Source organism: Nansenia antarctica (genome assembly GCF_963989245.1).
Source record: "Nansenia antarctica genome assembly, chromosome: 4".
Lineage (NCBI taxonomy): Eukaryota > Metazoa > Chordata > Actinopteri > Argentiniformes > Microstomatidae > Nansenia > Nansenia antarctica.
The window spans coordinates 15,466,839-15,527,786 of record NC_137689.1 but is presented as its reverse complement, the minus strand read 5'-3'; the positions used below and the strand labels follow the sequence as shown (position 1 = coordinate 15,527,786).

Below are 60,948 nucleotides of genomic sequence, written 5' to 3'. Positions count from 1 at the left end.
AAGCTGGAGGAGGCCTGCAGCGTCTTTCACTCCTTCAACATTCGCTTCCAGAAGGCTGTAGAGGTCAGCATGCCTAAAAACACTTCAAGCGATGTCATAACATTGATATTGAATTGAAATTCTATTTTTTTTTAAATCATGTATTAAGAATGTTTTATTAATGATGTTTATCAAACAGCCACACACAGTAGGATATACATATATTTTCCCTTTGTTCTGTCTCTCAGGAGAATGCTAAGAGGGAGCTTCAAGAACAGAAACAGGCAGAGAGGGAGAGGACAGAATGGGAGAGAAAGAGAACTATGAAGCGTCGCTCCATAGCCACCTGCTCCGCTCAGGAAGTGAGGCTCGATGAGAGCCATGACGATCTAGAGACAACGCTGGAGAAGAGCCTCTGCCACAAATGGAGGCACCGCAACCTTTGGAGCCCCAATAGTAGGCGAGGCACAATCAGCCCCTTACAAAGCCTGCAGGAGACTAATGATGCTGCTTCACCACAGACAAAGCCTCAGCAGAGGTTGTCTGGTCTGTCCTCTGACCCCACAGATAGCATGCTGGCCCAGCATGCCCAGGTGAGTCTTCCTGTGGACAGTTCGCAGCCACCTCTGTGTGTAGCGCCGAAGTTGTTGATCCAGCAAGGCAGTCTACCAGAGGTCTCCTCTACAGAGGAAGAGCAGAACACAGCTTGTACACCAGCCACCGGGGAACTGTCGCAGCCTCTGGAACGGGAGCTTCTATATCCCCAAGTGGGAGAGACAGTAGTGTGTCACACTCTTGTGAGTGGCCTGCATTCCTTTAAGAACCTGACCCGAACCCTTAAACAGCCCAGCCGCTGCTCACGGCTGAGGGATGAACAGGAGCATGAGAGAGCAGCATCTTCCACAGTCCAGGCAGAGAGTATGCAGGACAAAAGAGCTTGTTCGCCTTCCCCAAAGCTGGAGAAAAGAACTCTGCCCATGATCGGGGCCTCTACTGCCAAACCCTCTGCCATCCCAACTGCCAACCCCACTTCTAACATTTCTGCTACTGCCTCTACAACACTCACTGCCAGCCCCAGACTCCAAGCCAGGTCAGGGGCAGCTTCCACATGGTCCTCACGCCTCCCAATCAGAAACTCAATGCCTTCCCCTCCACCTCCATCCACCAGAGATCACAAAGTCAAACAAGAAAGAATAGTTAGGGAGAAAACTCAAGACTCGACTGAGCAGCGAAAGAATCCATTTATTCGACTGCTAGAAAGGGCAAAACCAGAGACAGAGAAGGAGAGCGCAAAGGAGACAGAAAAGGAGAAAGAGAGGGGGAAGGAGAAGGAGAAGGTTAAGGAAAAGAAAAGGGAGAAAGAGAGGGAAAAAGAGAGGAAGAAGGAAAAAGAGGGAGAGAAGATAAAGGAGAGGGAGCAGGTCAAAGAAAATGAGAGGGACAAGGTAAAGGAGAAGGAGAGGGAGAAATTAAAGATAGAACTGAAGACGGAGGTAAATGTGATGGAGAAGAACAACGAAGTAAAAGTGGAAGTGGTAAAGGGACAAACACTGTGTGTTTCCAAGCGGCTGACCCTGTTCTCTGGGCCTCTTGGCCAGTTTCTACCTCGCCGTGCTCTGCAGAACTCTGTTTCTACTGACAAAGTCATACGCTGTGCTGTCATTGCTGCTGCGGCTGTAAAAAAGGACAAGAGCAGTCAATCCATGATTCCTATGACCCCAGGGTCAAACCTGCCTGGTTTGAAGTCTATGCGCCCCCCTACACTAAGCCTGTGGAAGGGAGGTAGGGGTCAGGTGTAGTCAGTGACCTGGACAAACCCACAGATTGGACATGGACTAATGCATACATGTACATAATAATTATCACTCCTCCTCTAACCAAGTATTTTCAAATATGATGAATCATGAGGTATGATTCAATAATGTTTTGCTCATCAGACATTGGCAATCATAGAGAGTGGGAAGGACACTAGCCGAAATTAAGGTTATGTTGAGAAATTAATGTTATGTGGAACTTGAGTCAGACTACGTTTACATGCACATGCGCATACTATTCCGATTTTGCGATGACTATTTCGATTAAACTGTTTACATAGCTGCCAAAAGAAATATTCAGCAAATTTCTTTTTACATACAAATGGTGCACAGCATACACTTATTAGTGGGGGAAGAAGTCAAATCGGTTACGTATCCTTTCCGCTACTTTTCATCAAAACTATTGTTTCTATTGTGATCTCATTTACCTCTCTGATAGCCCGTCGGAGAATACTTCTACTATGGAAGAGCACGCCACCCCCATCACCAACTTCATGGCTACGCGATACAATGTCTCTTTTGGAATTAGAAAAAATCAAGTTCTCTATACGGGGTTCGACAGACAGGTTTTATAGTCACTGGCGGCCCCTTCTCACTTATGTTAAGAATCTGACCTCCCTTTCCCCAGAATGATTATTACCATATTGCATTGCAGTGAAAAGAAACACACTTGCTGTTGAATAGCCAGGTTGCTATGTAGAGCAATGACCTATAAGACCCTAAAGTAATACTTCCCCTTGCTTCTATCTCTTTCCTTTCTGCATCTACCTTTCTCTCTCTCTCTTTCTTTTCTTTCTTTTCATTATTTTATTTTTATTTTTATTTTTATTTTATTTTCCTCATCAATGTATTAATCTGTTTGTAGTTGTTTTATTTCTGTCTGTCTTGTCTGTATTTTGCAACAATGCACCTATAGAGGAGCAATGATAATATTGTTGCTCACTGTCATATATTTTTGTTGTCATTGTCACGACATACATGACATGCACTATTGCTGGGTCGGTGACTGGGAGACCAAGGGGTTGGGTGGGTGGGTGGGTGGGGGGGGAGGGACCGTTGTTGGCTGTGTTTCTGTGGTTATTTGTATATTTGATATTCAATATTTGTGAATATTGATTTGTGAGGACTGCCAAAATGCCAATAAAATATGTTTACAAAAAAAAAAAATATTGTTTCAATGTTGCTCCCGTGGTACACACTGGTGTTACTTTTGTGCAAATTGTGAATAATTCAGTCCTTTTCATTCACTACGTTTTCTTATCCAAAATCATGTTTTATCTGTCATACAAGATCTGGTCAGAGTGCAGTTGGCGGATTATGAGCGTGCAGGTAAACGTACACTGACTGGCCTACCTGAGAAATGAAGAAGTGATCCAATGACATTATCTATACTACTATTAAAGATGTAAAAGATTTTGTGGAAAGGTGTTTCGCCAACAATAAAACTATTTATAGGCTGCATGAATGTATTGTATCCAAGGTCTGAGAAAGTGATCAAGAAAATACTCAGTGGGTCTTCCAAATTGATTTGGAACAAGTAGGGTCAAATGAGAGAAAAAAAAACAGTGTAGCCTATGGTTGATTAGGTGGTCAAAAGTTGAATTAAAGCAGAGTCAACATGATTTTTGAATCAGGTTTGAATAGGGAATGATGACAGGAGGAGGTGATGAGAAAAAAGAACAACAAGAAGAGAGAAAGACCTGATCAGGAATGATACAAGGAAGGTGACCCTGTCTGTCAGCTCCGAGTGTGAATGGAAATCTGGTAGCTTGGCACTGGCAGTACCGATTCAGTGTAGTGGTCATTGAAGATTCAGCAGGGTTTCTTCACATTTTTTTGCATTCTACTTATGCTGTGTCCCAACATTACACTTTTTGAACAAGGCAATAAAAAATAATGCATGTTGTTAGTGATATTTTACTTACGCTTGAATTGTGTATATTTGTTGAATCATTTGATTTCAACCACTAATGTACTCCGTGACCCGCACTACATCTACCAGAACACCCGTGTGTTGGGACAAGGATCGCCGGATGCGAATCTGCGGAACCTAGGATGGTAGGGGAAGGTAGGGCAATACCGCTACCTGATTGGTTGGCGAAGCAGGGAAGGTAGGGCAATACCGCTACCTGATTGGTTGGCGGGGCTCTTCACAAGTGCTTCGCCAACCAATCAGGTAGCGGTATTGCCCTGCCTTCCCCTACCATCCTAGGTTTCACAAATTCGCTCCCCGGATGGAGGAAAAAACTTCTGCTACAACAACGAAGGAGGGCGCGAGTGAATAAGGCGGTGGGGCGAATTTATCAACATAACCTGACCTCAGCTCATTTAATGGGACCATTCAACCCCCGTACCAACTTCACTGTGAGTCGGGTTTGTATTTATGCTTTGGTTTCAGATGTTATTCAATAAGTTATCTGTGTTCTTGGGTCAATACAACAACTTAGCACTTAGCTTAGCTTAGCGGCTACGGCCAAGCCAGCACGGAAACACCAGCGCGTGCTAATTTGGCTAGCTAGCCATCCAGCTAATATTAGCTTGTTTGCTCCAACTTAGAAAGAAAGTGTATTCTTCCTGGTTTCCTGGGCCTATAAAAGTCATGTTAATAAACTATGGGGTTTCCTGTCATTTTATACTTAGTCCGCCTACTTTTAGTGGAGTTGTGCAACTTTTCCTCCTAGTTGGGGAGAAATACAGCTTAGTTGACTTGTCAGTAGTGTGTTAACAGCTAGCCACTAGCAGCACTACGTTAACAAGAATGAGTTACTTGGATATGCATATGTCTTACTTAGATATAATGGTTGAATTGAAGTTGTAGTCTGTTAACCCCCAGGTGGCAATATTGTATGGGTTTATCTCTCCCCTGTCTTGACTGTCTATCTCCCACCCCTCATGCAGGCAGCCTAGGCGCCCGTGTGGATGAGGGCAGGATGCAGACCATAAAGTGTGTGGTGGTGGGCGATGGCGCTGTGGGTAAGACCTGTCTCCTCATCTCCTACACGACTAACGCCTTCCCAGAGGAATACATCCCCACTGTGTTCGACAACTACAGCGCCCAGATCAGTGTGGACGGTCGTGCCATCAGCCTCAACCTGTGGGACACGGCGGGTCAGGAGGAGTACGACCGGCTGCGCACACTCTCCTATCCGCAGACCAACGTCTTCATCATCTGCTTCTCCATCGGGAGTCCCTCGTCCCACGCCAATGTACGGCACAAGTGGCACCCCGAGGTGTCTCACCACTGCCCCGGTGTGCCCGTGCTGCTGGTGGGCACCAAGAAGGACCTGCGGGGAGATGCGGAGGCGGTAAAGAAGATGAAGGAGCACGGTTTGGCCCCCACCACTCCACAGCAGGGCAACTCTTTAGCCAAGCAGATAGGTGCTGTCAAATACCTGGAATGCTCGGCTCTGATGCAGGAAGGAGTGAGGGATGTGTTTGCAGAGGCTGTGCGTGCGGTGCTCTACCCTGTTACCAAGAAGAATGCCAAGAAGTGTGTTCTGTTATAACCATGTGCCTAGACTGGGGAGCCTTGGGGAAGAGACTAATTTGATTGGCTTGGCCAGTTTGGCGCCAATAGACCTTCCACATTTAAACCCTCGCCACTGTTAGCTTTGCCTGGCTTCTTTATTAATTATGGGGTTTTCTGTTGTTGTTGTTGTTGAGGTCCTCACCACTAGATGTGGTTTTAATTGATGCCACCAGCCTTCCCATGGATTTTTGTATCTCTGAAAATAAACACCAAAGTGAAGATGCCACAGGGATTTCAATGGTGCCTACTCAGCCAGTTACTGCCTTACGTGTCATCACTAGTGGCATGGTTAAGATTACATTAGATTTTTCACACTGCCTTTCTCCTGCATTGGGCCAGTCTTTTAATATGTTCAACCTTTGCTGTTAATCTTTCCTCCCTTGTTTTCTGAGTATATTTGAGGCATTTTGTGTGTGCCACCCAGTAGCGTCTGTGCCATTGATAGTGACACTTGGAACTGTTAAATGCTAATAATATACCTCTTGTTTTCAACATTTGTCGCAAGCAAGGTTACAAAACATCAGCTGAACTCTGCTGAAAAGAGGCTGCAAGGGTGTAAAACACCATCACCCCAAACACAGGCACACTTTGATAAGATCAGTCTGTCTCCTATTGCTCACTGGGTTGCTCCCACTCCTCTCTATCGTACTCTGTAAACCATGAGCTTGCCATACATACAATGCTTTATTGTCAAAACAGAGTCTTGATTGTCTCACAGTGAATACAGATTTGGACGTCCATGTCTACTAAGTAAACAGATGTCTCGAAGATTAACCTACTAGGCCTTTTTGTATTGCCGGTGAAAAAGAGGAGGCAGGAAGGAATAATTCAATGTTGAGTCACTTGAGTGACTTGTGAGAGCTCCCCCTAAATAAGTCAACGCTCTCTGCTTACTAATGAGTAATGTAATCTTTGTTCCAAGTCAAATAGAAACCACAAATAAAATACATTCCATGTTCTATTGGAAGTGGAACTGAACCTTACATGCTGAATTAATGCTACACATTACGATTTGTACTGTACTGTTTGGTGTTACTACCCTGAAAAGTAGGTACGTGTGTTGAAGGTACCTCTAGCAGTGATGCTACTTATTTGTGGCTAACTGTAAACTTATCTATGTGTAACAGCAAGTATGACTAATACTGCAACTGTAAATCTTTTGCCGCAGCAACATAAGAAGATTGCCAAACTCATCTACTCTCTGTAGGTTTTTATTCAAATAGCACTAGTGGGTTATTCTAGTGTAAATGGTTGTCTTGTGCCTTTTGGTGGTATCTGATCTGCACAGAAAAGAGATCTGCTGTGTCAGTCCTGAAATGCCACAATTCAGCAGGTGTTCATTAGATTGTAGCTCTGAATTAAATTGAAAACTTAACATTTTTATTCATTTTTAAAAGATATTTAATAGGTTATTAAATGCTGACTGGACAATACATTTGGAAACCTGCAGAATCTGTAATGCTTCAGACATTGAGTTGTACTTCTTCATTGTTGAAGTGTCTGACTTCTGAAACAGGTGTACTGTTCCCCACTGATGGAAAGCAATAGGTTTCTTAAATACAGTTTAATGTAAGAAATGTAAAATGTTTGTTTGGTTGTTTTGAATTATGGCCACAATCCCATATGTCTTTGGAACTGAATGACATTTTGTACTGTGGACTTAGACTAAATGCTTGGCTATAACTAATCATGATTGATATGCAAATATGTTGACGCTCATCAAACTATGGGTCCTACTGTTGTTAGTCAATCTAATTACAGTACTTTGAAATATCCATTTGCAAGTGTTGTGGCCATTACTTTGTATTTTTAGAGTAAAAACTATGCGCTTGACTTGATTATGTATTTGATTTAATCTTTTTTACAACAAGAAGTCATTGTACATTATATTTTAGATAAACAATTGTTACCTTGTGTAGTAACTCATGCATTACCTTCTGTGATAACAAGCTGTTTGTTTGCCCTATATTGTGTACATTAATTATATAAGCTTAGTAATCAAAGGCATTGTAAAAGATAGGGCAACCAATCATCATCCTAGCGCAGTTGCACCAAGGAAGCATTCCCTGGTTATAAAACTACTTTCAAATAAAGACCGCTTCCTTTTTCCTATAAATCACTGATAGACCCTATATGGTACAGTGAACTCAAACCATAAATTCGGCATATCCCAGACTTGCCGTGCTACAGCTTTTGATTTGGTCATACTATATTCATGTTCAGCAAATGCAATTTTATTGACTTCATGAAAAGGCGCATTCTAGCATTAGCTTAATGTTTAAGCCTTTGCCTTTTTAGCCCTTTTACGTAGAAGGGATGACTCGGCCTTGAAGGGCCTTGCAGAGGTGTGTATGCGGTGCACTGTGTGGAACCTGATTTGTGAGTTTAAAAAAAGAGTTATTTTAACTACAACAAAAACCCACATGTACTACATGATATTGTGGAAAATATCAGCCATGCCAAATAAATGTAAGACTTTACATTTGTCTTTGTACTGTTGTTTGTTTGAAACTTAAATGATGGAAACTCAGGAGTGAGGTGGGCTACAATATCAGACAAGGGAGCACATGTTTGTAGAAAATGTTTTCGTACATTTTATGAGACAATGAAGACGTTGTCATATTTATGAGTTGCTTCAATCTGTTACCAGTGCATTATTAGTGTGCACACACTAGGGACTGAGGGAGCAGCTGCAGTGCATTCACATTGAACACTGTTACATCATACCTTGCTGTAATGCTACTGTACACAAACATCTCATTGTCACTGTGTCTGTAGAGATGGCCCATGCAGATACATGGATGACTCACAGATTGGGAGTGGGAGCATGTACGGGTGACTAATGCTATCTCTTCAAAAACAGAAACTGCAATATTTTCTATTTTCATCAAAAGATCAAGATAGATAACCTGTGACAGATTCACACTTGAAAGGACATCCCAGGAAAGTGACCTTTAGCAATAGAGACATGTCTCAGACAGTGTGCATAATTATTCATGACACAATTACATTTACATTTACATTTTTGGCATTTAGCAGACGCCTTATTCCAAAGCGACTTACAATCAATACATTTGAATGCTAAGCATGTGAATCATCAGTCCACCATTCGTGGCAGGAAGAGTAATCTAGCTCAGGCCCGGGGCCATTGATAGAAGGAGAAACCTTCTTCTACCACCTCCTAAAACCTTTTTTTTAATATACTGGAGGAACAGAGAAACAGTACAAAGGGGGCAATATAAGTTCTTAGGGACACAGTAGAGGGGAAAGCGGACGTCTTTAGGAGACGTGGTGCTGAGGGGCAGAAGATGTCTCAGGAGCAGCAGTTAAGAAGGGTCCGCTCCACTGCAGATCTGCCTAAATGACACCCTATGGCAGGAATATGAGCATGAGGACCTGGAACAGTACACGTCGTCGGTTCTGAACCACATAGTGAACTGCACCAACTCAGTCACCGTGGACAAACGGGTCCGGGTCTACCCCAACACGAAGCCATGGATGACTGGGAAGGTCCAAAAACTGATCAACGAGAGGGACAACGCCTTTTTCGCAGGGAAGAGCACACCGCTGTACAGCTCCACCAGGGCCAACCTAAAGCGCGGCATCAAAGCGGCCAAGGCAGAGCACAGAGAGAAGATTGAGGAATGCCTCCTGAGCAACGACTCCAGGCGGATGTGGCAGGGGGTTCAGAAGATGACAAACTTCAGAGCCAACAGGCTCACAGCCGCAGAGGACGACCCCCTGCTGGCGGGAAAGCTGAACACCTTCTACGCCCGGTTCGACGAGGGGCGAACGGAGGTAACCGCAACACAAACACCACTCTCTCCAGCTCTCAGCAGCCTCACCCTCACAGAGCATGAAGTGAGACGCGTACTGAAGGCGGTGGACCCCAGGAAAGCCTCGGGGCCGGATGGCGTCCTGGGACGGGTGCTGAGAGACTGCGCCGACCAGCTGGCCGGGGTTTTCACCAACATCTTTTTTTTTTTTTTTTTTTTTTTTTTTCCAGATTTTATCCCTTTTTCACCCAATTTGGTAGCCAATTTAACCCAACTTAGCATCCAATTATCCCCTGCCTATTGCATGGGATCCGCCGCACGACCCCGTGGCCGGCAGTCCCAGAGGAGGGCGCCAGGCAGACTAGGCTGACTGGCTCCTCGAGCCCAGTACCGTTATTCCGGCGCCCAGGGGGCGGTGTTGCGCGACGGATCCTAGTCCAGAAATACTCCTATACCCCCCTCGGAAGCGGCCGGCCAATATGCCGCTTCCCGTGTGCCTCGGCCATATCTGGATCTGGCGAGCCGGGATACGAACCCCGGCCCCGGTGGGCAGCATGCACTAGCGGCCAGTGCGTAGACCGCTACACCACCGCGGGGCTCACCAACATCTTTAACCAGTCCCTGTCCCAGGCCACCGTCCCACCCTGCCTGAAAACCTCAACTATCATCCCAGTCCCGAAGAAAAGCACGGTGAGCTGCCTAAACGACTACCGCCCGGTGGCACTCACACCAATCATCATGAAGTGCTTCGAGAAACTAGTCCGGGCCCACATACTCACACGCCTCCCGCCCAACCTGGATCCATACCAGTTCGCCTACAGAGCCCACAGGTCCACAGAGGACGCCATCGCGACGACTCTCCACGCCACTCTATCCCACCTGGAGAGGGGAAACAGCTACGCGAGACTGCTCTTCGTGGACTTCAGCTCCGCCTTCAACACCATCCTTCCAGACAGGCTAGTGACCAAACTACTAGACCTGGGTCTATCACACTCTGTGCGTGGATCAAGGACTTCCTGACCGACCGCCCCCAGAGGGGGCGGGTGGGCCCCCACACCTCCACAGCCCTCAGCCTCAGCACTGGGTCCCCCCAGGGCTGCGTGCTAAGCCCCATCCTCTACAACCTCTACACCCACGACTTCACCCCCGTCCACCCCAGCAACTACATCGTAAAGTTTGCAGACGACACCACCGTGGTGGGATGTATCTCGGGGGGGGACGAGGCGGCGTACAGGGATGAGGTAGAGCAACTGAGCAAGCTGTGCAAGGTTAACAACCTGCTGCTGAACAAGTCAAAGACCCAGGAATTCATCGTAGACTTCAGGAGGAAAAAGTCAGAGATCCAGCCCCTGCTCATCGACGGAGAGAGCGTGGAGAGAGTCTCAACCCTCCGATTCCTGGGACATCACATGCGGGATGACCTGACCTGGAAGGACAACACAAAAGGCACCATCAAGAGGGCACAACAGCGGCTATACACCCTGAGATGCCTCAGGAAAGAACACAACAAGCAGGAGATACTGGTGGCCTTCTACCGCGGCGCAGTGGAGAGCATCCTCACCTACGGCATCTGCAACTGGTTCTACAGCTGCACAACAGCGGAGAGAAATGCGCTACAGAGAGTCGTGAGAACAGCACAGAAGATCACCGGCGCCCCCCTCCCCTCTCTGGAAGAGCTGTACAACACACGCTGTCTCAGGAAGGCCTCCAAGATCTCCAGGGACCCGACCCACCCTGGACACGTACACTTTATCAGGCTGCCCTCGAAAAGGAGGTACAGGACCCCGGCCGCTAAGACAAACAGACTGAAGAACTGCTTCTACCACAGGGCCGTCCAGGCCCTGAACACAGCAAAGACCTAAGTTCTGGGCCCTGGACAGTCTGGACGGATTGTATGGCAGCTGCTGGACTGAAAAAATCAGGTGTAGTGCTGAGGCACAAACATGTACATTTCAAGCCTGCAAACTGTGACACTTTAAATAACGTGAAAAAATACTATTGTGCAATATGACAACCCTAGTTGACTATCTGTGCAGTATAGTACAGTGGATTGTGTACATAGCCTTTATTTATGTAAACCAGCTCCTTACCTTCTTGTGATTTTATTCTTTTTCTAAAAGTGTATTTTTTTCTCCCTTTCCTAACACCAGGGGAGCCACCCCTCCTAAATTTCGTTGTTTGGTACCTGTACTGTAGCAATGACAATAAAGTCCATTCATTCATTCATTCATTCATTCATTCATTCATAAGGTGTAACCTGAAGAGGTGGGTCTTCAGTCTACGACGGAAGATGGGTAGTGACTCTGCCGTTCTGACAGCCGTGGGGAGCTCATTCCACCAGCGGGGAGCCAGAGTTGTGAAGAGACGTGATCGGGCAACAATTAAATATTGATTGAGGTCAGTGTGTGTACAAGTGCAACACTTGTGGTGTTGTACCCTGTTGTCTGCACAGTGCATACCATTTAGCTTCTTGTACGTTTACTTGCCATAGTAAGGTAAGAAAACAAGACCAGAAATAAGTCTAGACAGACCAAGTTTAGAGTTGTAGGCCTTGAAAATGCCTTTGATAATATTGTAAATATGGCTTTGATAATATTGTAAATATGGCTTTGATAATATTGTAAATATGGCTTTGATAATACTGTAAATATGGCTTTGATAATATTGTAAATATGGCTTTGATAATATTGTAAATATGGCTTTGATAATATTGTAAATATGGCTTTGATAATACTGTAAATATGCCTTTGATAATACTGTAAATATGGCCATGACGTACAGGGTCCTGTAGATGGCGACAGAGCACCTGCTATGAGAGGGGAACATGCGAGAACGCAGAATAATCCTACAGCGGAAATGAACGCGCCGGCGCATGCGCAAAGCAATGTACAATCCTGGAAGTGTTGTCTGCCATGGGCTGCATTGGAAAACAAACGAAACCGTATAGATTTCTTTGAGAAAAAAAAACGTTTGAGGGATTATTTCAAGTTATTCAATCCCATTCTTACGGTGGATACTGCCTTGGAGGAAGGGGGTGGTTATAGGGTGCAATGTTGGCGAGCTAATGTGGCTAGCTAGCTAGCTAGTTAGGTCAACTTGGTGCTGCTTGGCTCCAACCCGCGTCTAACTGGCCCTCCTAACGGTCTAACAGTAACACAAGGTAAGTGTAGCTGACTTTTAACAGCCCTACTATTTTACATACATCACCTGTCATCTCATCCTATTTGTTTTGATCATGCATGTCCTCTTGAAGCTGTAGCAGAAGACTGCCTACATTCACCTGATGATGCTTGATAACTATTACCTTTATCTCCCCTGACGAGTCAATAATGAATGGTTGGATTAAGGATGATGAGTACATTAGTCAGGCAACATTATATTCACCGTTGATATGAATGGATTCTTCCCATCTCAGGATGTCGGACTCAGACAGTGATGAAGATCAAGACCGCCCATTCTCTCTCACTGGCTTCCTCTTCGGGAACATCAATGAAGATGGCCAGCTGGAGGGAGACAGTGTGCTTGACCCTGTAAGTGTGTACCGGTATATAGATACTTGGTTGCAATAGGTAACCAGAAGGGATTGTCAAAAGAGACTCTGAAAATGAAACGTTGATAACTTTTGAGCAAAAGGCTGCACACACGTAATTCAAGTTGCTCTGATTGTCATTTAGAGTTACATTATAGGAGCATTGTTTTGTTAATAGAGGTTGTCATGCATGTGACAACAAGACTGCAGGTGAGAACTACACACTCCCAAGATATAGGAAACCAATCAACTGTCAATCGAAACAGTTTTGCGGAAAATGACAGTGAATAGTCATGATTGACTGAGATTGTTTACAATGTATGTAGCCACATGTGGATGCACCTCAGTCTCGATCAGCCAACTCTATAGCAGTAGTGAACAAGGCGTTTTCCTTCTTATCCTAGGAGTCCAAGAAGCATCTGGCCGGCCTTGGCTCCCTGGGTCTGGGCTCGCTCATCACAGAGATCACAGCCAGCGAGGAGGATGATCCTGATGAAGACACAGACACTGGTGACGCAGATGGTAAGAGGACGGACATGGAATAGCTTTGCATCTGTCTAAGTGGTGGTGGAAAGGAGTGAACGTTTCATGGTTTTTATATTCTGCAGGCTGGGTGAAGAGCACAGAGGATGCAATTGATTACTCTGACATCAATGAAGTGGCTGAAGATGAGACCAGGAAGTACCGGCAGGCCATGGGCAGCCTGCAGCCCACTAGGAGGACAGGTGATTCAATAAGATGCAACTACTCACAACTACTGTACACGCAGCCAAAGAGTCATTGATTTAATTTAAAGTGGACAATCTCCCCCTTTTTCTGTCACAGATGATGAGGATGACTATGATGCTGACTGTGAGGATATTGATGCCAAACTGATGCCTCCTCCACCTCCACCGACTCTCCCGATACCTGGCAAAAAAGAGGACTCCTCTCCCCAGGCTGCAAGTGGTAAGATGGGTAACGAGAGGACACGGGGTGGGGGGTTACTTTTGTTGTTTAATTTATCAACATTGTTTTGTCAAGGTAACCCAAGCTGCATTATTCATGATACAAGTTTAAAAAACATAAACACAGGGCGCTTAGGTGGCGTAGCGGGTTAAGCGCTGACCATGTAACCGCAGGGTCCCCGGTTCGATTCCGGCTGGGGACATATCCTGCATGTCATCCCTCCTCCCTCTCTCACCCATCCTTCCTGTCTAAATCTTCACTGTAACTGTCAATAAAAAATAATAAAAAATAAACATAAACACATATACATATATTAATGTCAAGAAGATGTGTTACAATGTGCTAGTTAGATGGGCTCTAACCCCCAGGGTGTGTTGTTGTGCGTCTCTCCACAGTTGGGGATGAAGGAGACGGGATCATCTTGCCCTCCATCATTGCCCCCTCCTCCCTGGCAGACAAGGTGGACTTCAGCAGCTCCTCAGACTCTGAGTCAGAGACAGATAGGCCCAGCCAGGGCTCTGGGGCCGGGGGCCTGCCAGACGACATCCTCACCCTCCCTCTGGCTGGCATTATGCAGAAGGATGCTGCCAAAGCCCTCCCTGGTGTCACAGAGCTCTTCCCAGAGTTTAGGCCTGGAAGGGTGAGGTGCCCTTGTAATTACCGTTCTGTACACTCCTATTTATACACACTCAAAAGGGCGATTTGATTGAATCCATTTTTCGGAGGTGATGATGTATTTTTAGGATGTATTGATTGATATCATCTCTTGAAAACGTCTTCAGGTGCTGCGATTCTTGAGACTGTTTGGCCCTGGGAAGAACATGCCGTCAGTTTGGCGAAGTGCCCGGAGGAAGAGGAAGAGGAAACATAGAGACCCCCTGCCTGGAACCCCACCTCCAGAGGGCGCCGAGCCCATGGATCAGGGCCTAGAGAAGAAGTCAGGCTGGGATTATGAGTATGCCGCACCTCCTCTCCCAGAGCAGTGTCTCTCTGATGACGAGGTCAGTATGAGGAGCAAATTCTTAGGCATTCCTAGCTTTTAAAATCCATATTTTTAGAGAGATGTCTCAGTAGAGCTCAGTCTGGGTCGGTCCCTCCTCTCTCTTCCCTCCAGATCACCATGATGGCACCAGTGGAGTCAAAGTTCTCCCAGGCCTCCGGTGATGGAGACAAGGTGGCTGAGTCTAGGCCCAAAGTGGCGGAGTGGCGCTACGGTCCGGCTCAGCTGTGGTACGACATGCTAGGGGTCCCTGAGGACGGAGGCGGCTTTCACTATGGCTTCAAGATGAAGGAAGAGGAGAGTGATGATCCTGAGAAGCAGGAGCAACCAGAGCCAGCACCGGAGCCTCCCAAAGAGGTTTGGAAACCCTTGACATAACATTTAACATTCAATGTGCAATGCCAGATTTCATGGGAGGTTTTTATTTTTGAGGGGGTTTGAATGAATTATCCCATTACTACACCTACTTCTAAGGCTTGATTGGGGGAGACCCAAAAGATTGACCATGTTTTCTGTCGCTGTGCTTCTGTTTCTGTGACTAGGAGGGGAGTGATGAGGAGAAGGCCCTTGAGAATGAGCTCTTCCTGATGGTCACACAGCTTCAATGGGAGGATGACATCATCTGGAATGGGGAAGATGTGAAACACAAAGGCACTAAGACCCAGCGAGCCAGTCTGGCTGGTTGGCTGCCGTCGAGCATGACTCGCAATGCCAATGCCTACAATGCACAGCAGGGTGAGGTGACCCACCCACTTCAGCCCAATACACACAGACTGACTGTAAATGCCTATCATGTTGAAATCCAATTGTCAAAACATAAATCCTAATTTTCCATGGGGCCCGATGCAACAGATGGACTAGTACAACAGTGGGTTGTGTGTTTCGGGGTCATCCTGGAACTTCTTCAAATAATTTCTCTGTCACTGTACTCACCAGGTCTGAGTAGAAGTAACTCCCAGCTGGTGCCCCCCACTCCCCCACCCATGCCCAAACCCCCCTCGCTCAGCTCTGGGTCCAAGCGGGACAAACACAACCATGACCATCAAGGTACAATGAGGCTGTTATTCTTCGTGTCTGTTGTCGAGCAGCCAAAATTGTTAGATTTGTATGTGGTAATGATGAACCGTGTCGTGCTGTAATATCTGTGGCCGTTATATTGTCTACAAGAGTCTATTTCTATATCTATTCCCTACTGCAGCCTCCCATGAAGACGACAGCCCCTGGTTCTCCATCTTCCCTATTGACAACGAGGAGCTGGTGTACGGACGCTGGGAGGACAACATCATCTGGGATGACCAGTCCATGGAGCGCATGCTCTCACCTCCAGTCCTTACCCTGGACCCCAACGATGAGAACATCATTTTAGGTACGGCTCTAAATTCAGAGAAACAATTGGCGCTTCTCCACTACCATCCCGTACCGTACCGGAACCCGTGCTCCCGCTCTGTTTTGCTTTCTCCACTGCCAACTGTCTGGCTCGTACCGGGCCGTAGTACCCGTACTGATTTTAGCTACTGCTCCTGAGTCGGAGCAAAAGGTACTATCCGTGACGCTGCAGACCGTTGATTGGTCAATGGAAATCGTCACTATAACGTCATCCCAGGTTCATATCGAGTTCACCGCTAACCGCCATTTTTTAATACCATAACAGGCTTGTACAACAGTACCTAGCGAATTACTTGTTAAATCTAGTTAAATTACTTGTTAACCCATTAAGGCCTAAAACGAGAATTAGAATAACCCCCTAAAACCTGACGTTTTTCTGGAAATTCAACAAAAGTGTCAAATCCTACTAAAAAATAATATTTCTCAGCCTCTGTAGCAGATAGAAACGAAATTCAAAAAATATTTAAAAGCTTACACCAGTGGCTTTCATGGGACTTTTAGTTTATTATTTATTAAGGAGTCCAAACCTTCATTAAAAATAATTTAAGCACTATTTTCAATACAAATAAATTAAAAATAAAGTGTGGCAGTGCAGGCACAGAGGGCAGGACAGAGGGCAGTCCCCTCACATAATCCATGTCAGCTGCCTGGTTGTCCTGGAGGTGTAGATACCTGAAAATCCAGATATAGATTCATGTAAGTTACCTTGGATGAAAGCAATATAACACATACACCATTGGAAGAAATATAAATAGTTCTCATTAGCCTACTATAATAATAATAATAATAATAATAATAATAAATGTTATTTATATTGCACTTTTCAGGGTACTCAAAGACACTTAAAGTAATAGGAGACATAAACATAGTCATTTCTTATTATACTATCATCACAATCAATTAGTATTATTATTGTTATTACCTCCAGAGACAAATCTGTCCCGGGACATGTGCTTTGGGAAATTGGTCTTGAAGAGATCTTTCTTCTGTTACCAGTAGTCTCTCCGAACAGACAGTATAAGAAGCCCCATACTGATGCACAGGCCAATAAAAGTCTTCATCTCTGTCAGACTAATGTCAGCCCACTTTGCTCTGGATGGAGTGGTTCTGGTCTGGGCACTATAAAGGTTTGTCTCGGTGACGAGACGCGCCAGAGTTCCTCTGTAAAATTATTTTCAAATACCTGCATCGGTGTTGCGTCTGCAGGTATATTGATTTTCACCCCCGGGGTGCGGTTGAAACGCCTCCTAGGATTACGGTGCTAGTTGTCCGTCTTCCATTCCGTTTCAAAGCCTTCTAAATCATCCGTATCAGTTATAACATTGTCATAATAATAATAATAATAATACTAATAACTTTTATTTGTGTAGCACTTTTCCTGCAAACGTTGCAGCTCATCATCAATATCGCTCCGTTCAGAACTAACTTCAGAAACTTCTCTGCTGTTGCCAAGATATCGTGAAAAAAATCAATAAAAATCAGCACGTCTGTAGATACTCCCACGTGTATATGTTGATGCATTTCATTGGCCAAGAGACCAGAAGAATGTGGAAAAAATACAAATACTAAAAAATTACGTATCCGCTTTCCCGGCTTGAAAGGTAGAACAGCGCAACAGCGCCCCCGGTTTAAATGGGTTAAATCTCAACATGGAAAACGAAAGTTCAGGAGTTGGACAGTCAGCGAGGTCCAGGCCCTCATCTCCATTTGGTCGGAAGAACAAATTCATCTAGACCTGGATTCATCTAGACCTGGATTCCAGCATACAAAATGAGAAAGTGTTCCAAGCGATCTCTCGCCATTTGCTGGAGATTGGGGTTCATAGGACACCCAGGCAGGTGTCGGGATAAAGTGAAAAAACTGAAGCGTGAATATATACGTCACCACCATGGCGTGCTCTGATGACGCTTTACTCCTCCTACTTTTCCGACTCACTCCAGGTCTGTTGTAGTGTTGTTCCGATACCGATACTAGTATCGGCATGGCCACCGATACGCACAAAAATGCTGGTATCGGTATCGGCGAGTACTTTACAAAAACGTATATTATTATTTTTATTTTATTTTTTTACTTAAGTTTTACAAAAACTTTACGAGTTTTACAAAGGTTTTGAGCAGTGCCAGACTAAGTGTTAGCAATAATTTTACATCGAGGTTAGTATGCGGCTCAAAAAACATGTTTTTTTCTTTTGTTTTTTCAAACGCCGTGGTATCGGATCGGTACTCGGTATCGGCAAGTACTGCACGGTCAGGTATCGGTATCGGGATCGGGATCAAAAAATGGTATCGGAACAACACTAGTCTGTTGTGTATAATGGAGAAGCATTTCAGAAAATACGGTTACGGCTAAGATACAAATGCGTGCCGTCCTGTACCGTCCCGGTCTGGTCAATGGAGAAGCGCCAAATGGTATTTCTGGTCATTTGCAAAGAGTTTTTGAGTCAGTTAGCAGACGCTCTGATCCAAATTGATGGTCCTGCTCTGCCACACACTAAACACTGAACGTGGCTTCTTGCAGAAATCCCAGATGAGAAGGAGGAGCGGACGTCCCACTCCCCATCCAAGGAGAACAAGAAGGAGTCCGCTCTGAAGAAGAGTCGCATACTGCTGGGGAAGACTGGCGTGATAAAGGATGAGCCGCAACAGGTACTGGGCTGAGACAGGCTTAGGGGACATACCTCGATCTGGGGCTGGCCAGGGACTAAGCTTGGGGCGCGGAGTGGGGGGGGGGGCGGGATTCAACAGTAGGCACTGTGTCTATTGAGTCTGGCAGCTTACCCACTCAACACATTTTCTGCTTCCTCCACATACAGAATATGTCCCAGCCTGAAGTGAAAGATCCATGGAACCTGTCCAATGATGAGTTCTACTACCCCAAACAGCAGGGCCTGAGGGGCACCTTTGGTGGCAACATCATTCAGGTGAGCAGTAGATTCCCTCCGGTGGGCCCCAGGTGCATAGCCAGACACTGTCAGCTGTGAAAGGGTATCATTTCAATGATTGCATGTACTTACAGAGCCGTGTGTACGTCCTTTAAGTCCCCCATCTACTCTTTTTCCAGCACTCAATTCCTGCTGTGGAGCTGAGGCAGCCTTTCTTCCCCACACACATGGGCCCTATGAAGCTGCGACAATTCCACCGGCCCTCTCTGAAGAAGTACTCGTTTGGGACATTGTCCCAGCCGGGGCCTCACGCTTCCCAGCCTCTACTCAAACAAATCAAGAAGAAGGCCAAGGTGAGAGACCTCACAGCCCTAGCCCACGGATGAACCTCAGCCCTTGCTTCCTAACACGTCAGGAATTACAATGCTCGTCAGTACACAAATGTATTGTATGTGCTTGTCTGTTGATATCCCTATCAGTGTGTTTTTCTATGGTGTGAGGAGTGTTAAACGGCCATCTCCGTGTCCTCAGATGCGGGAGCAGGAGCGCCAGGCCTCCGGTGGGGGTGACATGTTCTTCATGCGGACATCCCAGGACCTGACAGGCAAAGATGGAGACCTGATCCTGGCAGAGTACAGCGAGGAATACCCCCCTCTCATCATGCAAGTCGGCATGGCAACCAAGATCAAGAACTACTACAAGAGAGTGAGTCCAACAGCAGTTTCTCACCAGTCACTTCCTTGTTTTGACGTAGATGAGCTGGTCTAAGGGGATGTTTTCTCCTTGTGTTTGTGCTTTGTCAACGTGGCTTTTCTTGCTTCAGAAACCTGGAAAGGACCCTGGAGCTCCAGACTGTAAATACGGAGAGACTGTGTACTGCCACACCTCACCATTCCTGGGCTCTCTGCACCCCGGACAGCTGCTGCAGGTCAGTCCCAAACTCAGGCAATGGACTATAGTGATCTATTAGCTAACCTTTGTCATGAGATGTCAATGGGTGTTTTGTTTCTGTGCTTTAGGCTTTCGAGAACAATCTTTTCCGCGCCCCCATCTACTTGCACAAGATGCCAGAGACAGATTTCCTAGTCCTGCGTACGAGACAGGGCTACTTCGTCAGAGAGCTCGTGGACATCTTTGTGGTTGGCCAGCAGTGTCCCCTGTATGAGGTCCCTGGACCTAACTCTAAACGGGCCAACACACATATCAGAGATTTCCTGCAGGTGTGTTTGTGATACACTGCCACACACATATTGTCTGCAAATGAACCAACTCAGTTACATAATAATAATACATGTACAATTCTATACATATATATTTATATATGTCTTATATATGTCTCCTGTCTCTTCCTCTGCAGGTTTTTATCTACCGGCTGTTCTGGAAGAGTAAAGATCGACCTCGGAGAATACGCATGGAGGACATAAAGAAGGCCTTCCCCTCTCATTCAGAAAGCAGCATTCGCAAACGCCTCAAACTCTGCGCTGACTTCAAGCGTACAGGTAGAGTTATCCCGGGGATGGACAATGTTTCTGTATCTATCTATTGTAGCCTCATGTTTATTGTTTGTCCTAAAGGATGAATAAGCAATGCAAGAATTACAACATGTCTCAGTAATCTGTCTTACTCCCATGTCCTAGGAGAGTCTTTAGGTCTAAGAGGGATAAGGAAGCAGTATTGTTTAGCTGTGTGAGCTCAGAGATCGTGTGCCTTACTTTGACAGAAAGGCGTCAGGAAAGAGCGAGGTCAGCATATTATCGACTTTACTTTGGAGGTAAAAGAAAGTCTGAGAGAAGCATCAAAAAAGTACCAGAGATGTGCTGGGTCCATGCCGATATCTGCACCTGCAACACCTGAATGTTTAAGTCAACAGGAGGTTTCACTTGATTTAAATTGATGATGATGAATTTCACAGCATTAAAACATTAGCAGTATCCAACGTAAGACTCAGTTACATACACTAATATATGGGAGGAGTAATGACCATTGACCATAAATGTATGGCTCCTCACTGGCGTTAGTAGCTAATGCTAGTGTAATAAATGTGGAGCTGACTTGCCCCCCTCAATTGTCCCAGGGATGGACTCTAACTGGTGGGTTCTGAAGCCTGACTTCAGACTGCCCACTGAGGAGGAGATCAGGGCCATGGCGTCCCCAGAGCAGTGCTGTGCCTACTACAGCATGCTGGTGGCAGAGCAGAGACTGAAGGTAAGACTGTCTGAGATACTAACTCCACATGGAGACTGTGTCCGTGTCTGAGATACTAACTCCACATGGAGACTGTGTCCGTGTCTGAGATACTAACTCCACATGGAGACTGTGTACGTGTCTGAGATACTAACTCCACATGGAGACTGTGTACATGTCTGAGATACTAACTCCACATGGAGACTGTGTACGTGTCTGAGATACTAACTCCACATGGAGACTGTGTCCGTGTCTGAGATACTAACTCCACATGGAGACTGTGTACGTGTCTGAGATACTAACTCCACATGGAGACTGTGTACATGTCTGAGATACTAACTCCACATGGAGACTGTGTACATGTCTGAGATACTAACTCCACATGGAGACTGTGTACGTGTCTGAGATACTAACTCCACATGGAGACTGTGTACATGTCTGAGATACTAACTCCACATGGAGACTGTGTACGTGTCTGAGATACTAGCTCCACATGGAGACTGTGTACGTGGGCGTGCCACTGGAGACTTTACTACTGTAACTCGTCTCTCTCTTCCAGGATGCCGGATACGGGGAGAAGTCCTTCTTTGCCCCAGAGGAGGAGAACGAGGAAGACTTCCAGATGAAGATTGATGATGAGGTTCAGCTCAGTTTCCCCTCCTGAATCAAACCAATCAAGGTCCGTCAATGCAGGGAATAATGGACAACGTGTGATCTCACTATTCTTTCTTTTCTCATCCCATCCAGGTTCGAACAGCCCCCTGGAACACAACACGGGCCTTCATCGCTGCCATGAAGGGGAAATGTCTGCTGGAGGTCACGGGGGTGGCTGACCCCACAGGCTGTGGAGAGGGCTTCTCCTACGTCAAAGTGCCAAACAAGCCCACTCAACAGAAGGTCAGTTGCTGCTGCCGCCTTCTCCTACGGTTTCTCACCCTCAGTCAACTGACACCTCAGCCTATGACAACAGTGCTGGCAAATCTGATCCCCCCCCCCCCCCAAGAGTGATTTTCTTTACATTCCTTCAGATGCTGTGTGATTATTCCTGTGTAAGAATCTAACCGTGTGTGGTGGATATTTTCAGGACGACAGGGAGCCGCAGCCAGCTAAGAAGACTGTGACAGGGACGGACGCTGACCTAAGGAGACTGTCCCTCAAGAACGCCAAACAACTTCTGCGCAAATTTGGTGTTCCAGAAGAAGAGGTAATCATGTAGTAATAACACACATCGCAGTGTTCCCCCGACCACTGCCTTGGGGGGGCGGGCCGCCCTCCCAACGGAACCCCCCGCCCCCCCAAGAAAGAGGAATTATTACGGACGTAGACACCAAACATCTGACAAGCAGGCTAAAATATCTGAGTTTTTTAAACGCACCCAACCAGAATCTGGCGAGTGGCAAGCCCATAGGCTCGTTGGGAACGTTAGTCCGCCGTAGTCTCGCATAGCCAGACCTATCTCCACACTTCGCGCTGTGCCAGCGCTGGAGAATAATACAAGATTTTGCGCAAGTGTGCACGCGAGACGCGAGAGTTTTTGCCGGCTGTGATGTCTGCAGATTGAAAGTAAGCAAGTTGAAACGTTAGCAAATATAATTGCTGAGTGTTCTGACAGAGAAAGTTGGTTAAAATTGGTCGTTATTATCGTGACTAGAAAGTGTCTGACTATAGTTCCATAGTGTAAATAGTACGGGTGTAACGCATGTGTACCGCGGATCAATTGCAAAATGTAACCAAGTAATAATATTACTTAATATTAGTTAATATCCCTTGTAAATCACAATGTAGAGTTGCCATGAAAAGATAGACGCGACAGTTGCGTGCTTTGTTTTACTCTAAAGCGCAATGATAGGTTGATAATGAAAGAAAAAAATCCAGATCAAGGCTGCGTTCGTAAATTCGCTCTGGAATCTAATCAGCATTCATGGAACGCCTCTTGTCCAATCAAATTACTTGGTCCCTTTATGACGTTGGACCCAGTGTGCTCTCCGTCGCTCTCAGACCAAATTTACGAACGCAGCCCAAGTGTTTCATGGCGAGTAGAGTAGTGCTGCTAATGTTGGCGACAGAGAAGAACTCGAAATGCCTCCCTCGTAATTTAAATCCCATGTATGGGAGCACTTTGTCTTTTCTGTCAATTATAACAATGACGGACAAAGTGTGGTCGATAAAAAAGTTGCGGTGTTTAAGCGTTGTGCAACGAGAAAGTCGTACGAGCATGGCCACACATTTGCCGTGACATCACCCTGGTGTGTTGACGGGAGGCACGAAAAAGGCAGCTTGACAACTTCTGATAATGTAGCCAATGTTTTCATACCATGTTTAAAGTAAGGTTTCACTTTATTATTTAGTTAAAAGTGGCATAAAACATGTTTATTTGTCTGCTTTAAAGAGCCCAGTGATTCACTGCTGCAACCAGGTGCTCCTCCCTCTCTCCTACTGAATGTGTGTTTCTGTTTAATATGTAGCCTAATGTTTGAGTGTAGAATATGTTATGTATGTATATATATATATATATATATATATACACACATATATATATATACCAGTTTTGACATCTTGAATGTTGTTGGGTTTCACACAGTAAAAGTGGTGTTTTTACAGAATTCGAGGAAAAAGCTTTTTATTTTTATTTTTATGTTTTGTGTTGATCCGAAAAATGATCCGATCCGTGACTCAAAAACCGTGACACGATCCGATCCATGAGTTAGGTGATCCGTTACACCCCTATTAAATAGTGTCAAAGAACTAGCAAGCTAGCTAGCTCAGAGGTGATGAGATGAGCTAGTCTCCTTGCACACTTGCCAGCTAAAGAGCTAACTGCTAAAGAGCTAGCTAAGAGGCACTTTATTATTTTACTTAAAGTAGATATACTATCTTTCTTATTCTGCTAGAGTTGGGCTTCATGGTAATACCATAATGGCATATTTACAGTACATGGACAGTTGATTGAAGCATTGGAAATGTCAGTTTTTTATAGTTGTACATACGATTTTTTTTCAGGTGAGAGAGTAAAGTCAAAATGACATTATCTGACTGGATTGCCCACAGCAGATTATAAATACTCTGGCTGTTTTGTTTACCTTTTGGTTGACAGCAAAAGAGAGAGAGGAGGATAGGGAGGGAGAGAAGGAGAGAGAGCAGGATGGTGTCGGCACACCAGAGAGAGAGCAAGAACCAGGTGAGAAAGTGGACAGGTAGTCAAGACCACATAAGTAAGTAGCCTTGAGAACCGATGGTTCGCCTCACGCCTTCCGTAGCGTGAGGCGGCTTAATGTACAAGTACACCCCTGGACATGACGCTGGTATGAGGCAGGGTCTTACCCCCTGGGGGGGGTCCATGCCACGGTCCATGCCACCCCCCCAAGGCAGCAAACCTAGGGGAAACACTGCATCGTCACATGATCATCGTCTTTGAGGTTTCCTCACCCCCTCCACCACCACCACCACTGTTGTGAATGCTGAACAGTGGCTTGAGCCTGTATTTGTGCTTGTGTGTCTCAGATTAAGAAACTGTCCCGTTGGGAGGTCATTGACGTGGTGAGGACCATGTCCACAGAGCAGGCGCGCTCAGGTGAGGGGCCCATGAGCAAGTTTGCCCGCGGGTCCCGCTTCTCTGTAGCTGAACACCAGGAGCGCTACAAGGAGGAGTGCCAGAGAATCTTTGACCTGCAGAACAAGTGAGGCCTGCCGGAAATGACTATGTCAAGCCCCAAATCAATCCACAGGAGGCTACTGGAGTTGTATATTAGGCCATACGTGATCCCCTACTGTCTGCTTCCAGGGTGTTGGAGTCGGGTGAGGTCCTCTCCACGGACACAGACAGCAGCTCTGCGGAGGACAGTGACTTTGAGGAGATGGGGAAGAACATAGAGAACATGCTACAGAACAAGAAGACCAGCTCCCAGCTATCCCGCGAGAGAGAGGAGCAGGAGAGGAAGGAGCTACAGAGGATGTTGATGGGCGAGGAGAGTGACCGCGACCACAAGGGACGCAAGGCCCGCAAGGGATTCTGTGAGTGTGTGTTTGTGTGTGTTTGTGTGTGTGTGTGTGTGTGTGTGTGTTTGCATTTACATTTGCGTGTCTATGAGTCTGAGACCACATTCATACTTCAGTTTCAAGCTGTGTGTCTGTGCCTCTGTGTGTGTCTGTGACTGTCTGTCTGTCTGACCTTTACCTCTCTCTCTGGTTGTCCTGCAGCCAGTGCTTTGTCTACCGGCTCCCATAAGGATGATGATGCGTCCTCAGTCACCAGTCTGAACTCCTCTGCTACCGGACGACGCCTCAAAATCTACCGCACCTTCCGGGACGAGGATGGCAAGGAGTATGTGCGCTGTGAGACTGTACGCAAGGCCTCTGTCATCGATGCTTACACCAGGATCAGAACCACCAAGGACGACGACTTCATGTGAGTGTGTTTGTGTGTCTATGTCTGTCTGCGTATCCGTCCGTACACCTGTCGGTGTATCCGTCCTTGCATCCTGGCTGGCACTGAGACTCTTTGTCTCTGGTGTCTGCAGAAAGAAGTTTGCGCTCTTTGATGAGCAGCACAGAGAGGAGATGAGGAAGGAGCGTCGGCGTATTCAGGAGCAGCTGAGGAGACTCAAACGCAACCAAGAGAAGGACAAGTTCAAAGGCCCTCCGGAGAAAAAGGCCAAGAAGGTCAAGGAGAGGCCTGACCTCAAGGTAAAAGTAAGCTTGCCAACTTCAATGCCCAAACTTTTTTTTTCCTCCTTTTCTGTCTTCCAATAGCCTACTACTGACCTGTATCTCCTAACTAGGTCACCTGATAAACGTAGAAATAAACCTAAACCTCTCTCATTGGGTTCAACTCTTCACTCTGAAACATTTACGGCATGCTTTGAGCGTTTGTTCTGTTTCTAAAAGGCTCTCTCTCTTCCTCTCTTTCCCTAGCTGAAGTGCGGAGCTTGTGGAGCCATCGGCCACATGCGCACCAACAAGTTTTGCCCGCTGTACTACCAGACCAATGCCCCACCCTCCAACCCGGTGGCTATGACTGAGGAGCAGGAGGAGGAGCTGGAGAAGACAGTCATCCACAATGACAATGAGGAGCTCATCAAGGTGGAGGGCACCAAGATTGTCCTGGGCAAACAGCTCATTGAAAGGTACCTTATTAATATTGACAATATTTTTGATGATGGAGAGGTAAGGGAATTGTTCAAAACTCATTTCATGTTACTACCAGTGTTTCCTCTATATGCATTTATTGGTGGCGGGCCGCCACGAATGAATTTCCTCCGCCACAAATTGATTCAGTCCACTAAAAAAAATAAAAATCCACCTCTGAACATTTTTGCTGATTAAAATATATCTGATAAGCGCTATAATGGATGTTGACTATAAGTGCACCTAAATCCACGCCCATCTCTCTCTAACCGCTGATCCAAAATCAGATTAATGACATTAAACATTCAGTTGACGACGTGACACAAGAGCTACTCCTGATTGGTCTAAATGTGAACCGGCATGAGAACCGTGCAGACTCAACCATCCCTGCTGAAAAACTGTCGCAAGTTGGAAACACTGGGAAACTTTCGCCAAGTTGGACATACTTTTCCTGTTGTGTTTGAGACGGAGCCAAGACTGCTCGTTTGGAAGGACATTGGATCCGTGAGTAACGTAAACCTTCAGAGCTGATGGATGGAAACCGGTATCACAAGTGTTAAACGTTGGTTATTGCGTATTGGCTAAGACCATAACGATCGGACTACACACTGAACGGAGGAATCATACGCTGTCAGACAGGGTTCATGTTATCAAGGAAGCTACGTTTATTGTGGGAATGGTCACATATATAGGATCAGCTGGCTCAATCATTCATGTCACACAGCTGGTGTCAATCAACCAATTATGCCCCACTCACACTGGGATAGGGATGACTGGAGAGCACACACTCATGTCAACACCCCCACTTGCTCTCACCTGACCAAGATGGAGAGAAAAATAAACAAATCAATAACAATCAGTAGCCTACAATTTCCATAACACTCTTTGGGGCTGTCATTCCATCAATCAAACAAACAAAAGCTGGCACTGATATTGTTCCTCTCCTGTGAAACAAGAATATACATCATCATCATCATTTACAAACAGTCTTCAGTTTTTCACTGGTATTCTCTTATAACACTTTGAAAAAATAAAGCAAGAAAACCAAAACAAAAATTGACCGCTTGGTCCTTACTCACACTGATGTGGTTTCTCTCCCAAACATAACCTTTGTGAACCTAACCAATTTGTCCTTAGTTACTGGTTTGGTAAACACATCAGCCACCATTTGATCTGTGGGACAATATTGCAAACAGATCTGTCCATTCTGTACTGTAGACCTGATGAAATGGTACTTTATATCTATGTGTTTGCATCTTTGTCTGCGGACTGGGTTCTTAGCTAATGCAATCGTTCCCTGATTGTCCTCATGGACAATGGGTGGTGCATACTTGCATGCATCCATATGTGTCAACAGTTGAGTCAGGTGTAAACACTCTTGGGTGGTTGCAGCTAATGCCATGTACTCCGCCTCACATGTGGACAACGCCACCGTTGGTTGCTTTTTGGTCTTCCATGAGACCAATGGACCATTCTCATGTAGACTAACACAGTAACCTGTTGTGCTACGACGGTCTGTGACATCTGCTGCCCAGTCAGCATCACTGAAAGCCTGTAATCTCAAATCAGAGTTACACCTTTTGTAACACAACACTTTATCACTGGTGCCCTTTAAGAACCTCAATACATGTTTGGCAGTGGCCCAATGCTCCTCGGTTGGTTTGGTAAAATACTGGGACAGTTTACTCACTATGAAACAAAGATCTGGCCTAGTACACATAGTCAGGTAGATGAGGCTACCGACGACCTCTCTGTACCGAGTGACATCACTCATTAATCCTGCCCCTTCAGTGTAATTGAGTGTCTGCTCACAAGGCGTCGATCGGGGTTTACAGTTCTGCATGTCAAACCTCTCTAGCATGTTCTTTACACACTGCTTATGTGACATTGTTACACATCCATCACACTGTTCAAAATCGATTCCCAGGAAATGTGTCAATTTGCCCATATCTTTCATCTGAAATTTCTTTGAGAGCATCTCTTTTACAACATTCAGTGCATTCTCGTTACTGGCAGCAATAACCAAATCATCGACCCATATAATCATGATCACTTTCTCATGTTCCGTTTCTTTAGTATATACACAATGATCTGCAGGGTTTTGCACAAACTCATTCACCATTAGATAGTCGTGTAATAAATGGTTCCAATTTCGGCCAGACTGTTTTAGACCATACAGTGACTTCTCTAGTTTACACACCACTGTCTCTGTGCCAGATGTCTGCTCATAACCCTCTGGCTGTTCCATGTATATCTCACAATCTATCGGTGCATGAAGATAGGCAGTTTTGACATCCATTTGATGTAAAATCAAATTCTCCTGTGCTGCTTTTTGCATCAACACTCGAACACTGGTTAAATCGGCTGTGGGAGAAAAGGTCTCTTCATAGTCAACACCCCTTCTCTGACTGTAGCCTTTTGCAACATAGCGTGCTTTGTATTTTTCTGAACCATCTGCATTTTTCTTGATTGTATACACCCATCTACCCCCCACTGCAACTTTGCCCTGGGGTAAGTTAGTCAAAGTAAACGTACCATTCTCTCTCAATGATTGCATTTCGTCGTCCATAGCACTGACCCATTCTCTAGACTTGGGTGACTTCACTGCATCACTGTAGGTCAAAGGTACGTTACACAACATTTTGTAGCAGTAATCAATGTTTACCTGTGCCTGGTCCTGACTTCCTACTTCATAGACACGGTCCCCAAAATAATCAGGTCTCTTCCTCTCCCTGGGAGGATAGCGTGGAGACTCCTGTTTCTCCCTAGTCTGCACCTGTTCGGGCCTGGTCACAGGAATATGCTCTTCAGCTGTCTTTGGACTCGCGTCCCTTTGCTTAGTCGTGCTGGCCCTTTGTGGCACATCACAGTCCTCATCATCTATTGATATCTCAGTCTGTGTCTGCTGCTCACCCATCGTCTTTGGCATAAATCTGACCAGTCTGTGCTTCCTCACCTTTCCACTGTCAGGATAGAAAACCAGGTAAGCTGGGCTTTTCTTGTCATGCCCTACAAAGAAGCCCTTCTCACTCCTTGGGTCTAGCTTTTTCTTATCCTGTTTGTAGGCATAACACACCGTTCCAAACTTCTGCATCCTAGACATATTGGGACGTCTCCCTGTCAGCATCATGTAAGGTGTCTGTTTTGTGCGATTGTTAAAACACCTATTTCTCACTACAGATGCAGTCTGTACTGCATAAGGCCATAACACCTTGGGTAGCTTGCTCTCTAATAACATGCATCGAGCCATGTCAAAGAGAGTCCTAAACTGGCGTTCTGCAGTGCCATTCTGATGTGGCGAATATGGAGATGATGTCTCATGTCTGATACCATTTCTTCTCAGTAGCCCTTGGTACTCTTTCCCTGTAAATTCAGTACCATTATCTGACCTGATACGTCTGATCCTACCATACGGGGCGTTGTCAGCTATGAACTGCTCTGTCGCCTGTACAGTATCACTCTTGTGCTTAAGAAAGTAGAAAAACACAGTACTAGTATAGTCATCTGTGAACGAAAGTGCAAATCTATGTCCATCTATGGACACTGGGTCAATTGGACCCGCTAGGTCTGTGTGCACCAACTCTAGAGCATTTTTGGCCCTTCTATCAGGCTTCCTGTTGAAGCTCTGTACAAACTTTCCCCGAGTGCACACTTCACAGTTCAGGTTAGACTTATCAATTTTTCCCTTAATTGACATACCATCAACAACATTCTGGAGTTTCAGAACATCCTCAAAATTACAATGTCCTAGAATTTCATGCCATGTCTTTAGATCAAAACAGCTCTTACTTTGATCACATTGGTCATCCACTGTGGGCAAATAATATAGTCTATTATGCTCATGGATGTGAAATGCAGTACCGTCTCTGTGCTGTAGGATGTCTTCTCCTGTTCTGAAGATCACAGTTGCCCCAGTGTCTGTGGCTGCTCTCACAGAGAAGATGTCCTGGGGGAATGAGGGGATGTACAGCGCCCCTCGCAGCGTTGTAGTCAGTCGCCTCCCTCGGCTGTCCATCAAGCACACCTCCGCATCTCCTCTGCGCTCTGCGACCCCTTTGCTCCTCGTGCCGTCCGCCAGCTCCACGCAGTGCGTCTCGGCCTGGAAACCGTCATCGAACACCTTGAACCTGGCCAGGTCGGTGATAATATGCGCAGTCGCACCGGTGTCCACCATCAGGCCCCTCGTAACACTGCGTCCTGGCTTGTCCTTAGCCAGAAACGCGTAAGTGTTGTCATGACCACTCACTTGCTCGGACACCCCTCGCGCGTCGTCCTGGTCCGGTCTCCTTCTGCAGGCGGCTCCTTGATGTGTGGAGCTCCTACAGTGGTTACACCACACCTTGCGTCGACAGGTCCTTTTGATATGTCCCTTTTGGCCACATTTGTAGCACACAATGTCTGTTCGCTGTGCGCTCTGGCTACATGCGCTTTGGGCGTTCTGGGCACCCCGGTCAGACAGGGCTTGGGCTCGCATAACATTGTCCTCCGACGCCGTTACGCGCATTTTCTCCGTGTCCTCAAAACTCCTGAGCTTAGTTTTAAACACAGAAAAAGGCATGGTCTCGTCACTCTGTGTGACATGTATCGCAAAGGGTTTAAATGACTCGGGCAGTCCTTTCAATACCATAGCCACAAGTAGGCTATCACTCAAAGTCTCATCTGCATTCCTCAGTGCAGTTATTGCCCTTTCTGCACGAATGATATAGTCGGTCACTGTTTCACTGTTCGACTTTTGCAGTGTGGTCAACTCTGTATAGAGACTTATAACCCTTGGCTTCCCTGAACCCGCATAATAATTGCGCAATATCTCTAGGGCTTTCCGTCCGTCATCTGGTGCGTCTCGCATTATGAGCGACAAACTTTTGTCATCTAGAAACTGAATGAGCTCTGCGTAAATCTCTGCATTTTTCTCCTCATCTTCTCTCAACTCCTGAGCCGAAGCTGTTAAGGGAAGGTCTGTTCTGAGAGTGTCTTTCAGTTTCTGTAGCCGGAGATGGCCCATGAACTTTGTTTCCCACAGTTCGTACCTTTCCTCATCTCCGTCAAACGCTAGTCGAGACCAACGCGAACTTCTTTCCGATTGTCTCGCCATGGTAGCACTCTGGGCCCATAACCTGTTAAACGTTGGTTATTGCGTATTGGCTAAGACCATAACGATCGGACTACACACTGAACGGAGGAATCATACGCTGTCAGACAGGGTTCATGTTATCAAGGAAGCTACGTTTATTGTGGGAATGGTCACATATATAGGATCAGCTGGCTCAATCATTCATGTCACACAGCTGGTGTCAATCAACCAATTATGCCCCACTCACACTGGGATAGGGATGACTGGAGAGCACACTCATGTCAACAACAAGTTTATATTCTGTATATTTTTTATTTTTTTTTGCCATCCTCCCTCTAGTTTTGGTTGAAATTAGGTCGTTGTTTTGAGCGCGCGTGCGCGTTTCATGCGCATGCGTGTTTCATGCGCGTGCACGCGAAAAAAATCGCGGACAGGGCTCTCCGCCACTAATGTAAAAATTCCTGGAGGAAACACTGACTACAATAACATGACTTGTGTCTCTTTGCTGTATTTTCCCACCAAAATGTTGAGTTGTTTGATTCAGCTTCAATCCACACCCAGCTGTTGCATGGCAAGCTGACCCTCTTTAGATGGGTTCCTTACTAACTGCTGTGTAATGTTGCTCTGAGTGAGATGCTGCCCTCTCTGTGTAGTGTTGTGTAACTGACCATTTGTCTCTTCACAGTGCTGATGAGGTGCGTCGGAAGTCCCTGGTGCTGAAGTTCCCCAAACAGCAGCTGCCACCCAAGAAGAAGAGACGTGTGGGGACGGCCATTCACTGTGACTATCTCAATGTGAGTCAGTGCTTACCTGTCATGTACTTTAGGAGCGTGTTCTCCTCCCATGAGAACCATGCAACAATTTAGATATAGATTCAACTTTATTGTCATCGCAGAGTACCGGTACCAGACAACGAAACAGTTTAGTCTCTAACCAGAAGTGCAAATAGTGCTATAAAACATGATAGAGATAGGTACAGTATGGAAAGTACGCTAGTTATCGGTATATACAGTTATGAGCTATGTACAGTTACGGTAGCTATGTACAGTATGGTATGTACAGATGTATACATAGTGGCTATATCAAAGGAGGTATGTGCAATGTGCAAAAATATGGTTTGTGCAAAGGTAGTATTTGTAAACAGCAGCAGTGCAAAGGGTAATTGAGTGTTCACAATTTGAAAGTTCCTTCAGGTCGTTGATCGATTGTTCTGTCCTCATCCTGTCATTTCAGAGGCCAAACAAGTCCATCCACCGCCGACGCACCGACCCCATGGTGACCTTGTCCTCTGTCCTGGAGAGTATCATCAACGACCTGCGGGATCACCCCAATGTAAGATCCAACACACACACACACACACACACACACACACACACACACACATCCCTTTACACACTGCTCATAGACTCATACAAACTGCCTAGACTCCCATGACCACAAATCTGACTCCAATTGTTGTCTTTGCCCCTGTCACACAGACCTATCCATTCCACACACCAGTCAATGCCAAGGTGGTGAAGGACTATTATAAGATCATCCTGCGTCCGATGGACCTGCAGACGCTACGGGAGAACGTGCGCAAGCGTGTGTATCCGTCGCAGGCTGAGTTCCGCGAGGCTGTGGAACTCATAGTCAAGAACAGTGCCACATACAACGGTAAAACTTACGAACCGACCATAAAGCTTGGATAAAAGACTATGATGATGACGACATGTCGTCCTCTAGCTGTTGTACATATTAGAATGATAGGCTCCCATGTGATCTGTTTACGTGTTTCTGTGTTCAGGTGCGAAGCATCCAATCACCCAGGTGGCTCAGTCTATGCTGGACCTTTGTGATGATAAATTGAAAGAGGTAAGTGGGAACATGTACACTACATTGTGATGGATGGATCCATGTATCTGTGGATACTGTCTCTCTCTCGGTCTCCCCCTCTGACCCCATGTCGTCTGTCTCCTCCCTGCCTGCAGAAGCAGGACAGGCTGGTGAGGCTTGAGAAAGCCATTAACCCCTTGCTGGATGACGACGACCAGGTGGCCTTCTCCTTTATCCTGGACAACATTGTGACTCAGAAGATGATGGCGGTGCCTGACGTGAGTGGAGGCCCCACAGAGCCTCAGGGGGTTTGGACCGGACTGCTCTTGTATAGCGTCTTGTTCCAAAGCGCTTTACAACGGCCTCTCATTCACCCATTCACACACACACATTCACCAGGGTATCCGCGGTGTCTTGAAAAGTATTAAAAGTTGATAAATCAATTTTGGGAAAATCAAGACCCTTAATAAGTATTAAAAAGTCTTATCACGATTTTATGAGGTCTTGAATTTTGTTGGTATTTTTCTGAATTAGACTCTGTCCAAAGAGTTCTAAAAACTTTTAGTAAAAGTTTGTGAATTTATTAGTTTTATTAAAAAACAAAGATGAACCGGAAATTCTGTTGTATGATAGTGGTCTAGTCTATTGCAAACTAAAACTGTTAAGTTAAAGGTGTCACTGATGTAAACGGTTACAGCTCGAAGTGGCGGTGAGGTCTGGAAAAATATTGACAAGGTCTTTAAAAAGTCTTAGAAAGGTATTGAAATGAACCTCAAGATTCCTGTATATACCCTGATTCACACACCAATGGCGGCAAGCTACCATGCAAGGCACCGGCCCACTCATTGGGAGCAATTTGGGGTTCAGTGTCTATTTGGGGTTCAGTTTCTACTCGCTCTCTGGCCCGTCATCAGTCACTGGATGTGTATATCTCTGTCATGTGGTAGTTTTTTTTCAAATGTGTATTAGAACCCTGAATATGGTGCCAATGCTTGATAAGGACTCAGTGGGGTGATAATGCCACTTTACATAACTCGTACATCTCCCCTATCCAGTCTTGGCCGTTCCACCATCCCGTCAACAAGAAGTTTGTTCCAGATTATTACAAGGTGATAGTCTGCCCCATGGACCTGGAAAACGTCCGCAAGGTGAGTGGGGAGATGGGGGGACAAAAACAATCACACCCACAGATCTAGCTGTTGACACAATATATATATAACGTAGCAGGAAGAGGTGGGAGTATAAAACAGAATCATGTGAATCTCTCTGGGTCCATCAGAACATCTCCAAACACAAGTACCAGAACCGGGACGTGTTCCTGTCTGATGTAAGCCTGATCCACACCAACAGTGTCAACTACAATGGTGAGTACAACCACATACTAACACTCTGCCTTGACTCAGACACAGTTTTCGGACAGTTTTTCATCTTTGGGAGGAACATATAGATGATAATGGCAGACATTGGTCTTATATTGTGACAACTGGTCCTCTCTGGTGATTCTGTTATGATCATGTCATAAGGAAGTGTAATGGATTGTGATACTGTGTGCGTCCAATAGGTGCAGAGAGCCCTTACACCAATACTGCCCTGGAAATTGTCAACGTTTGCAAGCAGACTTTGTCAGAGGTGTGTGGGTGTGTCAGGAAAATAATGCCAGCATCTTGTTCTTTGCCATGTGGTTTGATGAATCATGTTTATGACTGAATGATGTTGTCTTCCTCGTGGCTTGTCCAGTATGATGAGCACCTGACCCAGCTGGAGAAGGACATCTCTACCGCTAAAGAGGCCGCCCTGGACGCTGCCGACCTGGAGTGCCTGGACCCCATGACCCCTGGACACTACACCCCCCAGGTATGACCCCATGACCCCTGGACACTACACACCCCAGGTATGACCCCATGACCCCTGGACACTACACACCCCAGGTATGACCCCATGACCCCTGGACACTACACACCCCAGGTAGGAATGTGCCTGTACCCAAGTATGGACTCAATTGAGATATTTGTCCTCAATACATTCCTAAACCTGTCCTACACCCTGGAAATAAGGCTTTAGAACCCCACACTGCAGACCCCCAGCCCTCCCCTGTCAGTGTCTACTCACCCCTCACCTGCCTTGTGTGCACCAGAGTTGGAAAAAAAAATCCTCTTCTCTTTTAAATAGCGTAGCGTCGCACACACTGTAACCTCTCTCTGTTCTCTACTTTCTTCAGCACTGTTATCTCTGGACTGTAGCTGTTTCTGTAGCTATAGTTTCTCTCTGCTGTAGTCTACTTCTCTTTCTCTCTTCTGCTCTGTGTTTATCTCCTCTCCTCCCTGTGTGTTGTGCGTGCGTGCGTGTGTGGTGTGTGCGTGTGTGTCGTGCGTGTGTGTTGTGCGTGCGTGCGTGTGTCGTGTGTGTTGTGCGTGTGTGTGTGTGTGTGTGTGTGTGCGTGTGCGCGTGCGTGCGTGCGGTGATGGTGGCGGCCAGCCTACTGATGTGTTTGACAGCGGGGCCTCAGTGAGCCTCAGCCTGCATAGAGAGGCCAGCCTCTTCTCTGTCTCTGAGGGATCTCTAGTGGCTGCTCCAGAGAAGAGGGGGGGGCAGGTACGGAGAGACATCACCTACTGTTGCAACAGGCGTCTCATCCAAGGGCCACCTCTCCTTCAACCCTCATTCCCTCCACCCTCCCTGTCCCACCCATTCGCCGCCCTTGTTGCCCCAGTGTGTGCAGCCTGACTGCTGCATGCTCATGCCATTGTGCCATTGCTAACTCAAGGTCATTCCAGAATCCCTCCGTGCTCCTAGGACAAAGACGCCTCCTCTCCATAACTCTTCCATTTGGCTGCCTGTCTTTCTTGTGTTACTTTTCGTTCCACATACTGTAACTGCCTGTCATACTGTGTTTTACCTGTAGATGGTGCATTTTCCACCCCCCCCCCCCCCTCCCGACTCCTTTCAGGGTTATAACTTGTCTTTTGTACTGCCCCTGTCTCCCAGGGTCGCCATGGAAGAAGGCTGGGAGAGGAAGAGTCCGATGTGGACATTGAAGGCTTTGAGGAGGATGATGACGGCAAGCCGAAGACACCAGCTCCTGTAAGCCTCGCTGAGACAAAGAAAGCAGTGGCATTCAGAAAGAAAGATCCTGCGATGATGGGGGTTTGCTCAACACCCTTTATCTTTTGTGTACACGTTCTCTAGGCGGAGGATGGGGAGGGAGACCTGGATGATGAGGAGGATGAAGAGGACATGCTGCTGCCTCCACGTAGACGGCTACACGGACCCGAGGATGAAGACGACTATGAGGATGAAGGTTCCAGTCGGCCACCACAGGCCAGCGTGCTGTACCAGGACCTGCTCATGTCAGATGGAGAGGATGACGCCAGTGAAGAGGAGGGAGACAATCCCTTCTCCTGTGAGTGGCGTGTGTGTGTGTGTGTGTGTGTGTGTGTGTGTCTGTCTCTCTCTGTGTGTGTGTCTGTGTGTGTGTGTGAGAGAGAATTTCTAACGGTCTCTCCTGTCCCATCCCAGCAATCCATCTGTCGGAGAGCGGCAGTGACTCAGACAGAGAGTTGGAAGTGCGTGCCCCCCCCCCGCCCAGGGCTCACCAGGAGACTGCCCGCATGGGCCTGGAGCAGGAAGAGAGCATGATGTCATACGAGGGGGAAGGGCCTGACCACACCCACCTAGATGACAGCAACGTCAGGTACAACATGGCGCCACCAACCCGCATGTCAGACACACACGACACGTCACATGTACTGTGTTACTAGACCATACGCTCACTAAGAGTAGCAGATTCACATGTTCCAGGGATACTAAGGGTATTAGGTCTGAATAACGCATAATAAATGGACTGCACTTATATAGCGCCTTATTCCAAAGCGCTTTACAATGGCCTCTCATTCACCCATTCACACACATTCACACACCAATGGCGGCAGGCTACCATGCAAGGCGCTGGCCCGCTCATTGGGAGCAATTTGGGGGTCAGTGTCTTGCCCAAGGAAACCTCAACATGTGGACAGGAGGAGCCGGGGATCGAACCACCGACCTTGCGATCGTTTGACGCCGGCTCTACTGCCTGAGCTACAGCCGCCCCATAACAAGCCTCACCCGACTCGTTTCTCTTTCTCTCTTTCTCTCTGTCTGTCCCAGTTATGGCAGCTATGAGGAGACCGAGGGTCCAATTCAGACCCAGCCCACCAGCATGGGCAATGGAGAGGGCTACGGCATGAGTGAGGAGGAGGAGGATGAGGAAGAAGAAGAAGAGGGTGGTGGTGCTCAGAGGAGGGGTCCCAGTGTGCTGTCCCAGGTCCAGCTGAGTGAGGATGAGGAGGACAGTGAGGAGTTCAAGTCCATTGGGGGAGATAGTGACATGGATTCTGACAACTAAAGGATTCTTCCTGCTCTGACACAAACACTCAAGAGGAAATGCTCTTGCAACCATAAACCCCCGTAAAGGATAACAATCTCATAAAATGCACTCACAGGCTAAATGACACATTGCCTAGACTTTGCTCGTGATAAAAAAAACATGTTTGCTACTCAATACCATGTATTGCTGTCCCCATGAAAACCTCTATTTTGTACAGAATATGCATTTAAACCTAAGTAAGATTGCTTATCTGTAATGTCCGGATCACCAAGGAGTTTGTTTTTAATCAATGTTTTCTACGTGTTAGGCTCTTTTCAATGTACACAACACATGTGTATACGGTATATATATTTTTACAATGGTGGACATTGAAATTGAATAGGGGTTTTGTTACATCGCTGTGCAGAATATTGGAGACATTAGATTTGTTTTCAAGTTTGAACTGCAGTTTACTACAAATGAAGACTGTTCTTTTATAATGCCAGGTCTCATATTGTTCTTGTGTATGATTCAGACCAGGAACCTTGTGTTTGTTGAATAGAGTATTCACAGAAGGAATCCCTGCTGACTATTATAATGCCACCTTGATGCTCAGCCATTAGGATGTGTCCAGCCCTGGGTTATTAGGATTATCCACAGTAATCCTAATACTGCCTAAGCCTCAGTGCTCACCTTGGCATTCTGTCTAAAATATTGTAAATAAATGCTGCATATGCTGATGTTAAAGCCTGCATCATTTCTTTGTTTGTTTTCTTCTTGATCTCAATTTCCTTTGTTAGCAATGTCCCAGTCACAACAGAAGTTGTCAGAAATGGCTAATGTTTTTTAGTTTTATAGATATTCCCTCCTTGAAAAATGTGAAAGTAAGAAGGTGCTGTATAATGCCAATGTAGTTACACATTATCAGGATTTAGGAAGTAGATTATTTCATTACAAAATAGTGAAGGATCTATAATGAAGGATTAGACAGTGGATCAGAGTACAAGCTTGTTTTTATTGACAAGACAGGTGCCTGGGAGAAAGTTGTGTACCAGCCATTTAACATAATCTACGTCAGATTTAGTGTTGCACTGGTATTCCCTATTCATTAGTAGATAATCGTTATTAGCGTATCATATTATCTACCTGCCCTCTGCCCCATGATTCTTGTGTAATTCCACAGGTCATAGTCCATAGTCATATTGCAATGTTGTGTGTTATTGCTATGGTGCTTCAGCCCTACTGAGGCGTCTTCCCCTGCCACACCTCCACACTATCCTATATTCAACTCAGCATTCAACTCCTACTTGGGTTGGAAACATGGACTCTGATCCACAATAAACTGATGACTGTTGTTGGGAGCCCCATAGATACCTACCTTCCCCAAGTGTTTTATTATTTTAGAAACAGCCATGTAGAGATACCACAGATACCATGAGCCTGGAATAGAAATGCATACAATAAGGAATTTCTTTAAAAAAAAAAAAAATCTACAGGACACTTTCAAAGTGAAAGAAAAAATAAATATGAAAAAAAGAGAGGACTGTTTGCAAAAGTCTACATACCTCTTGCTGTGGCTTAGTCAATAAGTTGTGCTTCACCCTCTCACCCATTCAACTTTGTAGATTGTTGTAAGTCACCGGGGCCTCAGGGTAGCATTCCTGAACAGTTTTCTCCATTCATTCAATTTGTAGTAACAATCTGATCAACAGAGTGTGTAATTGATTAATATAAAATAGAATCAGATTCCCACTCCAAGGGACCCTGCAAATCACTGTACATTCCCAAAAACATTTGAACTGGGAAAGACATGTTGAAGACACTTTTTTCTTTGAGATAATTCTAGGAGAGCCACAGTAGGGGGTGTAGATTTTAGCAAAGGTCTTTAGGTCGTCTCTGTTTTTCTTTTTAAATTATTATTATTATTATTGACAATATGTAAAACATTTATTTCACTTTGAAAGTCTCTTGTAGGCTATGTTGATAAGTGGGGAAAACATCCTAATTTACCGTAATGTATTTCGATTCCAGGCTCTGAGCAACAAATTGTGAACATTTTGAAAGGGGGACTTTTAGACTTAAGGCATTGTACAGATATAGCTCTGAGCATGACGGCATCAAGAGGCAATAAATGGTTGAGCAGTTCTCTCTGCTCTCTCTTTACACCTAGTGATCATAGTGCAGTGACTGTGTGAAGATGAAGCTGTGCATTCTTCTATGTTTAACGCTGCTACTCCCGGCCACTGTGGTTGGACAAACTACAGTAGATCCTGGTGAGTTGCATCTTGCTACTTGTTTAAAATGTTATTTCTTTCTAATGAGAAGTTTTGTAGCATCCTAGACCACAAGCCCTATGCCTTTCTATTATTGAGATTGAATAGGAAATGAAGATGACTTTATTGGTCCATTGACTAAGGTGTGTTCTGTAAAATAAGTATGGAGGAATAGGTTGTCCTAAGCTCAGTGTACACTGTTCTCTCGGAGATGAGTAACCACATACAATTATGATGCTTTTGAAGATGGCCCTCTATATATACAAATATGTCCTCAGTCTCTCATGTTTCATTTACGTCTTTGTCTTTGTTTACAGCGCTTTGTCTAGGAATAGATGATTTTGTTCCGTGTCTAAGTACTGCAATGTATCAGTGTAAGGAAAACAGCAAGTGCCATTGTTTGAATGGCCAACCTTTTTGTAGGTATGTTATAGAATGTCTCACATTTCTCACAGCTTTCTCTGTAGTATTTGTTATCCTGGACAGTACCGTACATAGAGTATCTAATCGTACCTCAAAGTGGATCAATTGTACCACAGTGTCAAATGCATGTTATTACTTGGGTCTTCAATTTCAATTATGTTTAGAACCAGGCTTTCATTTTCACAAACCAATATATTAAATGTGTCATGACTAATTACATAAGTATGAACCATTGTTAAAATCTTCAAATTTTCAAAACCTGTCTATCATGTTTTTTATTACCTCAATCCTTCTTAGATGTAACAGCGACAAAGACCGCTGGTTCATTGGGGAAAACTGTGAACAAGAATGGAACACACTGAATTTTGCCCTGGTAGCATCTCTACCAGGACTGGCTCTGGCTGCCATTGTTGGAGTAACGGTTCAATGCATCAATCAGTCAAGAAAACGGACAAAAGGATCGAAGAAGTCAAAGGGGTGAGAGGGGCCGAGGGTTTGGGAAGTAAACTTGTTTTAAACTAAGCATCTTGAAGTAGAAGACGATGATGGGCATAGAGAGTGGATGCAGATTTTGTTCCCAGTCTCTTTTCATAGTTTCTTAGTCTTGTTTCCTGGTTGGAACAGAAATGATGATATATATATACTCCTCCAGATCAGGTCCTAATACTGTCCAATCTTCCCTTTCAGTCACGCAAAAAACAATAATATGCCTCCAATTGGTTACAATGGAAATATGGCCAGCCAAGATGGTACATATTCAAACATGGTATTTGCCTCAGATATGCAGGTAAGTAGCATAAACACATACTGCAATTGACTTACAGTATAATGATGTTAATGGCCTTGTAATGGCAAATACTGTGCCAAAATTTGTCTGGGGGATATAATCAGATCTTTCAAATGCCATGACACATTCATTGCTTACATCACCCAGACAGATTTTGGCACCAGGACACTATTTGGCATGACAGCCTCTTGTTTATGATAGAGACTGCATGCAACCCAATCATAGGAGTTTATTCAACAATCGATCTGAAAAAGAAAAAAAAGACTTAGTAGATGATTATTATTCTGATGGTTACATCAGCATTTTTGTTAGAGATAGAAAAAGGATAACGTATTTCAAATAGTGGAACATCATTACAGTGAAACCCTCAACTATATGTGTTTTATTCCTAGTCTTATGTGGAATGTACCTTTTCTCACAAAGGGCAAACATTTTAACCATTGCCAACCACTGTCACAATACAATCTCAAATAGTACTGAGCTCCTGCTGGGTTGATTATTTTAGTTTGTGATTTATTATCTCCTAGCAGTGATGTAGTCAATGATTCACCTCAGATAAACAAAACAGCATGCATTTCCCGAATCTACTGTAGTAAAACCAAATCACCAGGGTACTCAACTCATATAACATTAAAGGAGTGTCAGATACAAGTCATGATCAAGTAAATCCCTGGTATTTGTTTAGGAAGTCACATGGCTATTGTAAAAAGCACATGTACGGTATTTAGTAATAGGCATGTCTGAATAGTCCTGCATGCCCATGTCTATCTATAGAAGAAAGGAGGGTAGGGAGCTTTGTGTCGGGGTATACAGTATTGTGCCATGATATAGTACTGATCTCTAAGTTATCATCTTATTGAATAGTGAACATAAATGGTACAGGTTTATGACAAATAAAATAAAATAAAATGTGTTGTACTATTGTTCTGGTTGGCATGATAATCATTGTCCTTAGTGACTGTATGTTTGTGCTGTAGGGAGCCCCAAGGCCCCCCAGTATGCAACCCACCCCACAGAGCTTCCCCATGACCCTCCCACAGAACCTAAACTACAGGTAAGCTCTCCATACTCACTTCAACCTGTCACTGGTGCACTATCCACCAGGACAAAGGCGTCCACCTCGTTTACTGTGCTATCTCTACTGTCTCAGCCCTCAGCAGCCCACTGTTGATAGACTGTCTGTAACCAACCCACCAAGCCAGCCATACAGGTATGCTCCTTTCTTTTGTGTGTACCTTTTTGATCTGATTCTTTGTTTCTATGACAATGATGACAGAAACGTATCAACTAACTTTGTGTATACATTGTGTAGACATTGCTTGCTCTTATAAATGACAGATTTTCCACTTGTCATGAGTTATGAATAGTGACTGTTAAGCAAGAAAATAGTTGTGCTCTGTTAACAAAAATAAACCAGGGATTATTATTATGGGAGTGTCAGTGTTGGATTACACAGCCACATATTGTTTTAACACAATCTACCCAGAGAACAATGTGCCTGTCTTCTGTTATTAAAATATTGATCTCTATTGTCTTAGCCCTCAGCCAAACGGTATGCGGCCCACTTTGGATAGAGCATCAGTGGCCAACCCCTCAAGCCAGCCATATAAGTCAGTTCCAGTCCTGTCCTTTGTGTTGTTTTTTGGTCTGATGATCTGTTCTGTATCAGTTATATCATACTAATGACCTTGTGCTCTTTAATGAACACTACATAATGATTCTTAAGCATATCGTATGTCTGGTCGATGGCATTGACTACATTGTTGTCTATTTCCAGCTATGCTACAGGCATGACTCAGCCTCTGGGTAACCCCTATGCAAAGTCTCCGTCAGTGAGGAACCCGTATGAAGATAGTGCACCACCTCCAGACCGTTATGATGATTACATGAAACCAACACACCCTCCAACTAGACAGAGCAGCATGATGGTGAGTGATGGCATGTCCCTATACAGTAACTGATATACAGTCAACTGTTATACAGCACGAAAACAAGAGCAAGAAACATTATCTAGAGTCATTGATGTAACAGCATTCTCAGCATAGTTGCATTGTTACACATTGCATAGTGAATTCCATTGTCATTTGCTTTCAGCACAACTCAAGCGTTCAAAGTCTAAAGATCAATGTTACTCCCTAGGTCAACAGAGCTTTTTCGGTCGATTATTCCTCCCCTTTAATAATTAATTACAATTGGTATTGTATTTTATATCGTTGGAAAGCCTGATTAGTCACCTTTACAACGAGGTACAACTTGTAAGGATCATGCATTCGTGGAATGAGCAACACAGCTAAACGTGTGGGTAGCAGCCCCCCAAAAATTGCCAAAATCCTCTGCAATATTCTTCGGTTGGTATTCACTGAACAGAACTTGTCATCATTGAAGGCAATCTCAATATAATAATATAAATACAATACCAATTGGTATTATTAAAGGGCAGGAGTAATTGACCAAAATAATGTTTCAGAACTTTTTTTGAGAAGTTTAGAATGCAGGTCTGTTCTCAGATGAGGCTTATTCATATCTATCTTCCAGAGAGCCGTTATGCCTGAGTTTCCTGCAGCGCGTTCATCTTCTCCATCCTACGCTCCAGACTACAGCTCCAGGGCACAGTTTCCCCGTGCCCAGATGGGCAGACCCTATTAGGACAGACCTTGAGCCAGGAAGCAAAGGGAGCTCATCTCATTTCACCAGCAACTTTATAATGAACATTATTTCATTAAAACTACACTAAACAACAGGAACCAGAGATGTTTTTACTGATGTGCACCAACATCAGAGATATTTTTACTGATTGACTAATTTCCCCCCACATCTATGCCTTATTTATTTCTAAGTGTATATTATTTTATGAACGGGGTTGCATCCCAAAATACTTTCTAATCTCAATCGCAGCCAGTCAGTTGTGTTTTGTCTGAGGCTGTGGCTTTATTGTTAATTGTATAATCATTAAGTAACTATTAATTAACTACTCAAAAGGTGGAGTTATGCTTCGGGGTTTTGTCACTGGGAAGGCAGCAGGATGCAGACTGCTATTACATTTCTGATTTAGCCCTACTGACTGATTTTAGTTTTTAAATAGTTTTATTGTTTGTAATTTTAGGTTAATAGTTTGATAAAATGTTTACTAATAAAGATTACAGTATAAAATGTGTTGACTCCTTGAATCATTACTGTCTATTCAAACTGAAATTCATGACATTAGACCGCATGGTTTCAGAGGGTAAGGGGACATACAGTGTCCTGAATAAGTGTTGGAATTCTAGCTCTATACTCCAGCTATTTGGATTTAAAATCATTAAATAATAATAACATTTTTAAAAAGTCACCTTTTATTTTAGCCTTTATTTTACCATTTAGAAATAAAAGCTCTTTATGTATGTGGTAATAATAACCCTAACCCCCACTTGAAGGAGTCAAATTGTACTTGGACAAATATTCAAGTACGGTACTAGTAGTCTAAAAGTTAGTATTTGGTCCCATATCCATTGCATGCAATAACTGCATCAAGCATTGGAGTGAAGATCTTGTTGGATGCATTTCCAATGTTTTGGATCAAGTCTTTCTCTGTGGTGAGTGAGAGGTGTCTGTACAAAAAGTAGTTCTGAACACTTCTGAATTCATTACGATGCAGCAAAGTTTATGAAAAACCACGAATGAATCATGAAAAATGATAAGTGAGAAAGTTAGAGGCTAGACAAAAGATATGAAGTTCATGGTTACTCATGATTAATGAATGCCATTTCATAATCATGGCAGCATCAGAATGTATTCAGAATTGTTCAGAAACATCTCTTACAAAAAATTGAATTCACCATACACTCAATATTGGGCAGGATATTACCCAAAACACACAGCAAATGCATCCAAGTGAATTCTTCCAAATACTTCCTTAAATGGAAGGACTACATATATAAAGTGCTTTTATTTTCTAATGATAAAATAGATATGTATGAAAATACACTAAAATAAAAGGTGACTTTCTGTACTTCATCATTTGATCTCAAATCAAAATGTGGGAGTATAAAGCCAAAACACTTATTAGGGTGTAATTCTTTAACTGCAATAATAACATTATATTATAATTGATATAATGTGTAACATGTAACCCAGGTCATAGTCCTGCAAAATCAATTAGCAAAAGTATTCTTTCCAAAAGTACATTTATTTTTTTCTTCCAGACATGAATCACTCTTAAATCAACAAACAAAATACAACTTGATTTCACCTATAGGTGAATCGTGGGATGACATGGCATGTCAGTAGGTGGCCTTATTGTAAATGGAAAAAAAACACTGTCACAATTCGTAATAGGATATCCACCTGTTCACGTACTCACTGTTACTGAATTAGTTATACATTTAAGATAAAGTTTCCATAGTGCTTTTGTCATCATCAGTGGAGGACATTACACAACACACATGGCTTATGTTGTAGCGTAGGAAACATTCTTGCCATGCCTTCATCTACCCATGTGGTTTATGTGAGATTGATTGCGAAATCACACCAACCATGATAACTATGAATTGTTATATATGGCAAAAAAAGTGAATATCAAGAGTGAAAGGAAGTAGTAAGTGCAGGTTAACAATATCAGGAGATCTCTTTATTTATTGAATGACCTTGAAAACAATGCAATGGAGACATGAGAATAGATTCCATAATCCGATGTATGTGAAACACTCCTGATAGTGTGAATATGTCATAATTAGCTCTGGGCAACATGATTTTACCAAAGCATACATGGAAAATTAACCCCCCTGATTGTTTGACAAACGATTATTTCAAAGCATAATTGACAAATGCAAGAGTACAAAGCTCAGCTGTCCACATCCCGTTTCCATCTCATGGAATACAGACTATGGGGTTTGTTTACATCTTAAATTATACTTGCGTCTTTCAATGCATTTGAACATGATCTATTTTCATTACTTATTGCTAGCAGTACTACAAATTATACAAACACTGTTGCCAGAATGTTTTACCCCATGGTCAAAGTGAGAATACAACCAACCATCACACATGGTATTCATTTAATCAAAAGTACAGCATCATAGTAGAGATACTGCATGGTGCATTCCAACAAATCCAGAATTTAGCAAACCTTGAATCCATTAAACTACTGAGAAAATACATGATATCAGCAATGTAAGTGGATTCAGGATGTATATTTCTGATTTGTATGAATTGCACCTAGGAGTACTAATGGTAGTAATTTAATGACTAGTAAGGTTAATAAATAACAGAACAAGTATGAAAAACAATTGCCATGATTCTTTACCACATATAAACCATTTTCCTGCTCTATAGTGAGAAGAGGATTACTCTGGATAGTGAAAGGGGAAACGGGGTGACAAACTCTACATTAACATGTCCTTGTGATGTCGCATCGTGTGCTGGCTCTTTTCAGAGGGCCTGCGGAAGCCTTTCTTGCAGTAGTCACAGCGGTAAGGATAATCCTTAGTGTGGATGGATATGACATGCCGCTTGAAACCAGAAGCGTCCGTGGAGCTATACTCACAATACTGGCACTGGTACACCTTCCGCCCACTGTGGGTTTTCATGTGCTTCTTCAGTTCCACCTGATGCCTGAAGCCCCGTCTGCAGCGCTTGCACTTGAAGGGCAAGTCTTTGGTGTGGACGGACAGGATGTGGCGGCTGAGCGTGAAAGGGTCAGGGGTCTTGAAGTCACAGTGGCGGCACTGGTGCAGCCTGCCACCTTTGTGAGTCTCTGCGTGCTTTTTGAGCTCAGAGGGCCGGTGGAAGCCCTTCTCACACAGGTCGCACTTGTGAGGGAAGTCCTTGGTGTGCACAGAAATGATGTGGCGCTTCAGGTCACTGGAGTTAGTGCTCTTGTGCTCACAGTGTGGGCACTGGTGGGTCTTGTGGCCTTGGAAGATCTCCATGTGCCTCTGCAGTTCCCGCTCATCAGGGAAGGCCTGCGGGCAGTGACCACACTTGAAGGGCAGTTCAGCACTGTGCTTACTCTTTATGTGGGTCTTCAGGTTGGACTGGTCTGCGCAGCGGAACTCGCAATGTTGGCAATGAAAAGGCTTCTCGCCTGTATGCGTCCTCATGTGTTTCTTGAGTTCAGAGGGGTGGCGAAAGCCCTTAGCACACTCTACACATACATGGGCAAAGTTCTTGCTGTGCACAGCCAGCAGGTGGCGATTGAGCAGTCCCTGCTCAGCTGTTTCATAGTCGCAGTACTTGCAGTGGTGCAGCTTGGGCTCCTTGTCACGGAGAATAAGCTTGTTGGAGCTAAAGGGGCTGTCTACGCAGTAGCGACGTGTGACCTCAGTGAACTCTGGGACCTTGTCATTCTTGACGATGAGCTTGTGGCCCTCCAGGTGATTGTGGAAGTTGACCTTCTTGTTGGTGGTGAAGTCACAGTCTGTGCACTGATACTTCTTTTTGAACATGTGGTCTGGGTGGTTCTTCATGTGGCGCTTCAGAAAGCCTCGCGATCTGAACTTCTTCCCACAGATGTGGCAGGGGTACACAGTCAAAGGCTGGCCATCTGGGCCGATGATCACAGCTGAGGAGAAGTGTGGAGAAGACATTTTAGGATTTAATTTCTGCAAGCTTCTGGAACACGTTTGGTTTAGTTAAGACAAAGTATTAGACCCCATACCTGTCTGGCACTGACGTGTCTCTCCCTTCTTCTTTTTCTTGATTTTCTGTTTGAGAGCTCTACTTGTACTCAGGCTGTCGCTTATCTTCAGGTAGTGTGTACCTGGGCTGTTTTTGTTCTCCTGCCTGGGTTCCAGGTCGTTACCTGGGGGAACACAAGTCATTTTGAAACCCATGTCCACAGAACATCCGCCAAACATCTTACAATAATTCAACTGTAACTCAAAACACGAAAAGGATCATTAAGGTTTTCATCCAATCAATTGATCTACATGTTAAATTGAATGTACCGTATTTTCCGCCCTATAAGGCGCACTTAAAAGTCCCAAAAAAAAAAAAAAAACGACAGTGCGCCTTATAACCCGGTGCGCCTTATATATGGATCAAAATGTAAAAATTACATGACCAATATTTTTTTTTTTATAATAATACAATGTTTCAGTACGACTGGTAAACTACAAAGCCGCACCGCTTGCAGCATTACGGTAATCAGTAAACGACGGCCGCCATCTTGGAATCTCCGCGAATGCTATGCTTGTGGTGGGTTAACATAATTCACCCCCGGAACTAATAGTTGGGAGTATTGTTCCGTACGGAGGGTTAAGTGGGTGGTACTGAGTTTTAGTTCCTGTTTTAAGTGTGTGATAACAACTGGTTCATGTCTGTCAATAAACGTCTAGCTGTGACATTTAATACGCCGCCTCCGACTCCCGTCTCTCGGCACTACATGCTATTGTTATTCTATCATGTGCTCTGAATGGATGCCGTACTCACCCAACTGTTCAATTCGGACACTCACACCGCTTGCAGCATTACGGTAATCAGTAAACACCGGTGTTGTGCTTACTCACAGTCCCACACCACAAGACCCCAAGTTAAGAAGACTAAACAGAGTTTCCGAGGGAACAAAGTGAGATTCTTGGTGCTTTCAACTTGAAGTTTTAAAGTACCCACTCGATATAATAAACAACAGTTTAACGATCACTAAACACTTATCATTTGTGTATTGGATTCATTATTCTCGTTTGCCGGAGGCTACCGGTAAGGGAGGGTTGATTTGTAAACATACTTTCGTTTTAGCTCGTGTTCAAAAGCAAGAACTGTGTGTTCATCTAGTTATGTGTAGTTATGTGTTTTTAGCATGTCGATGTTCTCCCAGTATGTTGTCATGTTATTAAAATACAGTTTAGACCTTCGTAGCGATGTGTTTTGTTAGCTGTTAGCCGCTAGCAGCGTTTGTTGTGGTTTGGTCAGATTTACTTTTCTCCCATTCAGTGTTTGAGATGAACCAACATTCAAATACGCCTGTCGTGTTCAATCTTTCTCTGATTTGAATGTATGACACATCATTTGAAAGCTTACAATCTGCAGTTTAAGCATGTGTAAAAACTGAAAAAGTACGTTGCACATTTCACCAGGAGCTGTCACATATTGGTTGTTGGTTATAATTGTATAGCCTATTGGTTGTTTTCTGGTGTTGTTTTGCTCTGTTTGTAGTCTACTTGATGTATTTTTATCAGCTGTTAAATCACCACAGCGGTTAATCCACTAATAGAGATAATAGCAGATTGAAAATGCTTGTAGCTAACTACTCTATATCTCGTGGTTGCAGCTATTGCGAATTGCTATTCACGCGAGTCAGCTGTGAATCACCGCAGGTCCTTGACGCTTGTTGCAAAAATGGATGACGAACGGCTGATACTTGAGGTGGAAAAATATATATTTTTGACAGTGGAGCAGGTAGAACGTTGATGGTGACAACGCTCAGGTGGAGCTTGGACAACGGGAAGAGCTTGGAGAGGTGACGCAACGCAGTAGGTGGAGCTTGGGCGTAACGCAACCCCAGTCAAACGTTTGACTGCAGTATCTATTCTATGCGCCTTATAAGCCGGTGCGCCTTATAAGCCGGTGCGCCTTGTATATGAAAAATTTTCTAAAATAGGCCATTCATTGAAGGTGCGCCTTATACTCCGGTGCGCCTTATAGGGCGGAAAATACGGTACCATTTATTATGTATTTATTTTAGACCATATATATATATATATATACCTCTCAAAAGAATTAAGGACTATAACACATGCCCATGGAGGAAAAGAGGAGTTTACCATAGGCTGCAGCCCAGGCTACAGGTACAAAACTCTGATTGTGGCTGGTGTCATCCAGTGATTCCTGGATGGCAGGGGCCTCCTCCTCTCCCACGATCACCTCCATGTACACCTCATCAGCCATCTCTGTGCAGTCTGGTCAGAGACAAAAGTACATTTCCCTGAATCAATTCATATCAGCAGGTGTTATTAAGGTAAAAGGTTTAAGTCCATATTGTTTGATGCATTGCACTGTACAGTCGTGGACAAAGTTTTGGAACCCCTACACCCTTCTATCAGATAACGCACCACTACTCCCAGATAATTGTTGCAATTACTAATGCTTTGGTATTCACATGTTTATTTATTTTATTTGCATTGGAACACACAAAAACACAAAAAAGCTGAGGAAAAAGGCCAAATCTGATATGATTCCACACAGAACTCCAAAAATTGACTGGACAAAATTACAAGTTATAATTGTATTTCAAGCATGTAATGCTCCTTTAATTTATATAATAAATTGTATTTCAAGCATATAATACTCCTTTAATTTGTATTTAAACTGTTGTATGTCTGTGTATACCACAATGAGCATAGAAAAAAGAAGAGCAAAGAATTGTCTGAGGATTTGAGAAACAAAATTGTGGAAAAGCATGGCAATCTCAACTCAAGTCCATCTCCAGAGATCTTAATGTTCCAGTATACACTGTGGGCAATGTCATCAAGAAGTTTACAGCCCATGGCACTGTCGCTAACCTCCCTGGATGTGGATGGAAGAGAAAAATGTATGGATAAAAAACCTAAATTAACTTCCAAACAAATTCAAGCTGACCTGCAGACACAGGGTACAACAGAATGAAATGGACACTATGGTAGGAGGACCCCACAGCTGACACAGAGACATAATTCCAACATCTCTTCAGTCTATCTCTAAGACTGAGGAGGGTGCCACAGCTCTGGAAGACCTCTTGCATCGTCCCAGTGCCAAAGAAGGGACGGCCCAGCACCCCAAACGACTACAGACCTGTCGCCCTGACACCACAGGTCATGAAGATCCTGGAGAGGCTAGTGCTGCAACACCTTAAGCCCCAGGTGAAGGACTTCCTGGACCCCCGGCAGTTTGCATACCAGGAGAGCATTGGGGTGGAGGATGCCATCATTTACATGCTGCACAGGGCCTACACACACCTGGAGAGGCCACAGAGCATGGTGAGGACCATGTTCTTCGACTTCTCCAGTGCATTTAACACCATCAAGCCATCACTGCTGGCTGACAAACTAGCAGTGATGTGTGTGGAGGACTCCCTGACGGCTTGGATCCACAACTACCTCACAGACAGACGTCAGTATGTGAGACTGCAGGGCTGTCAGTCTGAGGTGGTGGTGTGCAACACCGGTGCCCCCCAGGGAACTGTTCTGTCACCCTTTCTCTTCACCCTCTATACCTCCGACTTCCAGTTTAGCTCCGACCAGTGCCACCTGCAGAAGTTTTCTGATGACTCCTCTATCGTCGGTTACATCACAGACGACAGGGATGAGGAGTACAGGGCCCTGGTGGAGAGCTTTGTGCAGTGGTGCGACACCAACTACCTTTTGCTTAACACCAGCAAAACAAAGGAGTTGGTGGTGGATTTTAGGAGGAAGAGAAGGACCCCAGCCCCCATCACCATCAAGGGGGTGGAAGTCGAGAGGGTGGACTCCTACAGGTACCTGGGAGTACAAATTAATAACAAACTGGACTGGACTGACAACACCGAGGCTCTTCTCAGGAAAGGGCAGAGCAGACTGTTTTTCCTGAGAAGGCTGAGGTCTTTCGGTGTCTGCAACAAGCTGCTGCGAATGTTTTATCAGTCGGTGGTTGCCAGCGTTCTGTTCTTCGCCGTGGCCTGCTGGGGTGGAAACATCTGTGCCAGGGATGCTGCGAAGCTAAACAAACTGGTGAAGAAGGCCAGCTCTGTGGTGGGGACCGGGCTGGACAGCCTAGAGGTGGTGGCAGAACAGAGGATGGAGAAAAAACTGGCGGCCATGCTGGCCAATCCCTCCCACCCGATGTACTGCGAGCTGGCGGGGATGAGGAGCAAGTTCAGCCACAGATTTGTTCTCCCCCGTCAAAGCACAAAAAGATTTGGACAGTCCTTTGTTCCAGCTGCACTCCGACTCTACAACCAGGCCCTGCAGGGTGGGGAGACCTGGAGCTGGAACTTTGGAACTTGGAACTTTTTACTTATTGAGCCTGCACTGTTTTATGTATTTTATTGAATGTTTTCTGTCTGCCCTAACTAAGCTGTTTGACAACAAAATTTCCCCATTGGGGACAATAAAGGTTTTCAATCAATCAATCAATCAATAAAAAATCCAGACTGGAGTTTGCCAAAAAGTATCATTCTGGGAGAACGTCCTGTGGCTTTTTGGTAAAGCACATCAGTCTGTTTACAGAAAACAAAATGGCCTTAAAAGAAGAACATGGTCCCTACAGTAAAACATGGTGGAGGTTCACAGATGTGTTGGGGTTACTTTGCTGCTTCTGGCAGTATACAACCCTTGACTGTATACATGGCATCATGAAATCTGAAGACTACCAATGTAGGGCCCAGTGTCAGAAAGCTGGGTCTCCGTCAGAGGTCATGGGTCTTCCAGCAGGACAATGACCCAAAGCATACTTCAAAAAGCACCCAGAAATGGTTTAAGACAAAGCGCTGGAGAGTTCAGAAGTGGCCAGCAATGAGTCCAGATCTAAATCCCATACAACACCTGTGGTGCGATCTCAAAAACAGCAGTTGGGAGCAGTCACCCATCAAATGTGAGTGACCTGGAGCAGTTGGCAAAAGAAGAGTGGTCCAAAATTCCAGTAGAGGTGTAAGAAACTCATTCATGGTTACAGGATTTCAGTATTTTTTTCCCCAAAGGGTGTGCTACCAAATATTACGTTGACAATAATTTTGTCCAGTCCATTTTTTGAGCTCTGTGTGGAATCAGATTTGGCCTTTTTTCTCTGCTTTTGTGTGTTGTTCCAATGCAAACAAAAGAAATAAACATGTGAATACCAAAGCATTTGTAATTGCAACAACTTTCTGGGAGAAGTGGTGCATTATCTGACAGAAGTGCCAACATCTTTGTCCATGACTATGTATTAGAGGAGAGAGTGGTAGGTCAGGTGACTTACTGATCTCTGTATCCTCCTGGGATGGGTCTTTCACAGCCATGTATAACATCTTCTCCCGGGACAGCTTACCAATACTCCCCTGCTCCAGCACTGCATGGCCATTCTGGAAGTCACTCTCTGCTACAATCTCAGTCCCACCTGCACACAGTAGAAGTTAAGAGGTCAGACTATGAATGGGTGTCTATGCATTTAAATCTGTTGGAACCTTCTGAGAGCCAATAGCAGTATAAAACAATAGACTAGCCCTTACCAATGTCCACATCATCATCAGCCTCAGCCTTGAAGATGTAAACTTTGATGACCTCAGAGTCGTAGTCTCCCTCTTTGGAGCCATCCTCTTCCTGCATGACCTCAGCACTGATCTTCAACGGCGTGTCCTCTATGTCCAACTTCTCTCCAACATCGTCCACTGCAGATAAACAGCTGAATCATCATTGCATATTCTCTGATTGGCTGACATAACAAAGCAATTATCTACACTACAGACTGTATATATGATGCCAAGCATCCAAACTCATCATCATCTCAAATTGTATTGTTAATTGGTTGGTATATAATATAATATAAGTGAGTCATTCTGTTGCACTTCAACAGTCTAACAGTTCTCCAGCGTACTGTAACTTACAAGAGATCATCAGGTAGTCCTCAGAAGTACTCCTCCCATCCTCATCATCCTGCTCCTCTGAATCAATGGCCACTCCGGAGTCTGGGATTTCCTCCTGCTCCTGGACAAACGTCTCAGAGTCGCAGTTGGAGACCATGACCTCCTCTGAGACCATCTCAAAGACCTGGTCAGGAACACTGGAGGATTCCTCAATGAGGTCTCCTGTCAGCACGTGATGGTCTGAATCCAGCACTTCCTCAATGGCCACTTCAGCCCCCAGGACTGAATCACTCATAATAATTTCGTCTGACTCCATCCCACCGTCACTGCAACAGATGTCTGGCCCCTCCACCACCTCTGACCCCAGCTCATGCTCAAACGTGATGTCCTCGTCAGTCACCACGTCTGACACCAGCACTGCTTCTGGCACAGACACCACAATGTGGTCGCCATCGATATGGGCCATGCCACCCATACCTGACACTGTCATGGAGAATTATCAACTGTTAGATGTAGGCTCTTATACTATCAGTTATAGTAAGAGTATTGGCTTAAGTTAAGAGTCAAATATCAATTTTGCTGAGCAAAAAGTAATTACTTTATGATTGAGAGACAAGACATGACCTACCAAAATCCTGCATTATCATTGTGTGGGGCATCTTTGGGTCTTGCATTTGAAAGTTCAAGACCCCGCCACCCTGGTCCATTTTCCTTTCCTCCAGTCAGCTTCAAACATAAAAGAGGCAGGTATGAGGTGAGAGATTCATCTTTATCAATTATTCTCTGCTCAAGATCTATGTCCGTGTCAACATAACAACAATCACTGAAAGCATCAACAAGAGTCAACACGTGTGATTTAATCAAATCATCAATAAACCAATCAATGCTGCTTACACCTTTAGAGGCGGTTTCCCAGACACAGATTAAGTCTTGGACCAAATCACACTTTCAATTGAAAATATCCACTAGGATTAGTCTTAATCTGTATCCGGAAAACCGTTAAAATCAAAAGAGACTATGGACTAGAACACACATTACTAAGTATTTTAGAACATACATTCACATTTGATGCTGAGCTCTCAAACCATCAGGATAGTGTTATATTTCTTTTGTATCAGGCAGGGTAGAAAGAAAGACACCTGAAAAGAGAGGAAAATTAAAACAAATGGCAGATACATTAGCTTCAATCTTACCTAAAACATAATAGCTAATACATCATTTTAAAAAAAGGGTTAAAGTTAAAAGAACTTAAACTTAGAAAAACAAACGTACAATTTGTAATTGTTTAGCAGCTATAGGCCAATGTGTTGTTATAGTTTTACTATAAGGTAAGCATTCTAGATATACATTTTAACGGTATTGATTACCAACAGAGAAATGTTTTAATTGTGTCAAAAACGTTCAATGAGTCAGTGTGCATGAGAATTTGAGCAAATCATATAAACTATCCCTTAGGGAGACAGTTATGATAGCTCACATCATAAATAACAACACAATTAATAGGACAGAGGTGAATCCTAACTTTGGTTATGAAAACGCATAAATATTAATCAAAATGCATAATCTCTGGGTGCAACAAATGACGTTATCTTGATGGCTACATTCACACAGACACACTCATTATGCTTAAACTGATGTTTTTATTTGAGTGGCGTTCACGTGACGAGTAGCCTACACTTAAGTTCTACCGCCAAAACTCCTGTCTACTTGAGACGGATGCATGTCGTGATGGAGAACAATTCAACAGGGAATGGGTCACTGTGTGCCAAGACACCATTTAGCAAAACGCTTCATAGTAGTCGTTTGCGTTTTACACCGTAGTGGCTATCTGCAATAAATCAATGTTCATCCTGTTGCACTGCTTAGCCCTGTATGTAGTCCAGTGAAGGCAGAGCCTCGGAGACGCCCAGACGCATTAAACATGGTGGATTCAATGTATCAATGTTCACTAGGCAAGCACTAGCCTGTGGCAACCAGACAACAAAGGCGCGCATAGTTTTTGGCTTGAATTCGCGCGATGAATCTCGTACGACAGAAGCGTGCGAATAGCAAAAACAATAAATGTGTCTAGAATCTCTTCAAAACACGGGATAAAGTCCGTGTTTATAATGTTGTTTTGCAGACAAAGTAGCAAAAGCTACAAACGCGGGAGGGAGCGGCGCTCTGCGACAATCTGACCGCAATGCATATTTCCGCCATGGTGCCTAATTAGCCAGCAAGCTAATAGCATGTGTTAGGAATAACACTAAATTGTTTATAAGCAGTTACGTTAACACAATCGAAACACACGTGTTTTTTTAATATAGTGAACTTAATTGTTAGATAGTCAAACACCGACAGGATTTAGGTAGACGTTTGCTGTGTTAGCTTGCTAGCTAACTAGCCGTGCCCACCATTACTGTTTTTTACAAGTAGACAGAGGAGGCCCTGGACCGAGGCCTTCACAACTAGGCCCCGTCGTTCGGACGCTTTAAATATAACAATCTTACCGAACCAAGTCAGTATTCTCGTTTTTTAATTCCAGTTTTCAAATTCGAGCAGTCTGTCTTCAATCTTCTATTGGAATTAGGTTCTATTTCTCATGGTGCAAATGCGAGGCCTGCACAACATCCTAGATCCTGAAGGCTGTTTTTCAGGCCTGGACCAATCACGCAGCTGGCTGTGGGTTCGGGAGGGTGGGGGTGGGGGAGCAGGGGAAACACCGTGCAGCTATCACTCCTGCACCGCTGGCCCCTGGCCCTTATGTCATGGAACTCAAATAGAAGTATGAAAATCCATATTTTGTATCCATTATAGATGCTAGACAGCCTTGTTCTTATAAGTAGAGGTATATCATAATCTGCTCACTTTGCAACCACTTTCAAACCAGGAAAGAGGCACCCCACCCTGCCTGAAGTGAGTGAACTTGTTGCAGTGGGCCATGGGCTTATAATAAAACACTTTTATGGCCACAATCTGGGATACATTCTGTGGGCATTTCAATTCATCATATACACCCATTGATTCTTGAATAATATATGAAAATGCCTCATGAGCTTAGCACAACTGTTTTATGGTATCATAACCCAGATTAAGGTTTTAGAATTTCATTGTTTATTAACACAAGAAGGTAAACAAAACAATATATAAGTGCTGAATTTGGGAGGGGATCATTTCCCCAGGCCCATCCCTCACCAGTATACTAAAACAAGTGTCCCCGATACTAAAAACAATTCCCAAGGTCTGTCAGCATGTGGATGTTGTAGTATTTGTTTTGTGCTGTTTTTATGATCCTGTGTAAGAGTTTATTGTAAAACTTGTAAAAAATATATATATATATATATTTGTGTATTGTTTAAGGTCTGCTGTATATTTACTGTATGTTGTCCTATGTGGTGTGTACGGTATCTGCTGCTGGAGGTGAATTTTAATTTTTTAAAAATCAATTATTCTCTGGTAAAGAAATGTACAGTTCTATCTGAAGGAAATTAACTGTATCAAGCCTTATACCTTATAAAGTAGTATTGTATGTTGGAAAGATTTTTATTTTTATTTTTTTAAATGACTAAAGTCAAATGCAGATAATTCAAGCTCATACTGTTTAATGTAAAACTCCAAACCACTGTAGTTACTATTAGAGAGTGACAGCATAGTTGATCCAGGGCTTCTGAGTGAAGTAGCATCAGGGATGGAGGCATAGTCCTGTCTTAAACCTAGGGACAAGGCAAACATTCTCCAACATCCTCTTCACAAGAAGACAAATAATTAATGGACATTATGTACAAATTAAAAACATATATATATATATGGTTCCCTAACTCACTCTCCTCCTGCATGCGAGCCATAATCTGGACATCGGTGAGGTCCTGCAGCCCGTTGCCCATGGTTATGGAGTCAGACACTCGCAGATCACTCTCATCCTTGCAGGGTGGTGAACTCAAAGAAAAACTACTGTAATCTGGATTGCCAAGGTATATTGACACTGAGTAAATACAGAAGTCAATCTGTAAGCTATGTTACAGACATGTTCAAGTTAAGAAGTCAAGTCATGTTCAAGTCAAATTTAGAAAGGAGCAGACATGGGTGTCCTTTACAGAGAAGAGTTTTTAGAATTAATTGAATAGAATGTACACAGTTCAAGGGATGGAAGTGAAGATCATACTATACCCAAGCTGTTAATGGTTCGGTTTGTTTTGTCAGTTGATTTATGATGCCCAAGAGAAAGTGAGCGTTTGCAGAGATAGACATTTTCAGGGAAGGCTCCAGGATCTCTATTGAAGCGACTGCTGAAGATACTCCTCCATCTCGTGTCTGAGGGACAGAAGATGGACATTTTGAACAACTACTGCCTGTTCAAGGTATAAAGCAGTATGACCATGTTGTCTCTGTGTTGGTGAAGAAGCCTTGAGTTAACAATGACAGAATTCAACTTTAAATCAATGTCCAGTACTTACTTTGGTCCAAGATGTGTATTAGAGTGTGACATGCCACCTCCATATCAGGGCTGGGGTTGTCCAGAACCTGTCTGTACCACATCAGAGGTAACTCAGTGGTTTTCTTTGCAAACGCTTGTTTTTAGGGGACTCATATAACCTAAGAACAAAAGAAAGACAGTTTGTTTCTGAAACTGCTTCAGCTCTTTGAATTAGTGCTCTCAAGTAGTGCTCACTGCTCACGTCTCCTTTTTATTGTTGCACTATGATAAACACATTACAACTTGTTTAGCTAGTTTAGGTATAGTTTCCAATTTCTGAAAATCTGCAATTGGCACAAGCAAGTACGTACCAGCTCTCATCTAGGTACAGCATCCTCTTCTGTAGAGCTCTCATCTCGGTTCAGGAACTCCACCAAGTCCAGAGCAGACTGATCTGTTTCCTTCTCCTTGCCCCAGTGCTCCTCTGACCCTATATGCATCCCTGCCCCTGTGTCTTCTCTAACATGTCACTCCTGAGCAAGTGTGTATAAGAGCCAACATGCAAGTGTCCTGTCTGCTCCGCCCGTCTGTCTCTGTTGACTCTCACTGGCTCAGGATCCATCAAGACACGACAATTTGGATTTTCAAGCGGGGCAGCTTGAGAGAGCTTGGCTGTGGGTATGGCCATCAAATACTGGTGCTTTGCTGGGGATGTTCTTCTGCCTCTCACTCAGAGCTTGGTTTTGAATTTCCAGTCTACACACAAAATCCTGTAACTTGTGCACCTCTTCTAGCTCCAGTCCATCTATGTCCTGCTCCACACCTGGACCTGTTCTCAACCCCTCTCCAAGTCTCCCGTGTCCTTTGGACCACAGCACCGCTGGGTGGGATTACTATGGCCACACTAAAAAAGAAAAAGCCACAACTAAGCCAGAGAACAATTACAAAATTAATCTTAAATTAACATAAAGTAAAACGTATGTAATCAAAGCCCTAGTACAGCTCTCAAGGTGTAGCCTACAGCCGATATACGTTCACTACACAATCTGACCCAGATTTGTTTAGTTAAGTATGCTGGAGAGACTCAACAGATTGGATGGCTTTAAAGCAGTGTCAGGGTCTTATGTGGATTAGAGAGTCTGACAGACTGCCTCTGACAACCAAAGCAACAGAACGTCAGAGAATCAGGACCTGGTAACACCTGCTGTCAAGATATTGAGTAGGCCTACTTGACTTAACACGATCATACTTGACCTTATCCATGACCATGAGCCATCATGACTTCTCGTTGCTGACAGATGGTGACTATCTAATAATACAGCTACATTGTGCAAAAAAAGTTGGGAATTGATTAATATGATATTGAGCCAATTTAAAAGCTTAGTTACACACACTACAAGACTGAAATTACATACATCGACATAAGTTCACAGTCGGAAAGATAGTAGGTTAGCTATGTAATCTTTATCGTAGCTAGCTAAATTAAGTCGTTGTGAGGTTAGTTAGCCACATTACGGGTAAACCTGCTTTCTCACGATTCTTTGATCAAGGCTCCACAGACTGTGGTCTATAGTATCAGAAAGCTAGCTCAGCAGATCAAGCGAAGCAGTATTTTGCAATGCATCTTCTCTTACAAAAATGGTTCAGCAGCCTGTCGTGATGTTTGTTGGCAACATACACCAGCTAGCTACAATTTGGTTTGGTTGCAATTATTATTTTTCTGAAATTATGTTTTAATAAAATATGACTGGCTGTCAGAAAAGAATGTACGGTAGTGTGTATTCCAAAACTATCTGTGTATTGAGTCAATCATAATCTGAGTGGAATATAATAATAATAATAATAATAATAAATCAGTTGAATACAGACACTGCATCAGGGACACATTAATAAAGCCCTTTGCTGACTTTAGTGTTCCAGTATTGAACATCTCTTATTTACCACTGCAGAGAGACCATATCAAAGTTCCAAAGATTTTATTGTAAATTCACAACCTAATACATTCATCTCAGTATGGTGGTGAGGGCAGGATAACTAATTTCATGGGAACAACAATCTTAAATCCTGCACATATTCCACTTAAGGCAACAGGCATCATAAAATCTATCCATCTGGGGGGGGGGGTGGGGGCGTAGTAGGAAAGAGAGATATAATCTCAGCTAAAATCACACACATTTAGAGTACACAAACAGTGCAGTTATACAGCGGTAAAAACATCATATAAACTGAACAGATTAAATTCTGAAGGATTTATAACACTGCTGTGTATCGCTCGTAGTGAGCATGTTGGACAGAGAAAATACGCTACACTCAAATGAAATATATAATAATAATCGAATAATAATAATAGTTTTATGATGAAGCGAGTTTCACAGTGCAAGGAGGCTTTCGGCTGCGTAAGCCACGGAGGTTCTGAAGGGGTGCATTAACTGCCAAAGCCACTGTAGCACTACAGTAGCTGTACCAAATGGCAAGTGCTGCCAGGTTTGCACTCAAATTTGAGCTATCCAACACTTCTGTGCCAGACGCCATTGTTAATATAAGCCTGTTGTGCTAATGATGTGACAGCTACATCACAGCTTGCATGCATATAAGCCTTATTGCTTGATGAATAAAAGACAACAGACTTTGCATCACATTCATTAGGTATACAGCATGTGTGCACAGCAAGTAATGATTTGATCACCAAATCATGCAACCAAATGTTTAAATCAATGGTATAAATATGCCATGGCATAGAATTAAGGACACTTGGAATAGTGAACTGCAAACAGGCCCTAGGGTCTAGGGTGAAAAACAAGGCTTCATGAAACTACTAAGCAATATGTAAACACACACAATGCTTTATTCTTGAACTGTGCATAAAACACTGTTCTACCAGTACAAGCTTCTCTCAAACGTAAGAAAAGCAAGCCAGCAAAAGCAAGTGGGTAGCCTCACAGGAGGCTAAAATCTCATTCAAATCAAAACAATTAATCAAGAACATAAAAGAAACAAGCTCATAAAATGCTCATCGAGTGAACCTTTTCTCAAATGAGGCATCGGCAGCAATGTAAACTTCAATTGATAATGCCTTTATGAAACAACCTGGCATATCAAACTAAGTAACTAAATTCTGCATTTGACAAGTCAAACAGTCAAGCCAGCTGACAGCCAGTGCATTGTAACAGAATATTGGCAAGAGGCTTCTGAAAGTGATGGGAGGTT

General features: G+C 44.3%; 4 protein-coding genes across 4 annotated transcripts in view; 2 read left to right on the top strand and 2 right to left on the bottom strand.

Moving 5' to 3' along the window:
* Nucleotides 1–4,052: 4,052 nt before the first annotated feature.
* Nucleotides 4,053–7,770, top strand: LOC308154696 (rho-related GTP-binding protein RhoG-like). The gene is made up of 2 exons (XM_080527877.1): nt 4,053–4,157; nt 4,692–7,770. Exon 2 carries the CDS (start codon nt 4,724–4,726, stop codon nt 5,297–5,299), a length of 576 nt encoding a protein of 191 aa, XP_080384003.1. The 5' UTR covers nt 4,053–4,157; nt 4,692–4,723; the 3' UTR covers nt 5,300–7,770.
* Nucleotides 7,771–12,140: 4,370 nt separating this feature from the next.
* Nucleotides 12,141–38,101, top strand: taf1 (TAF1 RNA polymerase II, TATA box binding protein (TBP)-associated factor). The gene is made up of 40 exons (XM_080528238.1): nt 12,141–12,258; nt 12,514–12,628; nt 13,032–13,149; nt 13,236–13,352; nt 13,453–13,575; nt 13,971–14,215; nt 14,358–14,576; nt 14,690–14,932; nt 15,118–15,310; nt 15,512–15,622; nt 15,774–15,941; nt 18,479–18,606; nt 18,774–18,881; nt 19,022–19,195; nt 19,374–19,547; nt 19,666–19,770; nt 19,862–20,062; nt 20,200–20,341; nt 20,917–21,047; nt 21,586–21,666; nt 21,774–21,923; nt 22,111–22,230; nt 24,528–24,703; nt 24,808–25,037; nt 25,224–25,431; nt 25,544–25,715; nt 25,938–26,149; nt 31,907–32,015; nt 32,455–32,553; nt 32,700–32,877; nt 33,008–33,075; nt 33,192–33,314; nt 34,092–34,184; nt 34,316–34,400; nt 34,598–34,665; nt 34,774–34,890; nt 36,022–36,117; nt 36,223–36,436; nt 36,553–36,727; nt 37,180–38,101. The coding sequence occupies exons 2-40, from the start codon at nt 12,515–12,517 to the stop codon at nt 37,415–37,417; spliced, it is 5,826 nt and encodes a 1,941-aa protein (XP_080384364.1). The 5' UTR covers nt 12,141–12,258; nt 12,514; the 3' UTR covers nt 37,418–38,101.
* Nucleotides 38,102–45,265: 7,164 nt separating this feature from the next.
* On the bottom strand, nt 45,266–54,481 carry LOC308154916 (zinc finger protein 711-like). Its single transcript, XM_080528133.1, has 8 exons — nt 54,406–54,481; nt 53,977–54,074; nt 53,370–53,831; nt 52,995–53,153; nt 52,745–52,882; nt 49,600–49,734; nt 47,496–47,639; nt 45,266–47,399 (listed from the first exon to the last, which is right to left on the bottom strand). The coding sequence occupies exons 2-8, from the start codon at nt 54,053–54,055 to the stop codon at nt 46,222–46,224; spliced, it is 2,295 nt and encodes a 764-aa protein (XP_080384259.1). The 5' UTR covers nt 54,056–54,074; nt 54,406–54,481; the 3' UTR covers nt 45,266–46,221.
* A 5,289-nt stretch (nt 54,482–59,770) lies between these two features.
* The window catches only part of LOC308154930 (ribose-phosphate pyrophosphokinase 1-like), an 8,703-nt gene continuing 7,525 nt past the window's right edge, over nt 59,771–60,948 (bottom strand). Inside the window, exon 7 of the mRNA XM_080528149.1 lies at nt 59,771–60,948. This exon is cut by the window's right edge and continues 277 nt beyond it. The gene's annotated coding sequence lies outside the window, so the exon portion shown is untranslated.

Excerpts from the sequence above, each read along its gene's own strand:
- LOC308154916 (XM_080528133.1), bottom strand. The coding sequence starts at position 54,055 with ATGGACCAGGGTGGCGGGGTCTTGAACTTTCAAATGCAAGACCCAAAG. Across the intron at positions 53,154-53,369 it reads GGACTACCTGATGATCTCTT|TGGACGATGTTGGAGAGAAG; the intron begins GTAAGTTACAGT and ends GTTTATCTGCAG. Across the intron at positions 47,400-47,495 it reads GACACGTCAGTGCCAGACAG|CTGTGATCATCGGCCCAGAT; the intron begins GTATGGGGTCTA and ends ACTTCTCCTCAG.
- taf1 (XM_080528238.1), top strand. The coding sequence starts at position 12,515 with ATGTCGGACTCAGACAGTGATGAAGATCAAGACCGCCCATTCTCTCTC. Across the intron at positions 15,311-15,511 it reads TGCCTACAATGCACAGCAGG|GTCTGAGTAGAAGTAACTCC; the intron begins GTGAGGTGACCC and ends TGTACTCACCAG. Across the intron at positions 21,667-21,773 it reads AGATGAAGATTGATGATGAG|GTTCGAACAGCCCCCTGGAA; the intron begins GTTCAGCTCAGT and ends CATCCCATCCAG.
- LOC308154696 (XM_080527877.1), top strand. The coding sequence starts at position 4,724 with ATGCAGACCATAAAGTGTGTGGTGGTGGGCGATGGCGCTGTGGGTAAG.